At 39.9% G+C, this 72,089-nt stretch overlaps 1 protein-coding gene across 2 annotated transcripts; it reads right to left on the bottom strand.

Moving 5' to 3' along the window:
- Window positions 1–22,794: 22,794 nt before the first annotated feature.
- Window positions 22,795–51,530, bottom strand: TNFSF4 (TNF superfamily member 4). 2 transcript variants are annotated; one of them, XM_045811410.2, is made up of 3 exons: window positions 51,310–51,530; window positions 27,361–27,409; window positions 22,795–25,836 (listed from the first exon to the last, which is right to left on the bottom strand). In XM_045811410.2, the coding sequence occupies exons 1-3, from the start codon at window positions 51,460–51,462 to the stop codon at window positions 25,487–25,489; spliced, it is 552 nt and encodes a 183-aa protein (XP_045667366.1). In that variant the 5' UTR covers window positions 51,463–51,530; the 3' UTR covers window positions 22,795–25,486. The 2 variants fall into 2 exon arrangements, 1 of the variants encoding a protein (XP_045667366.1); XR_006782216.2 differs by lacking the exon at window positions 51,310–51,530 and adding an exon at window positions 49,471–49,788 and having other exon boundaries at window positions 25,749–25,836.
- Window positions 51,531–72,089: the final 20,559 nt, after the last annotated feature.

The following is a 72,089-nucleotide window of genomic DNA, read 5'->3' as shown; positions in this document are numbered from 1 at the left end:
ATTCACAGAAATTAACTCAAAATGTACCACAGACCTAAATGTAAAAGGCAAAAGTATAAAATTCCTAGAAAAACATAGGGGAAAATATGGATAATCTTGGTTTTGGTGATGATTTTTTATTTTTTAAATTTTATTTATTTATTTATTTATTTATTTATTTATTTATTTATTTATTTATTTATTTATTATTTGAGAGGGAGAAAGAGAGAACATGGGGGGTGGGGAGAGGCAGAGGGAGAGGGAGAGAGAATCTCAAGCAGATTCTGTGCTGAGCATGTAGCCTGACACAGGGCTTGATCTCATGACCCTGAGACCACAACCTGAGCTAAAACCAAGAGTTGGATGCTTAATCAATTGCACCACCCAGGTGCCCCTTGTTTTTTGTGTGGGTTTTTTTTTTTTAATTTTTATTTTAGAGAGAGGGGAGCTCACATGAGTGGGAGGAGGAGGGGCAGAGGGAGAAGGAGAAAGACTCTCAAGTAGGCTCCACACCCAGTGCAGAACCCAGCACCAGGCTTGATCCCACAGTCCTGAGATCATGACCCACACTGCAGTCAAGAGTTGGATGCTTAACCAAACCAGCCACCCAGGTGCCCCTGAATTTTATTTTTAAAAAGATATTGCTGTAGATTAATTTATGTCCCCTCAAAATTCATGTATTGAAATCCTAATCACTAATGTGATGGTAATAGGAGGTGGAGTCTTTGAGAGATTATTAGGTAATGAGAGGAGAGCCCTCCTGAATGGAATTAATGCCCCCCCCCCACACACACACACAGAACCCCCTCACCCCTTCCACCATGTTAGGACACAGTGAGAAGATGGCTATCTGTGAATCAGGAAGTCCTCACTACCAGATCTGCCAGTGCCTTGACTAAGAACTTCCCAGACTCCAGAACTGTGAAAAGTTAATTTCTGTTGTTTATAAGCCACCCTGTCTACAATATTCTGTTACAGCAGCCTGAACAGACTAAGACAGAAATCTAGGAAGAAAAAAACAAAAATGCAAACAAAACACAACACAACACAGTTGGTGTCCCACCTACTCCCACCAGTTTCTGTATAATAATCAATAGTTTTTGAGCATTCACTATGTTCTAGATACTAGCATACTTGCTTTATATAGCTTATCTCATGGAATCTACTTTATCCCCGTTTCAGTGATGGGGCATGAAGAGGTTAAAGAATGTGCCAGAAAGCACACAGATAGATAGTACTTGGTGGGACCAGGACTTGTCTCGTTCTCTAGAACACACTCTTAAGCACTGGGCCTCACTATCTTTTGGACGTGGAAAGACAAAGCTGCATCCTAGTCCCAGCCACTAGTCTTGCCATCTTGGGCCGATGTATTTAACTTTTCTGTATTCTTCTGTAAAATAGAGAAAACTATATCACTCTCTTAGGGCTGTTCTAGGGCTGGAGGATTTAAGCTATGAAAAGTGCCTATGAAAGCAGAATGCTAGGCATTCCATAAGGATTGGTTCCTCCCTTCCCTCTTTCCTTCCTTCTTTCTTTGGCTGGTTGGCTCTTTTCTCTGACTACTTTCTTTTGACTCCCTGAGTGTGCAATTCCCAGTAATAACATCAACGTTCCTTTTGGCACATTTATTAACCAAACATTTCCCTCTACCTGTCTCATGTCTTCCATTTCAACTGTGATCACGTCGTTGCTCATTTTGTTTGTTTTTGTAATAGGTCACCATAAGTCTTTTTTTTCTATGGGGAGGAGAAGACAGAGTGTAATTTACAAATTAAGTCAATGAGAGTAGGAGGCCCCGTGGGCCCTCATAACTCTGTCATCACTCTTGGAAACGATCATGTAAAGCACATACCCTTTCACCGAAGTCAGCAGTTCTGTTTTGACGCAGAGGGAACACAGTGACCTGCTGGGAAAGTCTGTCCTTCAGTTCCTGCACACACAGTTTAAGCTTGGCATTCATTTGGCTTGCGCTGCCCTCCACTTTCTGTAACTGTGAGTCCCTTCAGAAGTGCAGCCTTCTGATTTTACGGGTGAGTCACAAATACGACCTGTGAAATTAAGGTGCCGGCACAGATATGGAGGATCGATTTCCTTTCCTGAGGAGAACAAACTATTTTAGTCTTTGCTTAAGGTGGTCAAAAGCAAGACCCTTCCATAGAGGAAACAAAATCTGACCTAAAATCAGAGCTGCTGAGTGATCAGGAACAGACGTCATCCCTGCAGCTATGTCTCCATTCCTTGGGCAGATTCCAGAAAGCAAAAGCCTGACTTGCTTGCTCCTCCCACAGGGCCGGGATGCCAGTTTTTATCCTAACTGAAAGAAAATCCCCCTTGACTGATCCACCCACCAGAGATTCCTCCTGGGCTGTCCTAAACTGTTTGCATCACCCCTACTTTGCAAAGGGCCAGTTGCATCACTGAGAAGCGGAAGCCCTGGAGGGATCTCATCTCTGCCAGTTTCTCTAAATTGTTACTACTTTTAAAAGTGAAACCAACCATCTGCTTCCTCCACTTAGCACATTCCTGAGGAGCTGCAGCCACTTGCTAGATTAGCCAGGCAAGGGAGGGGGCCTTGGGCTCAGAAGTGAAGGCCCAGTTTCTTCCTTTCCTGATTCAGAGCCCAGTTCCAGCTCTGTTAACCTGCCTTTAATTCCCCCTAACTGCCAGGTTCTTTAAGTGGTCCAAAGAGGTCCTGCCTTCATAATACCCAAATGAGGAGATCCAGGCTGGGTCCTGCTCTTAGAGAGACTGAAGGGCTTGGAGTAGACTGGGCCCAGGATTCATTGCCAAGACGACCCTGGCACCTGAGGATTTGCAATAATGATTCTTCTTGAAATCATGCAAAATAGGCACATGAGGCACTGACTAGTGCCTAATTCAGGCAGCTTTCCAGGTACCAAGAGTTTACCCCCTCCCGTTTCCGAGCTCCTTGCTATGTAAAGCCTAAGAAGGTGTTTTGGGTTTTGGCTCTTTGAATAAAGAAAGGCTAGGGAGGGAAACCTAACGTGTTCTCCTTCATCTTTGGTGTACCTATTATACTCATCTGGTGCCCCAGCTCCTCGCCTCTACCTTTACCCACTTCTCCGACTTTGAACTTGCTGAATTAGTGGCACCCCTTTCAACTGCAGTCTGTGACTACATCATGGGCTTCCTCCGTTCGCTGGCGTTGTGCAGACTGCTCAGTCACTGCCTGCCCAGAGGCGGAGAGAGCTGAGCCAGCTTCTTATGAATGAGAAGGAAGGAATCATCATGGCACACCCCACTGCAGCTTTTCCCAAGCAGCTTGCCAGGTATTAACTTGTGCTAACAGTGAAAGGGACATTTCTTAGGTATAAATTTCCACACCTCAAGGTCGATCGGCACAAACTTGCTCCATGTTGAAACCAAAAAGGAATGTTTTGCAGATAATCGCTGTGTTCTAACTTAATTCTTTAGATTCTTCTTGCATTCCAAATATCGCTGGCCTGGATTTGTACCTAGAGGCAGTTTGCAGAAGGAAAAATATTTAACGAGGCATATTTTTTCCATTGAATCCTCCAAACACATTACCTTTATAAAATTTAGATTATCAGATATTTTCACAAAGCTCAGGATATCATCTTAATTGCTGAGAATTCGTCTCAAAAAATGCTTTTATAAGTAAAAGTCTTGGGCACTTTCTTTAAGGACAAAGCTAGAAATAGCTGGATGTCACTGTCCTTGCCAGTCATATGCTATTCCAAGCAGACAAACCAAAGGGAGGACTCTGGATGGTATGCTCTATGTGGCATTTTCACTGGAGACCAGAAACTCATTCCCTTATTTTTGTGTAATGTCTCACACGCAACTCTTAAGGATAAGGAGGAGTTAGCCAGGTCAGCAATATAATAAAACCCAATTGGAACTAGGGACTCCGTGCTGCCAAGACTCTCAGTCTTTTTCTCATTTGTCTGCATGTAGGGCTCATCCTCTCTCACTGCTGAGTGGTTTTCTACACACTTCGATAAAACATGGTCGCCAACAACTCTTGAGTTTGACCTTTTACAATTTCTGCCAGCTGAGATGATATCTCTCCCCCTACCCTCAATTTCTCTCTCTCTTCTCAAGTCCAGAAGTCCTTTGGCAGAGAATTCATTGATTCAGTTCAGGAAACCCAGAGAACGGTTCACTCTGACCAGAGGTTTGGAACAATGAGATGTGTTCATGGAAAACCAAAATGTTTTGAATGACTCAAGTGGGGAAGTCACTGGTGGCTAATTTCATGAATGGTCTTCTATGACATATTTGGCTTTTACTTTGAAGGTAATGAAGGAGTCACTGGAGGATTTTAAACAAGATAGTGGCATGATAAGAGTATATTTTATAAGCACACTGCAATGTAGAAGAAAAGACTAAGAGGGTATCAGGTCCGTGCAGCCATGCGTCAGCGCCCGTGAACTGCAGTGTCTCCTTTCTGCACATCTGTGCCTCATGTGAGATTCAGTCCCAGAGTGCCAATGACCTGGGACCCGCCTTTAGCCTTTAGTCAACTAATAGCCAAGATGCCTTGCCCCTTTTTTTTTTTAAGATTTTATTTATTTATTTGACAGAGATAGAGACAGCCAGCGAGAGCGGGAACACAAGCAGGAGGAGTGGGAGAGGAAGAAGCAGGCTCATAGCGGAGGAGCCTGATGTGGGGCTCGATCCCATAACGCCGGGATCACGCCCTGAGCCGAAGGCAGACGCTTAACCGCTGTGCCACCCAGGCGCGCCCCGCCTTGCCCCTTTTAATGGGATTGGCAGAATCTAGTGGAATTCACTTAGTCCTGACCCAGGATAAAGAGAGAATATTTGTGTGTTCTGATCCCAAGGAAGCTTTTTTACCACACTCTCTCTGCCCCTGCTTGCTGTGAAAGAATGCATCTGAGGGGTTATGGTGATAGGAAACAGCTTTCATTTCTCTTCCCAGAGTAAGGGAAGAAAGTTATTTTTATTGCATGTTTGGGAACTACATTAAAAGTGTCCCTACTTAAGTGTAGGAGAGAAAAAAACATTTCTCAACTCTCTTAGGGTTCTAGTTGGGCCTGAAAATTAAACTGACAAAGACAGCACAAAAACAGATACATAGATAAATGAAACAGAAAAATAACCCAGAAATAAATTCACAATTATATGGTCAATTAATCTATGTCAAAAGAAGCAAAAATATGTAATGAGAAAAAGAAAGTCTCTCCAACAAATGGTGCTAGGAAAACTGGACAACTACAAGCAAAAGAATGAAACTGGAAGACTTTTTTACCCTATACACAAAAATAAACTCAAAATGGTTGAGAGATCTACATGTGAGACCTGAAACCATAAAAGAGCACAGGCTCTTTTATGATGAATCTTCAAAGGCCAAAAACCAAGAGAAAGTAGAAACCCAAAGAAGAAGGGCAACATTTGAGTGCATAATGGCTGAGAATTTTCCAGAATTGCTAGAAATTTACTCTCAGGACACCCCAAACAAGATAAGTGAAAGGAAACTTACATCCAGACACACTATGCTGAATATACTGCTCTGCACTTGACATCATTTTCCAACCCCCTTCTATGGGTTGGGTTTGGTTTGGATCCATTCAGTTCTGTTGGTCATTGGGAATGCTACAGACTACATTTCCCAGATTCCACAGCTGGGGTCCTGAATATGACATAGCTTCTGCCCATGCTGACCTGTCTGACTTGGAAGACAAAAGGGAGGCGAGGCCATCTCCCTTCTACAGCTCTGTCTGGTGAGTATGGTCCTGCAATATGAGTGTTTCAAGGCAATGGTGACAACTGGACTCAGTGATCCAGTGCATGGCAAGCACAAGCATGACGAGTTCACAGGCATTGAAGCATGTAGGCTGCTGGGCACAGCATTTCTCTGTTGGGTCACCCACTTCATGGAGCTTCCTGGCTTCGAAACTGCATCTGCATCAGTAAGTTCTGGACCCGGGGTGAGGACAGACCTCCCCTCCCCTATGTTAAATCTCACCTGTTCCCTGTGTTAAGTCTCACTCTCCTTATTCCTAACCCTGAGGAAGACTGTGTGGGTCTCCCACTAGCAGAGAAGAAATTAAAAAGATATAGAAAATCATCACTCCCAGATGCTCTGGGTTCACTCTGAGAAGCAGCTGCCACTCCTGCCTCTGCCTCTGCTTCTGCGTCTGTGTCTGTATCAGATGGAGCTCCTTATTCCAGGGGCCTGCCTGAAAAGGGTCCCTGATGGGCAAGAGGGCAAGAAGCTTTGCTTCAGCCTCTGCCATCTGATTACCTGGATCTTCCGCTGCAATGCTGCGCCCCCTACCATCATGCCCTTTGACAGGGTCCTGCTCTCTTGTGTCAGAGAACCCTTGCTAACAGTCTCTTCTGTGGCGTTTTTCCTCCTTTTCATTTTCATTTTTTTCTTCCTCGATAAAGCTGCAGCCTTGTAACAGTAATGATAGCTCTTGGGTTCATTAGATCTGATGTAACATTTTTTGCTTACCAATTTATTTTTTTCAGGTTTTGTTTTATTTCATTTCTGCTAATTTCCTCAGGACTTTTAATGTGTCTTTTCCTCCTACATAATCAAATTAAGTGCTTTATTTGTTTATTTTCTCATTATTTTTAACAGTAAAAACATTGACGACTGAGAATGGACCTCTGAGTATTTCTGTGACTCCGCCCTAAAGCTTTTCTTTATTATGAGGAGCTCTAATTTTTATCCAAAGTCTGTTATTAAGTCATTGGCTTGTGTCTTTTTTAGTGGTTATATTGGAGAGTTTTAAAATATTTTTCATATGATTTTTGTTGTTATTTATTTGAATTCTTGCTTTAATAATAATAATAACAATAAAGTATTACTGATAACTATTTCTCATTTTATTGCACTGTGACCAGAGTTCACAACCTGCAGAATTTCTTCTATTGTTCATTTTTTTGGATCTAAGGAAAATAATTCTACTCATTAGAAATTCCTGATACTTGTCTTATTGATATTTGCTGATGTTCTCAAACAACTTATGGAGGTACCTAAAGCCAAACAAAGTATGCAGATGTCTGAAGCCATGAGCCTCCCAGATGTCACTTGAGGGCTATCCACAAGACAAGACATCATAATCTAAAACTGCTCTGTAGCTTAACCGCTAAAAGGGGGGTAATCAGAAGGGGGAATGAAGCATGAGAGACTATGGACTCTGAGAAACAAACTGAGGGCCTCAGAGGGGAGGGGGGTGGGGGAATGGGATAGACCGGTGATAGGTAGTAAGGAGGGCACGTATTGCACGGTGCACTGGGTGTTATACGCAACTAATGAATCATCAAACTTTACATAAGAAACCAGGGATGTACTGTATGGTGACTAACATAATATAATAAAAAAAATTAAAATTAAAAAATAAAATAAAATAAAATAGAACTGCTCTGTAGCAAATTGAAAGGAAACTCCCCCTCAATGAGCCAAATTCCTAGCCTAATCATCTCTCTCGAAATTTCCCATACATTCCTGTCAGTCTCGTATATCAAGACATTTTCTATTGAGTTAGTGTGATCTGCTTTCTCTTTAAAATATCATTACTCACTTTTTAGATATCTGCTCCTCTGACCACATCATTTCAGCAGACTGGTTGATACCATCATTTCTCCCTGACACATGCCATTCTGCAATTATTTGTTTCCAATTATAAATCTGTCACACAGGAGCAAGTACCATTTTTTGTTTATTTTTGCATCTCCAAAGCAACTCACTACCCACTGCATACATGTTTGCTGAATTCAGTTTATCAAATTTTGAAAGCGTTTTGTTTAAAAAAAAAAAAAAAAGAACACATACCTGTCTTTTATTTCTATAACAAGATGTTAGGAAGAGATGCTTGCCCCTTCATCTCACTCATAGAAGGAGTGTGGCTTTCCATGGGGCTACTGAAAAAAGCTTAATTTGGGATCACTATATGTCATAAAGGTTTGAGGCATAATGTTCACCCAAAGATGGGGTGCCTGGGTGGCTCAGTCAGTTAACCTTCCAACTCTTAGTTTCAGTTCAGGTCATGATCTCCCAGGCATTGGATGGAGCCCTGCGTCAGCCTCTGTACTCAGTATGGAGTCTGCTTCAGATTCTTTCTCCCTCTTCTCTGGTCTGCCCCCCACCCAACTCTCACTCTCACTCACACATTCTCTCTCTCTCTAAAATAAAATAGATTAATTAAATTAAAATAAATAACGTTCACCCAAAGAATCTCAACTCAAATATGAGCTAACTGCTCTGGTGGCAAGGAAACAGAACATGCTATTATGTTGAAATTGGCCAACGCTACTAGAGTTTGTCAAGGCAAAGATGTTGATGGGAACCAGGTGTGAGAGCTCATGTTGGGTGTTTGTCCTCTACAGCCACCTAAAGGGGCAGTGGAACCCCAGCAGCAAAAACCTGGAAATAAATGCCGACAGAAAGCACAGTAACTACAGAAAGCTCAAGTAACCATCTAGATTAGAGAAGTATCTGCTCAAGACAAGGGAACTGAAGTCTGAGAGACTTGCTCCTAGCTTCCAAAGAGCCAACAAAGTGCTTCATGAAAGACTCTGCTTTAAACACCTTCCGTGTTTAAGCTGACTTTATTTAGTCAGTTCAATTGATGCTTTTTCTATTCCTTTACATTCCCACACCAGCAAGGTAAGAAAGGATAAAAAGACAAAGAGTTAGGGAAGAAGTTAACCATGATCCCCTTTCCCACTAGAAGTCTCCAGGCTGAAACAGGCTGATATATAGGTAGGAGGAAATGAGCCAATAAATCACATTTTGAGATCTCTTTAATATCCTCTCCTAAATATTGTAATTATCTTACACATTACTGTGTTCTTTACTTAAAGTGACCATATATCCTGAATAGAAAAGTCCTGAGGTCTACCAGAGTTTCCAGAGTAGGGAAAGATTACTTCTTCTGAATAAACATTAAAGGGATGGAGGGAGACAATGGACTTGTACTCTTTTTATATCATGAGTTATACAAGGTCACTCTACTGCTGAGACTTAGATGCGATTCATCCCCAGTGAGGGAGGCAGGGCAGTTCTAAAGCCAAGAGTTGCAGAGGCCACCTAGAACCAATAGAACGCAGCTAAGGCTCTTAGTTCCAAAAAGGAACTTACTCTGGCAACTTTAAGCCAAAAAGGAATTTATTATGGTATGTTAAGTAGCTCAAGGGGGTGGAGAAATAAGCTTATGGCTGGGTTTCCAGAAACCCCTCCCAGAAACTCACCATAGAACAGTGCTTCAACCATTGACCCCGACCCCAGAACCAAACCACAGCTGCCCATACATAGCAGTTTTCCTCACATAACTCACTCTGAAGTCTCATGTCTACTTGGTAGAACCTAGATAATCTGCCAGCACCATTCTACCCAACAAAGGTGGAAATCATAATAGAACAATCAAAGTATAGAGTCTGTTCAAAAGACATTGCAGGGGCTCCTGGGTGGCTCAGCCGGTTAAGCATCTGACTCTTGGTTTCCACTCAGATCATGATCTCAGGTTCCTAACATTGAACCCTGCATTGGCTCCACACTCAGTGAGGAGTCTGCTTGTCCCTCTCCCTCTGCTTCCCTCCCCCCACGCACTCTCTCTCTCTCTCCCATAAATAAATAAAATCTTTTAAAAAAAGACATTGGACAGCCACATATGACAGATGTTTTTAACTCAGGGCATAAGTACTGAGTATGCCCTTTATTCTGGTTTCTCATCCTGTTCATTGCACTGTGGAGTATTTCTTGACTTTTTTCCAAACCCTGGGGGAATGTCTAGGTTTCATAGCTCTTTCTGGTTATAGGAAGTTTGCACCTGTTTAGGAGCCACAAAGATTACAAGTTACCAGGCTAACTGCCTAACACTTTTACTTTTTTTGCTACCCAATCTTAACATTCAGCTATGGACCACCATGCCCGTGCAAACTTCTTACAGAGTTCCAACTCACAAGGACTTCTTTTTCCAATACAATAGCAGTCTGTATCTGCCCCATTCATCTGCACTCATAACATCTTTCACTGACTATTATCTTGTGTCTTGTTTGTAAAGCTGCTGGAATGGAGTGAAGAGAACGTAGTCAGGGTTTTTTTCTTATAGACATTCATACATGATACATGACAAACGTTTGGCAAGTATTTCTATAATTGTCACATTTAGAAGTCAGGATACCAATGGATAGTAAGCTTCTGAAAAACAATCCAAAGTGATGTAATCAAAGTTTTGCCACTTGCTCAGTGTGTACCCACCTTTACCTGTGGCTTATGGGGAGCCTGCCCACACAATGTACCTAACTCAGTGCTTGTTTTCCACCCCCACTCAGTGTCCCTGCCCACTTCGGTGTCAATCCCAAAAGCATGGCAAGCTTCCAAGTTATTCTTCACAATTCCCTGAAGAAAGCTTCTGTAATACCGGTGTGAGTAATGAGGACATGTCATAAGTCAGCTGTGTGACTTGTGACATACGCTGTAGGTTAGTGGTTCTTGAAGAGCTTCTGGGGCATAGGCGAACCCTTGCAAACAACTTGGTCTGGGCTAGCATCAAACGACCCCCTCCTGTGAAAACCAGTCCCTTCCTCCTCATATGAGTTTCTTCTAACACTGTTTTTTAACCAGAGGGAATAGTTCTGTTTGTTAAGTTTGGTGCCTCTTTTTCGTGGTACAGGTTTCTTTGAGTGTTTGTGCATTTTTGTACTGAGGAACCTGGTTTTGGGTCTGCCTACTCTGGTTACCTGACTTTGGTCATTGTGGGAGGGGAGAAGAGCATGAAGTTGGGCCTTAGTCTTACTCTCTGCTTTTAGTATGCATGTATACCACAGCCCACTGCATAACAAACAGCTCCAGATATAGTGACTCTATTCATCACCTTGATGAAGGCTCCAAGGTCCCCTCCCACTTCTTGTATCTGTGGACTCTAGGCTCTAAAGCCCCTCAATCACTTCTACCTCCACTGTTATTTTTCTACTGCTTGTGATTTGGTTTATAATTTTGGAGGATTGATTTCTCTGTAAATTTACTGTAGTGTGATTTTTATCCATTTAGTATTCTCAAAATTTCACATTCACTGACATAGTAATTACCTAGGGTCTATCTGGCTAGTGTTTATTACAAATTAATAGTCCCTTAATAGTAGGTTTTCATAACACTTTATAATTTACAAAACTCTTATGATTATCCCATTTAATGCTCACAATTTTGTCATGAAATTTTATAGAGACAGAGCAACTTGAGAGTTTAGTGACTTCTGCAAAGTCATATAACCATAAACGAAAGAAATTAGATCTATGTACTCTATGCCATATAAGTAGGTCACAGGATGCTCAGTTTTCCTACCTACAAAGTGTTAAGATTTCCCTCCACATCCTCTCTCCCCATTGGAATAACTCTCCTACCTGTAGGACTCCCATCACAACTCAATTCCTTACTTATGTTGACTAGAACTCCCGATTTAGGTCCATCTCCATGGTTAATTTTTCACTAAGTTTTAAGTACCTCCAGTACTTACATTTTTAATACTTTAGTTACAGAGAACCCTTCTTTATCTTACTAATGCCAATCAATTTTAGCATCTACCTGGAACACTAGGTTAACAAAAATAATGAAGCTAACTCAGGCATGACAGAAGAGAATGTCTAGATGAATGAGCGATGCCTGCCATGCAGTGGAGGGGATGGTGACAGCCTCTGAGACACTTAAACTTACAATTTCCCCACTTACTCTGCTTGCATCTCTCCTCACCATCACCTGTCTTTTCTGTTGGCTAAGTTTCTTTAGTGGGTATGGGGTTCAAGTGTATTATTATATACCTATATACTTATGTCAAGATATTTCTGATTTGGCAAGAGTATCTACCTATTTGTTTCACAGCAACTTTTAAAGGATTTCACTGACTTTGACCAAATTTGCTATAGTTGCAAAAAGAATCCAGATATGCAGTGAATTTTATTTGTCTTTCAATCTATTCTGACATTGACCAGGAAGGCATGAGTAGGTGACTATTGATAAAAAAATTTTTCAATATGTGAAAGTAATTTCATTAAGTAATTTTTAAACAAACATGAACGAAAGTTGATATATAAGTCTCAGAAATGCAGCTTCTCTGGTCCTTGGTCCCAGACCTCCTTTTTAGAATTTCAGAACTCCATCTGAGTACCTTAAAAGGAGAATGTTTAGAAAGTACTCCTTTATTCAGTGACAGAACATAAAGCCAAGGGAAATAAAGAACTGATTTTTTAAACTCTTGAAACTCAGCTACTTTATTTGGTCAGTCTTTGAGGGTGGGTGTTTCATTACTTGCCCAGATCATAAAAATTTTTGGAAATCCCAGGTAAGTCCTCTATTTTAAGTAATAATTTTATGTTAGTTACCTTAGACTCACAGACTAATCCAAGTAAATCATAAGCAGTGTAATTCCCTCTTAGCCAACAAATATTTCCAGCCAGATTTCAGTCTCTCCCTAGACACAGACCCCAAAATAAGCTATTTTCACAAATTATTTTTTCAGAAAGGGAACAAAGAACATGAAAGTGTGAGTAACAATAAAAACTGGAAAATAAACTCAAACTTATGCAAAGAGTTGATGGCATCAGTGTCATATCTGGCAAATGGCAACACATTCCTTCAAACTCATTACTCAACCTCAAAAGAACCAAACTGACTCCTTGGATTTTGTTTGGTTTAAATTAGAGATGACGTTTTCTCTGAAGAAATATTCATCCTTGATTGAATCTTCCTCTAAGCCATGGTGTGTGGGAAGGGAGGAGGAGGAGGAAGAGTAAAAGTGAGGAGTACATATTGATAATGGCAAATCATAGACAAAAGTGGAATTCTGCCATCTTTTCCTACTCCTGTAGAACAGGAGGCTATGTCATGTGATATCAAGAAAACAAAAAGGACCACCCATCTTTTTCAGAGGAGTTACATTCTGACCTCTTTTTTCTTTTTTTTTAATAATTTTTTATTATGTTATGCTAGTCACCATACAGTATATCCTTAGTTTTTCATGTAGTGTTCCATGATTCATTATTTGTGTATAACACCCAGTGCACCATGCAATATGTACCCTCCTTAATACCCATCACCGGCCTATCCCAACCCCCACCCCTTCCCCTCTGAAGCCCTCAATTTGTTGCCTGGAATCCATAGTCTCTCATGGTTCATTCCTCTTCTGCTTTACCCCCCTTCATTCTTCCCTTCCTTCTCCTACCGATCTTCCTGCTATTTCTTATGTTCCATAAATGAGTGAAACCATATGATAATTGTCTTTCTCTGCTTGACTTATTTCACTTAGCATAATCTCCTCCAGTCCTTTCCATGTTGCTGCAAATGTTGGGTAATCGTTCTTTCTGATGGCTGAGTAATATGCCATTGTATATATGGACCACATCTTCTTAATCCAGTCATCTGTTGAAGGGCATCTCAGCTCCTTCCACAATTTAGCTATTGTGGACAGTGTTGCTATGAGCATTGTGGTGCATATGGCCCTTCTCTTCGTCTACGTCTGTATCTTTGGGGTAAATACCCAGTAGTGCAATGGCTGGATCATAGGGTAGCTCAATTTTTAACTTTTAAAGGGACCTCCACACTGTTTTCCAGAGTGGCTGTACCAACTTGCATTCCCACCAACAGTGTAAGAGGGATCCCCTTTCTCCACATCCTCTCCAACATTTGTTGTTTCCTGCCTTGTCAATTTTTGCCATTCTAACTGGCGTAAGGTGGTATCTCAATGTGGTTTTGATTTGAATTCCCTGATGTCTAATGATGTTGAACATTTTTTCATGTGTCTGTTAGCCATTTGTATCTCTTCGTTGGAAAGGTGTCTGTTCATATCTTCTGCCCATTTTTTGATTTGATTATTTGTTTCTCATGTATTGAGTTTGAGAAGTTCTTTGTAGATCTTGGATACCAGTCTTTTATCTGTAGTGTCATTTGCAAATATCTTCTCCCATTCCGTGGGCTGCCTCTTAGTTTTTTTGACTGTTTCCTTGGCTGTGCAGAAGCTTTATATCTTGATGAAGTCCCACAAGTTCATTTTTTTCTTTTGTTTCTCTTGCCTTTGGAGATGTGTCATGAAAAAAGTTGCTGTGGCCAATGCTACCCAGAGCAATCTACACTTGCAATGCCATCCCGATCAAAATACCAATAACATTTTTCAAAGAACTGGAACAAACAGCCCTTAAATCTGTGTGGAACCAGAAAAGGCCCCAAATCGCCAAGGAATTGTTGAAAAGGAGAAACAAAGCTGGGGGCATCACGTTGCCGAATTTCAAGCTATACTACAAAGTGTGATCACAAAGACAGCATGGTAATGGCACAAAAACAGACACATAGACCAATGGAACAGAATAGAGAACCCAGAAATGGACCCTCGGCTCTTTGGGCAACTAATCTTTGACAAAGCAGGAAGAAACATCCAGTGGAAAAAAAGACAGTCTCTTCAATAAATGGTGCTGGGAAAATTGGACAGCTACATGCAAAAGAATGAAACTAGACCTTCTCTCACACCATACACAAAGATAAACTCCAAATGGAAGAAAGACCTTGATGTGAGACAGGAATCCATCAAAATCTTAGAGGAGAACATAGGCTGCAACCTCTTTGACATCTGACCTCTTTTTACAAGCAAAATTGCCCTGTTAGCAGCTCATTTGAATAGAACCATAATTTTCACTTTGGTGTGATTTTATCCACTAATTATTCATTATTCATTCACCAGTCACCATACATTTACTAACTGGCTCTAAGATGCCTGAATTTTGCTGCTAGATGTTAAATATAAAACTGTAGACGTGACATAGCTATTGCTTTCACTGACCCTAAGTTCCAGTAAAGGAAGCATAGAAGCAATTTATCCATTACAGCTGATAACAGACAAGAAAGTATAAGATTTAATGAATGAAAAGGAAGTCTTCCTGGAATAAGTAATAAAGTCTAGAGAGAAGGTAGACATTAAACTAACCAAAGAGAGGGAAGAATAAAGCAAGCAAAAGAATTTCAGGCAGAATAAAGCAACCACTTTAAGGAACCAAAAGTAATTTATTCTGTTTGAGAAGTAGGTCCTTGAAGGTTGAGGGCAAAAGTAGATAGGCATGCTATATAGGGATGAAGAGATAAGTAGACACCAGACATTAAAGTCATATATATCATTTAGAAGCTGTGTATGGCTGTAAGAGATGAAAGTCACCAAACAATGGTTATATAAGATATGGAGTTATTTTACTCTCATGTACATCAAATCCAGGAATAGGCAGTCCACATTATCTCCATGATGAAGGAACCATTAAAGATTTCAGTTCATTCTTGCTTTCAGTTACTGCATCTTTAGTTCAGGACTTTCCCCATAAGACCATTTCAAGGTCTTAAAATGGCCACTTCATCTTGAGCCACTATTTTCTCCAGTTAAGAAGATGGAAGAAGAAAAAAAGAACAACTGTTTACACTCCCCCCAAAATCAGTTCCTTTTCTAGATGCTACACTCGAAACTTTGGCTTTTATTCCATTGGCCAGAACTTTGTCAAACAACCGTTCCTATCTATATGCAAGGGGTACTAGGACATATGGTTTCTTAGCTGAGCACAACTGCTCTCCTTAACAAAGTCAGGGTCTATTAGAATGGAGGAAAGAAAAAAAAAAGATATTAAAGACAACTAGAAATCTTTGCTTTGCCACACCATCTTTACCCTGAAGGTAACAGAGTCATTTAAGAATTTCAAGTCAGGAAGTAACATGGTCAAATTTTGTATTTTCAAAAGGACCTCTTGAATGCGGGGCAGAGACAGGATTGGAGGGGACATGATTAGTGGCCAAGGGAACCTGTTATGAAGATGTTAAATAAAACCAGGCAATAGGTGATGGTGGCCAAAGAGTGTGATTTGGCAAGGACAGAAGGTGAGACCAGGAGGAAACCAGGAGCATAAAGGAGTAAAGACAAGAATCCTGTTGACATCAAAGACAAATCTCACCCACTTACCATTGTACCTGATATGACTTATCCCCATGTAGCCTCATTCTTCTGAGCAAAGCAAGCCAATATTGCATTTAACTTAGCTCTTTGGGATGTTATGCTACACCTAGGGTAATTAGAGTGCTTGTCCTATTATTTTTTAAATATTAAAAATGCATTCTTTTTTAATTTGAAATCAATTTATGAATTTTAATCATAGCAAATGTGTTTTAAAGTAGTCATAAAATCAACATTACCATATATATAAAGGACAAGACATCAGTTTGGCCTACAAATATACCATATATTAAAACTGGGCTCACTGGAAAAACTCAGGACTTGTGGGGAACCTGGCTGGCTCAATTGGTAAAACAGCTAACCCTTGATCTCAGGGTCATAAGTTCAAGCCCCACATTGTGTACACATTGTGTATGGAGCCTACTTAATTAAAAAAAAAAAGTAGGAACTCCTGGTGGCTCAGACGGTTAAGCATCTGCCTTCAGCTCAGGTCATGATCCCAGGACCAAGTCCCACATTGGGCTCCTTGCTTAACAGGGAGCCTTCTTCTCCCTCAGCCTGCCACTCTCCCGCTTGTATTCTCACTCTCTCTCTCTTTCTCTGACAAATAAATAAATAAAATCTCTAACAAAAAAAAGTAAAATAAAATAAAAAGTACTGAAAAGTTGATTCTTATTACATTTGCAATCTATTTATATAATTTTCCATAAATTCATAAATAAGACTCCACAAATCCTGTTTTTGATTAAATATTTGATGCATGCAAAATAGTATATATGTATGTGAACATTATGGAAGACAATAATAAAATGAATACTCATTATCCAGTATACAACCTAAGAATCAGAAGGTTAGCTATACTTTATGTTTAAAAGCCATCACTCACATAAAGTCAAAATACCCATGCTTTTCAGCTACCTATGACCATGTTCTTTGTAGACGTATAGACAAGGAAAGGTGACAACAATATGAGGTCTCAATAGCCTCATATTTTCCCCAGTGTCTTGACTCATCCTAAAACCATAACAATAATAGCTCCTACATAATTAGTGCTTATTATGTGCCACGCACTGTTCTAAATGCTTTACACATATGAAATAACAGTATTATCAGTGATTTTGTGAAATAAATATTAATATCCTCATTCCTATTTTATGGATAAACAAATTGAGGCATGGAATAGTTTAGTATCTTGCCCAAGGTCACACAACTAGTGAATGGTAAACCAGGATTCACACAAGTCATCTGGCTCCATAGCCTGTTCCTAGCCACTGCACATACTCAGCCTATAGAATCATGACAGTGATGATGACAGTGGTACCAGTGGCACTGCTGATGACACCTTTTCCCTTAAATATGACTGCTTCTCCACTAGAATGTGAGTATAGTCTCCAAAATTCACCTGTCTCTAACATTCTCAACTGATTCCTTGATGCTCTGAGGTTTTAAACTTGGCTTTGTGAGTGGTTCTATATATAATCAATTTCTTATTTTCTCCAAGTGTTTTAGTTGAGCAATCCTACTTACTGTAAAAGAAAAATCCCCAAATCTCAATGACATAAAATACTGGAAAATTCTTGTTTTGTAGATGAAATAGGTGTTTGCTGATTGGTGACAAGAGAGGGAAAACAGGCTTTATTCCATGCAGTTGGTTGCAGACACAGGTTGCAGAAGGCTTCAAAGTTGCCCTGGAGGTTAATATCCACCAGTAGATAGGAGAAGAGCATGGATGACTGTAAGTGGGAGGGGCTATGACTAACATTTCACTGGGTAGAATTCAGTCACATGACCACTACTAACAGCAAGGGAGGCTGTAAGTCCCAGAAAGAAGAGGAAACAATTTTGTTGATTAGCTAGTAGTCTCTGCTATTGCAAACCTTACATTTCTCACTTGTAAAATGGTAAGGCTTTTAAGCCTGTAGAATTTTCAATAATAAAAACCTACAGGCTTACCACTTCACACAGATCAAAAAGTCTTCACCACTGCTAACAGTCCAAAATATTCCATTTATCTTGTTCATCTTTCTTGCAAGCCCATATAAATTTTTATATTTCTCTACTTCTTTTAGAGATTTTTATGCCTTTTGTTTCTGTGAGTTAATATCCTACAGGACAAGGACTGTGGTTTCTACAGGTGGCAACAAAAGATTATTAAACATCTTGAAAATGTCATGGACTGCTTCATTTAATTCTCTCAAGAATCCAATGGGATAGGTTTCATTATCCCTATCTGTATGATGGTGGAGCTAGGAAGGCAATAAGTAGGGGACCTACAAGTAAGTAATCAGCCAAAGGACACAGCTGATAAGTGATGGTAAAGTCTCAACTTGAACTCAAGCCTTCATTGATTCCAAGTATTGGGTTTATACTAATCATATTATTCTGCCACCTTTCTACTTCTTTCTGTTCAGGTTCCTCAGAACAGTTAACACAGTGTCAGGCACCTGGTGAAAAAAAAATCGAACAAATACTTGTTCAAATAAATTGAATTGAATTTTATATATCCTCAAGTTTAATAAATCTATAGTGTAAGCCTATGCTCTTGAAGGAAACATATTGTCCCTTCCTTGATTTCTTGTCCTCTCCATGCCTGCTTTATTTTTACTTTTCCCTCACTTGCATTCCATCATTCCTTTTGTTGATGCTCACAAGGTCTATTTCAGCACCACAAACCCCCAAGAAGGAAGCTTTTATTTAGGAAGTTACAGCACACATAACCACACTTAGCCACTTGAGAATTTCTGGCAAAAGCCTTATGAAGAGCATGACTTTCTGTAATCTGAAAAAGCTTCCTGTATTATTTAACTTTATGGAAAAAAAAAAAAACAATTCAGACCTTCTTGTGGAATGTGAATCTAGACACATCTGTCTGCATTTTTGTGGTTAGCTTGGAACATTATTTTTTCTCCAGGCTTCTCAGCTAGATTTTATTCCTCTTCCAGGAAGACTCCTGTTGGATGGTATATGAGTTATATTTTCAATTGACACTACATTAACAGACAATCTGCCAAACTAGAAGAAAGTTTTTTGTTTTTGTTTTTGGCTGTTTGTTTTTGTTTTTTTGGTTTTGTTTTTTGTTTTTGGTCTAAGACCAGCTGGCTAAAGCCTCCTCTTACAAATATCTTCTGCTTGTAAGCACATGGCTAGAGACTCAGAATGAATGCTACAGCTTCCTTATATCTTGTACAAGGTATCTTGTTCTGTGTACAAGGAAGTTGTGAGTAGGGAATTAGCAATGGTGTAATAGCTTTTTTTGTGGGTAGGTAATTATGGTTTATGATGTTTATCTAACAAATTATACCCAAAGAGAGTAACTACCTTCAGAAAATAGTAAAATTGTGTCTCCCTGGGGAACTATATCCATACTACCAATCTAGACCAAGCAAAACAAAATAAAACAAAAACATTTACCAGGGGCGGGACCTGGATTTGTAGAAGGAACTTTTCGCTATTTAATGAAGAGACTTTATTAATGGAAATACTTTATCCTTCAGATATTGCGTCACTTTGGGAAAAAAGAAATGTGGACCCAGTATAAGAATTTTATTGGCAATATCATGTTTTACCTCTGTACCTAATAAGTTTCTTCAAGATAATTTATTCACAAAAAAAATATTTACTGGCCAACTTTATATGCTTAGCACTGTGTCAAGTACAGAAATTCATCATCAAGAAAATAATAAGGTCATAAAAGAATTATATAATGAGAATTCAGAGAGAGGAAAAGCTTTCTTCTGCCTAGAGGAATTTAAAAAGGCCTCATGCAGGAATTTTCTTCAAGCTGAACCTTGAATGATTATTCTACATTCACTTTATTCCACTCCATATACAACAGTTTCACAATAGCAATTCTGATATATAACTACCATCAGTACAATTGGTAAGAACAGCTTAAAACGTATTTTTAATATATCCTCCTCATTCTCCCCTACCCATTTTAAAGTTATAATATATCTACATTGTCAGAGGATATAGCCATTATATACTATAATCTCTTCCTTTTAAGCCTCATTTTTATAAAAACCAGGTGTTTCATGATCACCACAAGTCCTTAGGTCAATATCTGTGTAGTTATTTTAGTTGTCTGGAGCTCATCTTCTAATAGATTCTTCATGAAGGGCTCATGGGAACAAGATTTTCTGAGTTCTTAAAAGTTGAAAGCAACAATTTATCCATGCCCACTATACTTGAACGTCAGTTTTGCTGGATATAAAATCCTTGGCTTATATTTATTTTTCCTTTGGGTATTTTAAAAATGTTTTCTGTTTTCTTCTGGGTAAAGTGTTTGTGGTAGGCTGCATAATGCCTCCTGCCCCAAAGATACCCATGTCCTAATACCCAGAACCTGTGAATGTTATCTTATGTGGCAAAAGGGATATTGCAGGTGTGATTAAGTTAAGGGTCTTCAGATAGGGACGTAACCCTGGATTATCCAAATAGACCCTAAATGTAATCACAAGTATCCTTATGAAAGGGAGGCAGAGGCAGACTATAGAAACGAAAGATAACAATTGGAGTGTTGAAGCAAGGGGAGAAAAGGTTGAGGTGATATGGGGCTATTAACCAAGGAACGAGAATAGCCTCTAAAAGCTGTCAAAGAAATGGATTCTCGGGGCGCCTGGGTGGCACAGCGGTTAAGCGTCTGCCTTCGGCTCAGGGCGTGATCCCGGCGTTATGGGATCAAGTCCCACATCAGGCTCCTCTGCTGGGAGCCTGCTCTTCCTCTCCCACTCCCCCTGCTTGTGTTCCCTCTCTCGCTGGCTGTCTCATCTCTGTCAAATAAATAAATAAAATCTTAAAAAAACAAAAAGTAAATATTTAAAAAAAAAAAAAAAGAAATAGATTCTCCTTGAGAGCTTCCACAAGGATCCAGCCTTTTTTACATTTTTATTCTAACCCTATAAGACTCTTCACAGACTTCTGGCCTCTAAAACGCTAAGAGAATAAATTTCTGTTGTTTTAAGCTCATTAGTTTGTGGCAATTTGTTAGAGCAGACAGGAAAATATTTAGAGTGTTAGTCCAGTGATGATATTTTTGCCAAGATAATTACTGAATTCTTTATCTTTTTTTAAGTTCAGTAATTTTTAAAATTCAATCATTCAGGGTCAGGATTCCCAAGGTTATGCATTATGCATTTTAATATGTAGTTTCAAATCTTTTTTATTTCAGAAGTTTTTTTTTTAATTATAATTTTAGCATTTCTTCTGTTTTCTGTATTAGTTTTCTTCTTTGAGGACTACTGTCATCTTACATGTTGGCTCTTCTTTGCCTAATCTCAATACTGTCACTTTCTCTTGAACACTGAACCCATGAAAACAAGCTGGAACACACATCTGTCTCTAGGCACCACCAACCTTGAGGACACTTGTGGGAGAAATTAGATCCCTTTACCACAGAGCTGCATAAATGCCTGCCTCAGGATTTGGAGAAGCTTAGAAGATCTAGAAGGAGCAAGATGAGGTGTGGGTTCCGGTGTTGCCCCACAGCAACAGCCGGCAGATCCACAACAATGACTATGAGTTGCCACAGTACCTGATACTGTATTCCAGGCTTTCAAGTATAAACATGGCTGTTCCTTTATTTCCACCTTATAAATCTCATGCATACTTCTCCCTGTAACTCTAGGGAGAAAAGAATTCTAGGAATTATGCTTCTACCTTAGCTAACTTGTACTAGTACAAATCCCACCATAGTTCACCCCTTGGCCACATAGTAACCTTTAATCATAATTTACTTCCAAATAAAGATAACGTCAAAATGATACTTCCACAAATGATGCAGCTGTCCCATGTACAACATGCTGGTTCTCCCCTCCCCCAAATAATATACAAAATTCATTCATCCATCTTTGGGTGATGTTCATTGTTTTTTCAGCTGAGTTACACTCCCATCTTTGCTATTCTGCTACTTAAAATATAAGATGTAAAATTAACTACCATTAACAGATGGCAAAGGAATGGAGAGTGGGAGGAAAACATTGGCTAACGTATACATCAATGTAGTCATAACAAAATAAGGAGGAAGTACAACTATTATAGTCCTCATTTCTGAAATTGGTCACATGGTCATAGATGGTATTTTTAACTTCCTTTTCCCACTATCCACCCCCACCTCATTGGCCTGGCCAACATTTCTGGTTTCAACGGCTGGTTTCTTCCAATTTTCAGATCTTGAGTTAAAGGTCATCTTTTCAACGAGATTTCTTCCCAATTTAAAGTGGATAAGCCCCCCTTTTTTTTCCTCCTAACACTCTAATTTGTTCTTTTCTTGTTTTTGCTTGTTTTTTTTTTTCCTGACTCTCAAAACAACATTTTTAATGAATGAACCAATTAATTTCTCCCTTTATCTGCTACTGACATGCTACCAATCAGGAGGTCTGATCAATTTTTTGTTATTTTTGAAATCCATTTTTTCCTTTACAGTCATCAACCCTTAGTTTCTTATCTGATATCCGGGCTTCTAGTTTCTCTCCACTCCAGTTAATACTACACACTGTACTCAATACTTAGTGGAAAGAAACTATTTTATATTTATATTTATATTTCCTTCCCTCATCAGGGAATTAGCTGATCAGAGCAAGGAAAGGAAGGGGTGCCTAGGTGGTTCAGTTGGTTAAGTGTCCAACCCCTGACTTTGTCTCATGTAATGATCTCAAGGTCATGAGATCAAGCCCCACGATGGGCTCTGAGCTCAGTGGGGAGTATGTTTGAGATTCCTTCCCTCTGCCCCTTCTCCCCATGCCCCCCCCCATTCGTTCACTCTCTTTCTCTAAAGAACAAGGTAAGGAAGAGAGGATAAATAAAAACTCTAGCACTTTAACCAGTAGTGAATTCTGAAATCTTTTATTTGTTTCCATGTAAATATCAATATTATTATTAGCTATATTATTAATATCAATATTAATACTTCCTGAGACCGCGAAAGCACTAACTACACAATTATGACTTTAAATAGGGAACCTGCCCAGTATGCTTAAGAACAAATTATCATTTGGATCAAGATTGGAATCCCTTATGCCATCCCCTAAATAGAAAGTTACTAAGTAACAATTGGAACTGCTTTCGAAGGAATCACCAAGAAGACTGAGAGAACATATTTGTCTAAGAAAAAAAATCCACACATCGTAAGAGACGGCTATACATCTTGACTCACAGCAACCAGTACTTAGACATTTAGTATGAACATTCACAGTTAGCACTATGAGCATAAGATTCTAAAATAGTCACTTAACAAGAGAGGAAAGTAGGATCCAAAAATGGGAAATTACTTGCCCAAGGTCACTTAGCTAGTTAGTGACTGAATCAAATTAGATTTTCAATCTCCTGACTTCTCATTCACTTCTCTTTCCACAAAACTTTGTTGTGCCTGGAGAAGGTTTAATTATCTTTCTGGAGGAATGACTTAAAGAGGACACGCATATTTTGATGGGTGAAAGTAGGGGGGCGGGGAGTAAAGCTGATGCATGACAAAAAAATCCCTGCGTGGCCGAAAGAGGCCAGCATGGGAAGAGCAAGCCATGTGTACCCAAAGGGAGCAGGCATCTGTGAGGAAGGACCATGACAACAAAGACAGACAACCCACAGAACAACTATGCTGAGGCCTGGAATGTGCATGCTCAGGAGAAATACAATTAGAAATTCCAAACTTTAAAAAGTGAATATATATTTTCTTAAATATTATCTATAGTCATAAACATTTACTTATTAGATATCACCCATTGAGTAGCTTCAACGTTGCAGACCATAGTCAATAACAAAAAAATACACACACACACACATACATTTAAATCCTCTGAGGGGTCAAGACAAATATCACAGAGTATCTTGCTCAGAACAATTCATGCAAAGCAATTAACCCAATGCCTGGTCCACAGCAGACCGTCCATTAATATTTACCTATGATTATGATCATGATCATGAATATGATTATGTGAGTGCCTTGGCAGCCACTCAGAGCTTGGTTACTCTTACCTTATGCACAATTTCTCTTATTTAGCTTCTTTTCATCATGCATCTTTATTTACCTTCTTTCCATAACAGATTAAAATAGAGGGGCAAGAATATAGTTGGAGATAAATAAACACTTAAGAGGAGATGGAAAACTGTGTTAAATAGATAGAAAAAAATCCAAATGTAATTGAGACCATTTAGTGTAGGGGCAAACTGCCTTCCCCTTTTCTGGAGATTCTGGAGATATCACTGTACTGCAGCACAATACAATCACTGTGATGACACAGAATCATCCAGAAAGATTCTATGTTATGTTATGCACTCTATTTAAAATGGGAGGAAACCATTTCCTGCCATTAAAGAAAATTATCAAAAATTTGAGAACTTAGAAATCATCTGGAAATTTGTCCATAGTGCCATAATCCTGATGCATCAAGAGGGATATTTAAACTAAAAATAAAGGGATCCTTTTCCTTATTGGTATTGCTCATTATTGGTCATTCTAGTCTCAATTACCAGTATTAGATCATATGCGATATTATGGTGTTTCTAGATAGATATCATTATTTTTCATATAATATAATAACTTCTCAGTGTCTTGACATAAACTTGCATTCAAGAATAGAATTGCTTCATTTTTTAAGCTAGCAATGTGGTATACGTGTACAAGAAATAGGGCTGAGTATGTATCTCAGAATAAGCAGGAGAACGCACATGTGTTGCTTTGCCTAGCATGGCAAAGAATGTGTTTTCCTTCCCAGACTATTTACGTTCTTATTGACTTTTACCCTGAGATGTGCAGTTTCACTGCTCTCCCGTGCCATAAAGATGGCATAAATTATCACAATAAATTATCTCACTCTCCCAGTTTAGAAAAACCTCTCTCAGTTTTCCTAAAATCACTGATTAGATTTTTCACAGCATCACATCCCCAGGATGATTCTTTGAAGGGAAATTTCTATTCCGAACATTGGAGGCTGGGAAAGTAAGCAAAGTGGTAAAGGGAAAAAAGCCCAGAGCACAAAGTATTCCTTAGCTGGCTGTCTTCAAATCGTGACAGCTGTTCTCAAGATGATTTTCCTTTTGAACTCCACCAAATGAGAGAGGTATTTAGACACTATGCAAACAGGAACTAATTTCATCTTGGAGAGACAGTTTGGGCTGCCAGGGGTTAGTCCACACCACCTTTGGCAGATTCATAGCCCCTTTCTTGGTCCTCTTCATTTTGACAAAGCCAGATGTCAAATTTCCAGCAAATGGTAGTCAAGTGTCTTTTTCAATAAAGAAAGTTTATTATAACAATTTCCTGACCAATAGAAATAATGTGCCTTAAAGAAGAGGCACCCATTTTCTCATTCTTGTAGAGGTGCCTAGTAGGCTTGAGGCAACCATGAGGGATGAAGAATAGGTGATTTAGAAGACATGAGGATAAATAAAGTTAACTGGTATGTAAAATAAGTTTTAAATATCCCTGAGTTGGGGGATCTGCTTCTGGTCACATCCCGTGTGGCCATATATGGGGGCCTAGGCTAGGACAATTTCTCCACTCCCAAGGAAGAATCAGAGTCCTGTCCAACCCCGGCTCAGTGTTCATACTGGTGCCTGGCTTAGATGTAGCCCTCAGGTCCTCAGTAGGCACAGAATCCACCAGGATTTTGATGAATGAGAATCAATTCCCCACCATTCACCTGAATGTCTTTGTAGGAGGTACTGTGAGTGGTCACGTTAAAGTAGACTTTGTCCTTGAAAGCCAGATAAGCCACTCCAATGGAGTCAACAGATGTGACCTTGCTCAGGGAGAAGAGGGGTTCCCGACCCTTCCGGTAATAAAGGCTGAGGCTGAGCTTCTCAGAGAAGTAGCCCTTCAGGGAGACGAGATAAAACCCATCACAGTTGATGATGATTGAGTTGTCTTGCACCTTCATAGTTTCATCCTTGTTTGGGGATGTGATGATGCAACCTTTCTCATTCTCACATCCTAAGGAGGGGAGGGCAAGAAGAAAAAAAATGATTAGTTAGCACAGCATTGGGCAACAACCTTCCAAATCGTCTAAAAACATGTGAAGAAAGGGTGATAGGGAGAGATTTTGAAAAGAATGAAAGAAAGAGAACATCGTGCATCTACACGAGGGTTGGAGTCTGCTTCACCTGTGGAATGGAAGAAGAGGCAAAGCTAATAATACTAGTGGCCAAGAGAGTTTCAGATGGGGTTGGGATGCAAAAACTGAGAGATTACAGCAATTGGCAGTAGTCAAAACAGACCAGTGGCAGGAAATGGAACTTCGAGATTTCCCTGATTTTTCAAAACCAGGAGGGGTTGGAAACTTCAATGCTTCCTTTCTTTGTCAATGGAGAGACAGGGCAAAGGGTAGCAGGGGTGCCCCCTTGCCCGGGTCTTGCATACCACCTTCACACAAAGCAATTGCTTGTTAACACTTCCCTATCCTCTCTCCACCTGACCACGAAATGCAAATTTTTCATATGCCGGGGACACGAGACTTCTCAACAGCATTTACTACTGGCCTTTGCTAGCAGTCATTAAGCTTAATGGGCTCAGTTCTGCTCAGTAAGATGCAGGTGGAAGTGCTCCAGAACACAGACCTGCTTCTCCATTTTGCTTTCTTATTGCTAGTTTTTCCTGGAAGATGTCTTGGGAAGAGTTGCCACCACAGGAGAAAAAAAAAATGAGGGTTGGGAGAGGACAGAGATTGTTGGCTGTGGTAGCTTCATGTAGGGCCATTCCAAGTGTAAGGCAAAAAGACTGACTTTCTTTTATTCCTGCCTCACAATATCATCCTGAATGGCCAAGCAACCACATCTCAGATTCCCCACTTTGGCCCATGTCCCTTAGTGATAGGACAGAACAAATCTCCACTACTGGGCATAATTCAGTTAATTCTTGCTTTGCACCAGGCCCAGGTGACATAGTTTGAAGTGAAAATGAGGACCACTTATGGAAGGCAAGATATACTTCCCTTCAGACTCGGAAGAATTTAATAAATAAATGAATATCCATATAGAAACTACTGGTGATTGTCCTAATTTTAATCATGGATCCAAAAAATGCTATCCAGGTAGTTAGAGGATCACCTTGTCTTCATATCCAGGACCCCCCCCCCAACTCTCATTAAGACAAAATCTTGTCCTATAATTGATTTAGTGGGAAACAATGTGTCGTAAAGTCAGACAGCCTTGTGAGAAGTAAAGCCTTAGTTTTCTTACCTAAAAAATGAGAATAATTCCTACTCAGAGGGTTCCTGGAAGGATTAAGAGAGGCATATAAAGTGATTAATACAGTGACAAGCACATATTTGGTAACTAATTACTCCCTTTTCTTCTTTATACACCTTCCTTGTACCTAATGAAAACAGCATGCAGGTTCTAACAATTGCAGGATTTCATGCTTCCCAAAAGGTAGGGAGAGATTCTGTTTTCTGGAAGAAATTAAGAGACTAGAAGGAAGATTCTTTTTGAAAACATGAATCAATTGAACCATACTTACTGGTAAATTGTACTCTGATACTTTGAATTGGAGGATACTGAGGTGGCACCTGAAGGAGGAAAAAGGATATATTTTTAGGAAAAAAAAAAGTGAGCAAATGAAATTGACAAGTTATATCCTATGAAGCAGAAATGCAGGACTATGGAAGGAATGACTTGACAAGAGACTTCGAGTTTTCTATAAAGATTAGACCCAGACTTCCTACCTGTCCCCTTGCTTTTCTATAACGTCTCCTAAGATAAGTTACGAGTATTCTGCTCCATCATGCAAACATCTAAGATCTGTCCCCACTTCTGCCAAACTCTTCTCTGGTATATTGTGGCTTTCTGAGTCCCGATTTCCCATTTTGGATAATGGAGCTTTTAACAGTCATCTTAAGAAAGCCATGCAGTCATAGAGATCTCCTCATGAAGAAGGCTGTGACCAATGAATCCATCATGGCCATAAACTCCCAGAATGTACTGGGAGTGAATTCTGGAAGCTTTCTAGCTGTTTGTTCTTTCACTGCAATGCTGGAATAAGATTGTACTATTTTCAGTTCACATGGGCAATAGAAACTGGTCTAATCCTTCAGTAGATTTGAGTGTATATATTTCTAACACTGTCTTTTTCTCTTTTGTTTAATGAGTTGAAAAATCTAACTTGAATCAAGTGAGTACTCAACAGCAAAAGAGAAGTAAAATAATGAAGAAAGGAAGCCTGATAAATAAAATATCTATAGTAATTTAATGGTTAAAAGAACAAAGCAGTTTAATATGGAGGAAATTCCCAAATATATGAGTGGGGAAAAAAGGCAGAATGATATACAAAATATATTACATTCATGTTAAAAATATTAATAATGGGGGCGCCTGGGTAGCGCAGTCGTTAAAGCGTCTGCCTTCGGCTCAGGGCGTGATCCCGGCTTACCGGGATCGAGTCCCACATCGGGCTCCTCCGCTATGAGCCTGCTTCTTCCTCTCCCACTCCCCCTGCTGTGTTCCCTCTCTCGCTGGCTGTCTCTCTGTTAAATAAATAAATAAAATCTTTAAAAAATATATATATATTAATAATGCATGTATGGGCATTAAATATATCTGAAGAAATACTAAGAAAACAGGTCACAAGTGTCACCTCTGGAAAATGGAATTGGAAGCCTGAGGTCAGGAGTGGGGGGACACTTACTTTTCATGGTCTACTTTTTCATATTTTAAAAATTTTTTACCACGTGTTTGTGTTACCCACTAAAAAAGGAAATTAAAAACAAAACCAAAACCAAAAAGCACCACCTATTTCTCCTGCCAAGAGCAACATCTCTTCTCAAAGGTTATTTTTGGCAAGACATTCTGATCAAAGGTATGGGGAGGGATTTGTTTTCATGCCTTGGGGTGTGGAATCCCTGCTTCCCAGTCTCCTGGCACACTAGTGGCTAAAGTGAATTCCACTGGGACTGCCCACACAGAAGAGGAATCCCCTACTTCCCTTCTAAGTCAAATCACAAGCCTTACCAAGCTGAAACCAACAGGCAGCATAGGAAGAAGGGAAAGCCTTTCTGAAGCTTGCCAGTGGGTGAACCTCAGAGGCAATTTTAATTCAGTGGTGAGCACATGGATAGAGGTGTTGACTTGGGATGACTTGAGAGTCTATGGTTCTCTCCCCTATTTGTGATGGCAGAATTAGTGTCCTTCATGCTTAAGGCAATGTTCTGGAAGAGGGCCTCTCAAAGGGCATATTACACTATCACCATAATCCCCTAGGTAAATAAATGCCCCCACTACTCTCCAGCTGGTTGGTCCCAGCATGAGTGGCCACATTATTAAAATCAGAAGCAGCCTGTGGAGTAGCACAAAGAGCACAGGGCTCTCAGCACAGGGCAACCTCGGTGTTAATGTCAGCCAGGCAGGTTCAGTGTCATCTTCGGCAAATTTCATAACCTCCCCAGAAGTCAGTTTTTTCATGTTTAAAAATTATCAGAAGATCACAGGCATTTCTTCCAGCATTAACTGTCCAAGATTTAGTTTTTAAAAGTTGCAATTCAAAGTCAATTTTAATAAAAGGGAAGAACACGAAGCCTCTTCATCCATATTTACATCCAGTTCTCAGATCTAAAAGTCCTCATGATTTAATTTGACTGACTCTGCAAAATCTCTAAAAGGTCCCTACAAATCAAAGAAATTTCTGAATGCTTTGAAGTACCCTGGCAAAGTAGGGTTGGTAGTAACCAAGAGAACATTCTCTGAGACCGCAATGCTGAGAGGCAGCAAAGAAAGCACACATGACTTCCTGTCTAGGGTAGATCTAACAGAACTCCAGACTCAGGCTTCCTGTTCCTTCTCCCGAAGATTGCCCAGTATTAGACGTTTACATATTCTCAGAAGTCTCCTACTAGCATCAATACCTTCAAATCCTGGCAATGTTGTGAAATAAAATAAGATGTTCCTTCCTTTCTCTTGCTCCCTGCCCTCTCACAACTTTTCCCTTCATCCTCCATATTTGATTACTTCATGCTCGCTACCCCACTGACCTCCACAGTGCCCAATCCAAGACCCTTCATGGCCTGGCTCCAACCTCCTCGTCAAGCTTTATTGCCACATATATCCCGTCTGTGTCTTATGCTCTAGCCAACTGTTTTCTCATCTTTTTGCCCTTGACTAGAGCCTGGTAGGATGAGACAGAGATCACAGACTTGGCAGTCAGATCAGTTTCAAATTGTGACTTATCTAGCTTGGTCCATTTGGAAACTTTATATACTGTTTTTTTTTGAGGGGGGATTGTTTGGATACAAAACAGTGCTATGTAAGATCTTTTTTTTTTTAATTCAAATTACCACCCACCTCCCCTCCAGAAACCCTCAGTTTATTCCCTATAGTTAAGAGTTTCCTATGGTTTGCCTCCCTCTCTGTTTTTATGTTATTTTATTTTTCCTTCCCTTCCCTTATGTTCATCTGTTTGGTTCCTTAAATTCCACATATGAGTGAGATCACATGATATTTGTCTTTCTCTGACTGACTTATTTCATTTAGCGTAATACACTCTAGTTCCATCCACGTTGTTGCAAATGGCAAGATTTCATTCTTTTTGATGGCTGAGTAATATATCATTATACACACACACACACATATATACATGTAAATACATATATATGCATATATACATGTAAATCCATATATATGTATATATATATCTACCTGCACATATACATGTACATACATATATCTGGACACATCTTCTTTATGCATTCATCTATTAATGGACATCTCAGCTCTTTCCACTGTTTGGCTATTGAGGACATTGCTGCTATGTTGCATGCACGTGCCCCTTCAAATCAGCATTTTTATATCCTTTGGGTAAATACCCAGTAGTGCAATTGCTGGCTCATAGGGTAGTTCTATTTTTAACTTTTTGAGGAACCTCCATACTGTTTTCCAGAGTGGCTGTACCAGTTTGCATTCCCAAGAAATGTGCAAAAGAATTCCCCTATCTCCACATCTTTGCCACATCTGTTATTTTCTGAGTTGTTAATTTTTAGCCATTCTGACAGGTGTGACGTGGTATCTCATTGTGGTTTTGATTTGTATTTCTCTGATGATGTGTGATGTTGAGCATTTTCCATGTGTCTGTTAGCCATCTGTATGTCTTCTTTGGAGAAATGACTGTTCATGTCTTCTGTCCATTTCTTAACTGTATTATTTGTTTGAGGGGGTGTTGATTTTGATAAGTTCTTTATATATTTTGGATACTAATCCTTTATCAGATATGCCATTTGCAAATATCTCCTCCATTCTGTTGGTTGCCTTTTAGTTTTGTTGATTATTTCCTTCACTGTGCAGAAACTTTTTACCTTGATGAGGTCCCAATAGTTCATTTTTGCTTTTGTTTCCCTTGCCTCTGGTGATGTAAGAAGTTGCTATGGCCAAAGCCAAAGAGATTTATGACTGTGTTCTCCTTTAGGGTTTTGATAGTTTCTTGTCTCACATTTAGGTCTTTCATCTATTTTGAGTTTATCTTTGTGTGTGGTATGAGAGAATGATCTAGTTTTATTCTTCTGTATGTAGCTGTCCAGTTTTCCCAGCACCGTTTGTTGAAGAGACTGTCTTTTTTCCATTGGATATTCTTTCCTACTTTGTCAAAGATTGGCTGAACATATAGTTGTGGGTCCATTTCTGTGTTCTCTATTCTGTTCCGTTGATCTATGTGTCTGTTTTGTGCCAGTTCCATACTGTCTTGATGATTACAGCTTTGTAATACAACTTGAAGTATGGGATTGTGATGCCTCCCACTTTGCTTTTCTTTTTCAAAATTATTTTTGCTATTTGGGGTCTTTCCTAGTTCCATACAAATTTTAGGATTGTTTGTTCTAGTTCTGTGAAAAATGCTAGTGTTATTTTGATTGGGATTGCATTGAAAGTTTAAATTGCTTTGGTAGTATAGGCATTTTAACAATGTTCTTCCAGTCGATGATCATGGAATGTTTTTCCATTTCTTTGTGTCTTCCTCAATTTCTTTCATAAGTGTTCTACAGCTTTCTAAGTACAGATCTTTTCCCTCTTTGGTTGGGTTTATTCCTAGGTATCTTATGGTTTTTGGTGCAATTGTAAATGGGATTGATTTCTTGATTTCTCTTTCTGCTGTTTCATTATTGGTGTATAGAAAGACAACAGATTTCTGTATGTTGATTTTATATCCGGTGACTTTGTTGAATTCATGTATCAGTTCTAGCAATTTTTTGATGGAGTCTTTTAGGTTTTCTACATAGACTATCATGTCGTCTGCAAAGAGGGAACGTTTGGCTTCTCCCTTGCCAATTTGGATGAATTTCATTTGTTTTTCTTCTTTGATTGCTGAGGCAAGGACTTCCTGTACTATGTTGAACAACAGTGGTGAGAGTGGACATCCCTGCCATGTTCCTGACCTTAAGGGAAAAGCTCTCAGTTTTTCCTCATTGAGGATGATACTAGCTGTGGGTCTTTTGTATATGGCCTTTATGATTTTGAGGTGTGTTCCATATATTTCTATTTACTTGAGTGTTTTTATCAAGAAGCGTGCTGTATTTTGTCAAATGGTTTTTCTGCATCTATCGAGAGGATCATATGGTTTGTATCCTTTCTTTTACTATTTTGTGGTGTATCACATTGATGGATTTGAGGATATTGAACCACCCCTGCAGCCCAGGAATAAATCCCACTTGATCAGGGTGAAGAATCCTTTTAATGTATGGTTGGATTTGATTAGCTAGTATCTTGAGAATTTTTGCATCCATGTTCATCAGGGATATTGGTCTGTAATTCTCCTTTTTAGTGGGTTCTTTGTCTGGTTTTGGAATCAAGGTAGTGCTGGCCTCCTATGATGAGTTTGGAAGTTTTCCTTCCATTTCTATTTTTTGTAAAAGCTTCAGAAGAAGAGGTATTAATTCTTTAAGTGCGTTGTAGAATTTTCCTGGGGAACCATCTGGCCCTGAACTCTTGTTTGTTGGAAGATTTTTGATTACTGATTCAATTTCTTTGCTGGTTATGGGTCTGTTCAAATTTTCTACTTCTTCCTGTTTCTGTTTTGGTAGTTTATATGTTTCTAGGAATTTATGTATTTCTTCCAGATTGCCCAATTTGTTGGCATGTAATTGCTTATAATGTTCTTTTATAATTGTTTGTATTTCTGTGGGGTTGGTTGTGATCTCTCCTATTTCATTCCTGATTTTATTTACTTGGGTCCTTTCTCTTTTCTTTTTGATAAGTCTGGCTAGGGAGTTATCAATTTTGTTAATTTTTCAAAGTACCAGCTCTTAGTTTTGTTGATCTCTTCTATTGTTCTTTTAAATTTCTCTATCATTTGTTTCTGCTCTAATCTTAATTATTTCCCTTCTTCTGCTGGTTTTAGGCTTTATTTGCTGTTCTTTTTCCAGGTCCTTTTGGTGTAAGCTTAGGTTTTGTATATGAGACTTTACTTCCTTCTTGTGAAAGGCCTGTATTGCTATATACTTCCCTCTTATGGCCGCCTTTGCTGTGTTCCAAAGGTTTTGGACTGTCATGTTTTCATTTTCATTAGCTTCTTTGTATTTTTTTAAATTTCTTCTTTAATTTTTCTGGTTAACCCGTTCATTCTTTAGTAGGATGTTCTTTAACCTCCATGTATTGGCAGTCTTTCCAATTTTTTCTTGTGGTTGACTTCAAGTTTCATAGTGTTGTGGTCTGAAAATATGCATGGAGTGATCTCAGTCTTTTTTTTTTTGTACTGGTTGAGGCCTGATTTGTGACCCAATATGTGATCTATACCTAAGAATGTTCCATGTGCACTCGAAAAGAATATATATTTTGCTGCTTTAGGATGAAATTCTCTGAATATATCTGTTAAGTCCATCTGATCCACTGTGTCATTCAAAGCCATGTTTCCTTGTTGATCTTCTGCCTAGATGATCTGTCCATTGCTTTGAGTAGGGTGTTAAAGTCCCCTGCTATTATTGTAGTATTATCAATGAGTTTCTTTAAGTTTGTTATTAATTGATTTATATATTTGGTTGCTCCCAATTTGGGGGCATAAGTATTTACAAATGTTAGATCATCTTGTGGAAGATGGCATTACCCCACTCTCTTGCCCCAGGGAGGGAAACTCACGGCTGCCACTGTTCAGGAGGACCTCATAGAATAAATAGGCACCCTTATTATAATATAGTGCCCTTCTTCATTTTTATTACAGTCTTTGGTCTAAAATCTAGTTTGTCTGATGTAAGTATGGCTGCTCCAGTTTTCTTTTGATGTCCATTACCATGATAGATGGTTCTCCACCCCCTCACTTTCAATCTGGAGGTGTCTTTGGGTCTAAAATGAGTCTCTTATAAACAGCATATCAATGGGTCATTTTTTTATTGATTCCGATACCCTATGTCTTTTGATTGGAGCATTGAGTCCATTTACATTCAGAGTAATTGTTGATATGAATTTAGTACCATTGTATTACCTTTAAAGTCACTATTCCTTTAGATTGTCTCTTTTCCTTTCTAGTCTTTGTTGCTTTTGGTCTCTCCTGCTCAATGGGGCCCCTTTAATATTTCTGTAGAGCTGGTTTACTGTTCACAAACTCCTTTAGTTCTTAATTATCTTGGATACTATATCTCCTATTCTGAATGTCAGCCTTGCTAAATAAAGTATTCTTGCCTACATATTTTTCCCATTCAGCACATTGAATATATCATGCCACTTTCTTCTGGCCTGTCATGTTTCTGTGGACAGGTTTGCTGCTAACCTTATGTCTCTATCCTTGTAGGTTAAGGACCTTTTGCCCTAGTTGCTGTCAGAATTCTCTCTTTATCTTTGTATTTTGCAAGTGTCTTGGTGACCTGTTTTTGTTGATTTTGAGGGGAGTTCTCTATGCCTATTGGACTTGAGTGCCTGTTTCCTTCCTCAGATTAGGGAAGAGACCTCCTGCCCCTTTTTCTCCCTCTTCTTCTTCTGAGACTCCTATGATACAGATATTATTGCACTTTGTGGAATAGCTGGGTTCCCTAAGTCTATATTCATGATCTAATAGTTTTCTTTCCCTCCTCTTTTCAGCATTATTATTCTCCATAATTTTATCTTCTATATCACCTATTGGTTCTTCTGGTTCTTCTATCCTCATTGTGATTACATTCAGTCTATTTTGTATCTCAGTTATTACATTTTTTATTTCAGCCTGACTAGCTTTTAGGTCTTTTATCTCTGTAGCCAGGGTTTGTCTGGTGTCTTCTATGCTTCTTTCAAGCCCAGCTATTATTCTTATAACTGTTGTTCTAAATTCTTGTTCAGATATATTGCTTATATCTGTTTTGAGCAAATCCCTGTCTGTGATTGATTTCTTCTTCATGTTTCTTTTGGGGAGAATTCCTCCATCTTGTCATTATGTCTAAGTTTCTGTCTTTTGTGTGTATGAAAGCTTGCTATGTTTATTGCTCCTGAGAGTAATGCTATATTAATGGCCTGTCACTTCAGGAAGTGTTTCTGGTGTATGCTTTGTGCACTCAGCTATTGTATTTTGGCTGCTCTTCCCCCCAGGCCAATCCTCTGTAAAGTTCCTCCTTGCTTGCAGTGGGGAGTATTTGGTATTTGGACCTTTAACTAGATGTGCTTTGATTTGTTTGTTAAGATAAGCCTGAAAAAAAAAAAAAAAAGACTCTGCTTCAAGAAAAGAGAAAAGAAACGGGAACCAGAAAGCAAATAAATAAACAAAAAAGTATAAGCCTGATTCCCAAGAAAAAGAAAGAGAGAGAGAGAGAAAAAAAAAGCCTGATCCCAAAAGTGAAAAAAGGAAACAAACAAACAAGCCAACAAATGAAGAAAAAACTATAAACCTAATGCCAAGGAAAAAAAAAAGAAAATATTTTTAATTTTAAAAATAAAAAAAAATATTGGTAGGAGAAGGAAGGGAAGAATGAAGGGGGGGGGTAAACAGAAGGGGGAATGAACCATGAGAGACTGTGGACTCTGGGAAACAAACTGAGGGCTTCAGAGGGGAGGGGTGTGGGGGATTGGGATAGGCCGGTGATGGGTATTAAGGAGGGCACATATTGCATGGAGCACTGGGTGTTATACACAAATAATGAATCATGGAACATTGCATCAAAAACTGGGGATGTACTGTATGGTGACTAATATAACAAAATAAAAATGGGGGAAAAAATCTGTTCCTCTTTCTACCGGAACTGAAGCTGATGCTTGGGAGCACTCTATGATCAGTAGACTTGGTACATGTGGGGGGGCCTGTTTTGGTCTTCTGAGGGAGAGGCCCATTGTGCTGGCTCACAGTCTAACCTGCGCTAATAAAGATCCCTCATGAGGTGCGGGGGAGCAGGGTTTGGTGTAAGTGACTCCAGCCTCCACTGGAGGTGCTATGTTTCATGCTAAAGTCCAACCATACTTGGGGGGGCTGAGGTGTGGAAGATGACATTACCCCACCTCGTCCCAGAGAGGGAAACTCACAGCTGCCGCTGTTCAGGAGGCCCTCAAAGAAAAGTGAACAATCTCCTCTTCTGTGTCCCAGGCTTTCGCCAGACCCTGGCCTCAACCTGTCTGTGCCCAGCCACTAGCATGCCCAGGGTCATAGTTCTCCTGTGTTTTATCTCTGGCCAGTGGCTGGGATTCAAAACAAAAATCCTACAGTACCTGGCAGGACAGAAGAAACTTTCAGTGGTGCACTGGGCACCTTTCTGTTTCACAAAAACAGTCTGGAAACATTATATATTATTTCTGAGCATTAGTTTTCAGCTCTATGAAAATAAAGCATAATATTACTATTGGAATATTCCAGATGACTGTGAAGTTTAAGTAAGATAACATGTGAATGTACCCAGCAGTTAGTCTGGCAAGCATTTGAAAAGCACTCACTTTCTTTGTTCTCTCCACCAAAAATATCCCTCCATCTGTGTCTACTGATTAAAATATTACCGCCTTCAAGGCCTAAATCAGATCCCTGATTTTTGGCTTCTGCACTCGCATTCACAGCCAGTATTTAAAGTCACTGTATTCCCATGGATGTTTATAGAAGTTTTGTTCATTATTGTCAAAACTTGGAAGCAGCTAAGATGTTCTTTGGTAAGTGAATGGATAAAAAAACAAAAAACAAAAAACAAAACCTGTGATACATCCAGCCATTGTACTATCATTCAGAGCTAAAAACAAATGAGCCATCAGGCCATGAAAAGAGATGGAGGAATCTTAAGTACATATTACTAAGTGAAAGAAGCCAATCTGAAGAGGCCACATACTATATGATTCTAAATATATAACATTCTGAAAAAGACAAAACCACAGAGAGAGTTAAAGATCAGTGATCGCCAGGAGTTAGGGAGGAGGGAGAGATGAATAAGTAGAGTACAAAAGTTTTAGAGTAGTGAGACTATTCATGATACTGCAATGTTGGGTATATGACGTCATTCAGTTGTTAAAACCCATAAAATGTACAACACCAAGTGTGGATCCTAATATAAAAAATAAAATAAAATAAAACAAAAACACTCTATTGACTTCCATTCTACCATCATTGGATATAAGTCTCATCTAAATGTGTGACCCTGGTAAATGGTACTACCTTGCTGATTTTCAGTTTTTCATCTGTAAAATGGAATGATAAAATCTATATCTTAGAGGATTGTTGTGAAGATTGAATGAGCTAATGTTTTGTGAATATTCAGCATGTGGCCTGGAACAGTGAAAGGAGTTGACAAATGTCAGCGAGTATTCTTGGATGCACATGGAAGACAAGATCCATATCATGTTCTTAATTTATTTTGTGCAACATTACTTAAGCCTCATATTTGACTATGGAATGAAGGAATTAATAAAATAATGAATAAAGACTACCAAAGTCCCTGAAATATTAGCTTTCTAGCTCTCTGTAGCCCAAAGAAACTGTACAAAAGCATCTGGGCTTCATGAGAAAGATTACCAGAAAACAGTCAGAAGTTACTTCTTTTACTCATATGAAAATAAACCTGGTCTTTTTAATATCAAGAAAAGCAAAATCCTCAGATCCTTTCCAAATGCTAAAAGAAATGGGAAAATAGCAAAGGTCCCAGAGCTTCCATGTAAGAACAAGCTGTAGAATAAAGCTTCTTCAATCTGGAAAGTCTGAAGAGCCCACATCATTCTCAAAGTATAATCCTGATGTTTGAATGAAGTGGTCTCAGAAGCATGAGTATAAAAAAAATCATCTCCTTGATGCAAACAAGAAATTTTTTTTCTACTGAATTATTCAATAATTGATTGAATAATATGATTGTCATATTATTTGGTGGTTTGACACAGCATCAACAATTACTGAGTATCTGTTGTATGGCAGGCATTAGATTCAAATCTGGGAACACAAAAGAATAGAACAGACAGTTCTTATTTTGACAAACTCATATGCCAGTTGAGGAAATAAAACCCTCCCTCTACATAAAACCTTTGGTAAATGTCAGTAGACAGTGTATCCCATAAGGTTCCAGAGAACAGAAAAATCACTACAGGCTTTGGCAGCTCAAGGAGGAAAGACCTGGACAAAGACCTTGAAAGACAGAAAGGAACCAGATAAGCAAAAGACATTCTATGGAAGAAAAGTTTAGGAATGAGACCGTTCTTGGTATTCAAGAAAAATAATAAAAATTCATTAAGAACTTACAACATGCCATGCGCTAGGTTATTCTTAGTCACATTCATTGCTTCATTTGCTGTGCAAAATAATCTTAGTAAGTATGAATAATAATTACCCATGTTTTGCAGATAGGAAAATGAGAATCAGTGTTGTTAAGGAATTGCTCACGAATAAACAGGTATTAACTTGAGTTTGGTTGAACTCCAAGTTCTTGATAATAACCCTTCTCTTATCCTGTACTTCCTTAAGAGGGAAAAAAAAAACCCTATGAAAACATTTGTCTGATGGTCCAAGATTAATTTGAATTATTTTCATCATCAATACTGATCAGGGCTAATATATTAGGTTTTAGATAGTTGTTAAAATATTCAGATATATCTCAAAATATCCAGAAGTTCTTCAGAAAAAAAAAAATCTCTTCAGCCAACTCTTCAAGGTTGCCTGCATAGTACAGGTTGGCAAAACTTTTAGCTCAGCTCTGATTAGGTACAATTGTCCTGGCAAGGGGCAGCAGACCCATGAATAAGTATAAAGTAGGCAGCAAGCAGGTGCTGCAAAGAAGAGCCAGAATTAGGTCCTTTCTTGGCCTCTCTTAGCATCTTGAGCACTGACTTGTTGAAGAACAGGGATAGGAAACGTCTGATGTCTAGTGTTTACCTCACAGTCTGTACCATGTTCCCAAAAAGGTGATGCTTATTTAAAGAGCTCATCTTTGGAGAGTGTGAGTTTCTAATTCTGACTCATTGGGATGTGACATGAGGCTGCCAACTTCATACTCTTTTGGCAGTTGTCCTGGAGAGGGGCATCTGTGGCAGGAGTGAATGACACTCATCAGGGGTGCCTGGGTGGCTCAGTCATTAAGCGTCTGCCTTTGGCTCAGGGCGTGATCCCAGAGTCCTGGGATCGAGCCCCATATCAGGCTCCTCTGCTGGGATTATGCTTCTTCCTCTCCCACTGCCCCTGCTTGTGTTCCCTCTCTCGCTGGCTCTCTCTCTCTCTCTGTCAAATAAATAAATAAAATCTTAAAAAAAAAAAAAAAGAAAGACACTCATCAAATATGAAAGCAGGAAGTGGGTTCTGCATTCACTATGTGGGCCTTGCCCTTCCTCACTTGATATCAGGATGGTGTCAAGATCCTACGTGGGAGTGCACTGGGGTGTGAATCAGTGTTGGATGGTGGGGAAACAGATCTTTGATGGGGACTCTCCACTTCAGCATGCCACCTCCACTGGGATGTGAACCACTCCTTCCCCCACCTTGGGCTTCATGTCAATAGAGGAGACCTGAGAGATCATGAAAGCACAACTTCACAAGCTGTCAGGGATGTTTCAAGGAGCCTGAAAAGAAAGAGGGAATTTTCCATACTTGACTCATTACAACAGGCTGGGGAAGTAGACTCTCATCCTGGTGCATTTCATGTGTACTCAGTGGAAACAGCCTTCCCTGACAAAAGGGCCCACCTCTTATCAGGGAAGTTCATAAGCCCATTCAGAGAAAAAAAAAAAAAATGGGAAGAAAGGGCAAAAACGGGTTCTTTGGCCAGAGAGACTTTCTCTATTCAGAAAACCTCATCCCAAAAGGTATATTTCTTTTTTTTTATAATAATATTTTTTATTATATTATGTTAGTCACCATACAGTACATCCCTGGTTTTTGATGTAAAGTTCCATGATTCATTAGTTGTGTATAACACCCAGTGCACCATGCAATACGTGCCCTCCTTACTACCCATCACCAGCCTATCCCATTCCCCCACCCCCTCCCCTCTGAAGCCCTCAGTTTGTTTCTCATAGTCCATAGTCTCTCATGCTTCATTCCCCCTTCTGAAAGGTATATTTCTTAAAGATGAAAATATGTGGCTTTGAGAAACTCTTTGAGTAGTCTTTTGTGATTTAATGAACACAAAGAAAAGCCATTTTAACTGTCATACAAACTCCCTCTTCTCATGGCTTCCAGCACATTTTTGCTGTAATCTTTCTCTTAATGTTTATTCTCCTCTCTACTACACAGCCCATATGATATCCTAAATGTAGCCTCCTCCCTCTAACCACTTCCACTCTTCCTGCCAAATTTACTTAGTAATGGATATCCCTCAGCGAGGCACTTAGTGACCCTCTCCTCTCTATCTCTGAGAACAAGAACTGTGGTTTCATTGCCTGAATGCTTAGCAGTTAACAAATTCCTAAGAGGACTCTGGGTATTCAGGTAAACAACCAAATGAAGCAAAATCATCCGTGTGATATGAGCACATTTCAAAATTATCAGATTGACCTAATGCAACCAATTCTTTATATCTTCAAGTGAAAGATTTTCTTATATCAGGGTTTCCTTTTCCACATTAACTGGGGAAGTCCTCAAAGTACACTGGCAGAAGGGTCTGCCAACTGATTTCCAAGAACTTCCTTCCTCACCTCAGTGATTGAGTTAAGTCTCCACCATAATATCCTTGTAGCAGCTTAGTCTCACACCTGGAAGGGTCAGTTTATAATGTACCCACTGCATTATCATAAGTCTTACAATGCCTCAAACATAATGGCGTAGTAAATAAATGTTTGCTGAGCTAAGGTGAAACTTAGACCCTTAAACTATGCCCAGAACTTAGCCCCTTACGCTATGCCCAGACCTTAGCTGGTGGCTCCATAATCACGTAATATCTGACATGGGCTCTAGCCAATACTATATATAGCTCAAGGTTTTTTTAAATTGCCCTGTTCATCCTTGAGTACAAAGGGAGTTGCAAAATTATTATAATCAATATCTTTCTATTTGAAGTCACTCATTCGCCATCTCACTTGCTGTACAAAAAGGAAGGACCACTGCTTTGGGAGGGCAACGTAGTAGAGCAGTTAAGGCGTTGGTCTGGGAATAGGACTCCTGGGTTTTGTCTTAAGCCAGAACAAGTCCTTTCCCTTCCTCAGTTTCTAATTTCCTCGTCTGAATGTCCGCCCTCAGTTAAACTGCTAGAATAAGCAGTACTTATTCACACTGTGGCCTAAGCAATGCCTACAGGCTCTTCCATGTCAGAGAGTAGGCAAATCACAACATTCAAAAGAGAAATCCCAAGAGACTGGGTGATAAGAAGACCTTTTGAACAGAAGATCTTTTCAACACAGTAAATCCCTCTACTGTAATAAAAGCAGCAGGCCTCCTCCCCAAGTGGCTCCCTCTGATGGTTAGTGAACAATCAAAAGTATCTCTAGTTTTGTTTGTGCAGTGAAGCTCTTAGCCTCATTTGCATGAGCTGAAATAATCCTCAACCTATATTCTGGTGCAAACTGAGATTGGTGACTGGTAAAAATCATCAGTGGGATGATGATGGTGGTGACAATGACAATGAAATATTTAACCTAAAGCCTTCCTAAGGTGTGGTATAAAGATAAATAGGTAGGTAGATGGATGGATAGATAGATAGACAGATAGATAGAATCATAAGCATAGGAATAGATGTAGATAGTGGAATATTATGCAGCCATAAAATGGATGAAATCTGGGGCACCTGAGAGGGCTCAGTCGGTTAAGCATCTGCCTTCAGCTCAGGTCATGATCTCAGGGTCCTGGGATCGAGCCCCACCTCAGGCTTTCTGCTCAATGGGGAATCTGCTACTCCCTCTCACTCTCCCTGTGTTCTCTCCCTCTCTCTCTCCCTCCCTCTCATTCTCAAATAAATAAAATCTTTTTTTTTAAAAAAGGATTAATTCTTGCCATTTGAAACAACATGGATATACCTAGGGGATGTTATGCTAAGTGAGGTAAGTCAGACAGAGAAAGACAAATACCATATAATTTCACTCATATATGGAATCTAAAAACAAAAACAAAAAAAAACAAATGAATAAACAAAAGCAGAATCAGAGCAATAAATACAGAGAACAAATTAATGGATGTGGGGGGATGGAAAAAATGGGTGAAGGGGAGTGGGAGGCATAGGCTTCCAGTTACAGAATGAATAAGTCACGGGAATACAAGGCAAAGCATAGGGACTGTAGTCAATGATATTGTAACAGCATTGTATGGGCACAGGTAGTGAGCTTAGCAAATGTATAGAGAAGTTGAATCACTATGGTGTGCACCTGAAACGAATGTAACATTGTGTGTCAACTACACTCAAATTAAAAAATTTTTAAAGAAGAAAACCAAAGCCTTTCTGATAATGAATGGAAGAGAAACAAAGCACCTAATGCAAAGGAAAAGTATGCTTGCTTTACAATCTCAGTCAAGAAACTAGGTATTGAAGCAGGTTGGTGGTTTTCTGTGAAAGTTCCTAGTGAAGTTCTTACTGTACCCTACTTGGTTATCCAGTACTTCTCACACACTGTGTGATTGTTTCTTTAACTGTCTCGTTTCCCCACTGTGTTGGAAACTCTGGAAGGAAGACCATATGTTGCATACCACTGCTTCTCAGTGTCTGACAGGTAACCGTTACTCCATAGATATTGTTAAACAAGTAAGTGAATAAGTGGTTTGTAGTGAATTGAATAAGTGTCCCCCCATCGGTGTCCACCTGGAACCTCAGAGAGTGACTTCATTTGAAAATAGGATCTTTGCAGATGTAATTAGTTAAGGTAACATGAGGCCGACTAGATTAGGGTGAGCACAAAATCCAATATGACTGGTGTCCTCAAAGCAAGAAGAGAGGACACAGTGAGACACACGGGGAGACGACCAGGCAGAGATGGAGGCGGAGCTTTGGGTAATGCAACTACAAGCCAAGAAACAACAACGACTGCAACTGCCGGGAGCCACCGGAAGCCAGAAGGGCAAGGTGGGAGTCTTCTTGAGAGCCTTCAGAGGGAGCATGGCCCTGCCCACTTCTACCCTCCAGAACTGTGAAAGAACACATTTCTGTTGCTTTAAGACACCCAGTTTATGGTAGTATTTTTGTGGCTGCCCTAAAAAACGAATACATTGTTGAATAGGTATTTGAAATAGTGAGAAAATCACACTATCACATTAAAGTAAATCTTTGATTCAGAGTGTGATGGAACTAGAAAGGCCCAGGGAGATTATGTAGTTGAATCTCATTATTATTTTTTTAAAAATAGCAATAAAAGAGAGAAAGTAAGGCTCAGAGAAATAATGAGTTAGTGCCCAAATTGAGGTCCCCTTTCTTGTCTATGAATATACCACACATGCAGTACTCCGTCTTATAAAAATAACCTATAAGGTATTATGCGACTGTTAAAGCTTCATTGATCATGTTAACAACATCTGCATAAGTAGATTTAACTCTCCTCTGAAAAAGAATCTTCTTCCTCAATACCAAGTCACAAATCTTTCCCTTAATTTTTCTTCAAAAACTACTAATGTCAGAAAAAGAAACAAATTTCAAAACAGCCAGACAAAATTTTTAAAGCTTAGCGTCATGAAGTCATGGCCAAGTGTTATGGAAAGAGACAGGACTAGAATTTAGACCCAGTCTTAGTTTCTTTTATTTTTTTTTAAGATTTTATTTATTTATTTATTTGAGAGAGAGAGAGAGAGAGAGAGCACAAGCAGGGGGAGAGGCAGATGAAGAGGGAGAAGCAGACTTCACACTGTGCAAGGACTCGGATGCGGGGCTCAATCCCAGGACCCTGAGATCATGACCTGAGCCAAAGGCAAATGCTTAATCAACTGAGCCACCCAGGTGCCACACCCCACCCCCCACCCCCGCCCAGTCTTAATTTCTAGCCCTGACTTTTCTACATAAACCTAGGCAGGTCTCTCATGCCTCAAATTTCCTCGTTGCAAAACTGAACACAGATATCCGTCTAACTTCCTCCAAGGTTGTAATGAATTAGAAAGGACAAAAGTAGGGAAAAGATCTGCAAAAAATGAGGGGCTGTTATTGCAGGAGTGATACCCCTCAATTATCCCCCCCAAAAAGAGCTTTGAGTTCCCAGTTTTTGTCATACCAGATACTGGGTCAGGTCAAGAACTTTCAGGGCGTTGGAAGCTGAAAACATTAAGCACCCAACACACGAGTAATTCAAAATCTATTTTGTATTACTGCGTATAATGTGTACAATGTGTTTTACAGATTATTTTATAACCCAACAGGTTTTTATATTTGCCCGTAATGACTGTTTTGCTGCTTGCTTAGGACATTTTGTGATATTGTTGTTTCGTACAGATCTTTGTTTATGGTTTGTGTGGGTCTCCAGCCCCATGCCCTAGCTATAGCTACAGGGAAGCCCAGCTTTGAGGGTCCATCGTTTAAACTCATGGGACCCTCACTTCCCCATAGATACAGGGCAACACTTTGGGAATGATGGCTTTCTATCCACAAGCGCTTATTACATTAGTGTTGGGAGCATTAAAGTTGAGTCTATTTGTACATTTTTCTATCAGTCAGAGTATGTTCTTAAGTAGTGTTTACATGTTATCAAAGCTAGACAAATTTATACAAATTCATAACCCACCTGAGGTACATTTTAGAATGAAAGGTCTGCTGAAAGGAAAAATAATTTTTAATTATGCTAGTCAGATCCCCAGTGTTTCCAGTATTGTGAACAAGACAACATGCCTTTTCCAGATGATTTTCTACGCGATTTAGTAACCAAGTCATTACAGAATTGGATGAAATATATCAAACTTAGTGGGGGGGGAATGGAACAGGCCATGTTCTGACTATGTAATTTAGGTCTCTGAACCACTGTCAGACACTAACCCTAAGAACACCATATACTACCTTCATAAATTCTCCTCTTCACCCTTTCTTTCTTCTCTAACGCAGTCATGAGCTCTTAGAAGTCTACGTTCAAAAATGCTAGAATTATTACAAGGATTTGTTTGTTTGTTTTTAATCCTAAAACTTTCAGTAGCAAAGTCAAGCTTCATGAGGTTAAGGGTAACCTTAACTATGATATGGTTTCTGAGGTTTGAGTTATGGGGTGTTTGTCCATGTGGATAGGTGCCACAAAGTAAGCATTTAGTGTTCCTCTGCCTATGGATGCATGTTCATGACTAATAATAATCTCAGCATTTACAAAGCTCGGTACCACAACATTCCCTCCTCACAGAAGCCAAATTCAAATTTTGGAAATGATTAAATGGGCACTCTGGGAATTTCACAGAATTTACCCAGGGTCACAAGTTAGAAGGCTGGACCGAACGAGGAATCTGGTTCCTGGTCCAGCACACTGTCGTCTACACCCCAACAGCTCCTTCAGAAATTTGAGGAAATCTTTTGTAATTTCATATAAGGAAGTGTTTTAATTCCTTCGCTTGAAAAAGTGTGGATATCAAAAGTGTGGTGACGACAAAGCACAAAAGCTATAGGATGTCAGGACCACAGGTTTCACCTGTGACTGGGGACTAATCTTTCTACTCTGTATTTCTGTTGTTTCCTTTAACTCACTAAATAGAGCATGAAAACAGCATTGTACATGGTTCCTCTAACCTAGCTACCTCCAGATTAACATTCATTTTCCATGAATAAAGAATCCCTGAAGAGGGTGGAAAGCTGCAGTTTTTATAAGATTAAAGGGCACAAAAGTAATTCTTATTAAAAGAAATAGAATTGGGAGGGCAGAGTGGTCAGCCCGGGGCAGGCTGGGTCTACTCCACGCTGGTAGCTAGGGACCGAGGTCAGAGAAAAGGAAGCAGGAGATTATACTCCTGGGTCAATACCGAGAGCCGTTCTGCTCACTTCCCAAATCTCCTGTGTGCGTGTATGTATTTGTTTCTATATCCATATACATATGTGGCATTTCCAGCATGATTTCTGTCCAAATTACTCTGTCCTGTGTTGAGCGCATGGGTCGGAACACGTATCTAAATTTTTCGTTTAGAAAATATCACTACTGTGTAAATAGTGAACAATATCAGGCTCCCCGACAGTGTTCATTCTCTTACACATGGATCAGCTCTTGGCTTCCTGCGGAAAGTTTTCTAATCTTAACTCCTCAGGAGAAGAGAGTAGGCTTTCTTTTAAAAAATCGTAAATCTGAGAATGGTTAGTTTTACTGTGGTGCCCCCTAGTGCTGTAAGAGATTTGACTCACTCTCTTATTCGCCGACACATAGACCACAGGAGAGAAGCGAAAGTTGGAGAAGCAACAATTCTAGTAATTTTTCCTGTATTCTCTTTTGCGTAGACTACACTAAAGTGTGCTCCCTTCGCATGAGTCACAAGACCCTTGGTGATCTGCCCCCGCCTAGGTTTTCGGCCTCACCTTTTGCCACTTTCCCCTATGAACACTCAACTTCAACCACTCTGAACAAATTGCGGTTCTACGGAGGAAGCCTTCTGACCCTGTCCAAGGCCATCAGCTCTCTTGTCCATTTAAAGAATTTCCACTCCTCTTCTAATATCGGCTGAAGCATTACCTGTTCCCCCAGCTTCTACCATCTCTGAGGTTCTGGGGTTTTATCTGTAAATAGACTATGTCCAATGCCTGCTGAAAAATCCGAAGATTCTATGTGTTTTTATTCATACCTCCCCTGAAAAGCTGAAAATAGTTAATGACAAGCTCAGTTCAACACTTCAGATGTTTCTTTTTCATTCTCACAGAATTGCTTATGAAATGCAAACTCGGATGTATTGCAAATCACTTATTTGCCCATCTGTCATTTAAGAAAAGAATTTCTAAAAAATGTGTTAGATTACATGGGGACACATCTAAATTGAGCTAATCCGAGATGAGATTTGTTCAGGCAAAAACACCTCTTTTTCTTCCTAATTGATACAAATGAATTCCAAGTTCTAGCCTGAAACTTCACCAGGAAACTGTGAGCTCTGATTCTGGGCATCACTGGTACAGAACAGATCACTCATTTTCCAAGTACCCCTCACTTCTGTTCTTCCCAGCAGGAAAAGTGGTAAGAGTGTAAACCTTTCATTGTGAGATTTGCTGAGGAATTATCACTAACGGCCCTCACGTATATAAAGTGCTATGGTAGAGGTGGTACAAACCTTGGAAAAGGCCTGGCTTCTAAAGCCCTGAGACATGTGGATATAATTCTTTCTTTTTTCTTTTTGAAGATTTTATTTATTTATTTGAAATAGAGAGATAGCAAGAGACAGTATAAGCGGGGAGGCGTAGAGAGAGAGGGAGAAGCAGTCTCGCCACCGAGCAGGGAGCCCAACGCAGGGCTCCATCCCAGGACCCTGGGACCATGACTTAAGCCCAAGGCAGATGCTTAACCAACTGAGCCACCCAGGTGCCCCATGTGGATATACTTTATGAAAGCTTCGTGCATTATAGGTCAGCTTTTTTTTTTCTTCTTTTTTTTTAATTTATTTTTTTTATTATGATATGTTAGTCACCATGCAGTACATCATTAGTTTTTGATGTAGTGTTCCATGATTCATTGCTTGCGTATAACACCCAGTGCTCCATGCAATACGTGCCCTCCTTAATACCCATCACCGGGCTAGCCCATTCCCCCACCCTCCTCCGCTCTGAGGCCCTCAGTTTGTTTCCCAGAGTCCATAGTCTCTTGTGGTTCGTTCCCCCTTCTGTTTACCCCCCACTCTTCCCAGCTGAAACTACAGATACAACTAGGAGCCTGACACTTTAAATGACAGGTCCCAATAAATATCCAAACAATGTGTATTGGTTTTAGTGAAAGAAACACTCAGTTTTATAACTCGTATCATGGACGTTCTTCTAGGGCAACCACATCTCTCCCCTTTTGAAATAAGGCATTTAGCTAACCCAGAATAGATGTATAGATAAGTACATGATAAATAAATAAGTACAGATTACAAATATATGTGCAAAATTTATTTCCTCCAGTCCCTTCTTAAGAAGCAGGAAATTCATAAGCTTAGACACAAAAATCTATTTACTTATATTTTGTATATCTCAAATCCTCATACCCATTCTACAAAAAAAAAGAATATATATATATATATATATATATATATATATATATATATATATATAACTACATACTCACAGGATATTAAGCTGGAAGAGACCTTTCTGATCATGTGATCCAACTGCCTTGTGTTAAAATGAGTAAATCAAGGCCCAAAGAGGGAAGTTACAGGAGGAGTGGGTATGACCTATCTTTTTTTCTAGTATCTCAAAAACTAAAACTTCTGCTTTTGGGGCGCCTGGGTGGCTCAGTTGGTTGAGTGTCTGCCTTCGGCTTGGGTCATGATCCCAGGGTCCTGGGATCAAGCCCCATGTCGGGCTCCTTGCTCAGTGGGGAGTGTGCTTCTCCCTCTCCCTGCCGTTCCCCCTACTTGTATTCTCTCTCTCTCTCACTGTCTCTCACTCTCTGTCAAATACATAAATTTAAAAATCTTAAAAAAAAAAAATTCTGCTTTTCACATAAGTACATACAACTTAATAGAGTTGTGAAAAAACACAGGTTACTAAATAAATTTGATTGAAGGGAAAGTCCACTGTCATTGAAGTTTAATAGTTATATCTGTATTTTTTTTTACAGAGTTGTACATGGAGGCAGTTATTTTATAAAGCTGAAAGTTAAATCTAGGAAATAAGGAAAATCATGATTATTCTCCAAATATGTTTTCCTACAATAAAAGAGATCCAGTGTAACTGGTCAAATGATCAGCATTTCAGCTCAATTTCACCCCTCAGTCACATCACTGGAATATTAGGTTTTATAAAAGTAGAGGTTTGATTTACATCACCACCAGCCCTATCCTTTAACCAAAATTCCCATCTTATCAATGAGTTTAGGAAGGCTACCAGTCTACGTCTGTTTTTCAATAGCTACACTACACCGTTCTGTCTCTCTCTCTCTCTCTTTCACACACACACACACACACACACACACACACACACACTGCCACCACCACCGTTTGATCAAATTCCAGGGAGAACACACATGACCCATCTATGCTATCCTTCCCCCTAATAGACTACATGAGATTAAATGTAAGGACCCATTGTGCTGCCCTGGGTCCTACAACAGTACAAGAAATTATGTTAGCTACAGCAGTCTAGCTAAGAAATAAGAAAAAAGAAATTAAATGTGATGTGAAGCGAAGAATTTCAAATATCTGCACCAAAAAAAATCTGTACCCCGAGTATATGAGAGCACATTTCTTGAGCCAGCAGCTCTAACATACCTCCTATGTCTTTGGTTCCATTTCTGTGCCAGGACCAGAGAAAGCTAATTCTCTCCCAGAGATCGGCTCAGTGAATTCTAGCATCCTGGAAACCCGCACTTAGCTTTCCCTCCAGGCTCTGTCACAGAGTCTCTGGGTGACTTGCCAGAAAGGACCCCTCTCCTTCTCAGCATCTCTTAGGTATTCACAGTCTGGGCGGTCCCACCACCAGCTGGCTATATATCTGTTTCACCTTTTCCTCTGTCCTGCTCAGAGCCCCAGTGCAATTGTTGAGCCTTGACTGGGGCCATCTGTTCTGTCTTTCTATCACCCCACAGTGTAAGGAAATATGTAACACTGTGGTTGTCTGAAAAAGCACTCTCAGGGCTCCCAGACCTGGTGAATGCACTCAGCTGTTCTATTTTTGGTCATTCTCTTTGTTTTCTTCTCAGAAAAGCCTAATTCCGGTCTATGTCTTAGGCATCCTGCCATGGACACGTTACTCCTCCCCCATCCCTCCCCCCTAATCGCCTACTCTAATTTTATCCAAGGGGCTCTGCACAGAGAAGGAAATGTGTGACAAGACCAAGAGAGGACTGGCACATTGGTGTGCTTACTAGTCCGCAGACTCGACATGACACCAGCTACACTCCTGGAATTTAGGAACATGAGCCCTCTCTGCGGTACACTGATCACAACCACACTCCCACCAGCCTCTGTGCACCAAAAACCCCTACTTCCTGTAGACAAAGACAAGCCCAGGCATTGGTTAGGACTCTGCTTATCTTATCCTGGTCTAATTTGAGGTACCCAGTCTTTGACATGGCCATGAGAAATTTAAGTTCCCCTTATTTCACCTTTACCAGGGAGAGACTTTTCTAACCTAAAGTGACCTGCCAAGAAAACAAGAATTATCAGACTAGCCCCACCAAGGGAACATGGGAAGATGATACATTTATTTTCTTTTCAGTGGAATCTCTTGCAGCCAAGAACATCCTTAAAGACAAAATAATGTTTGTAGATATAAACAAGTAAATAAGAAAAAATAATGTAGAAGGAACCAGAACAAAGAGAAGGAAAAAGGGAAAGAATATCTTGATTAAGTGGGAGAAATGCTTAGAAAGATGATCACCCACTACAGGATGTACTGGACAAAGTGGAAAAAGACAGAGTGATATCTGTAAGTTGCGATTGGTGCAGAAAGACTGAAAAATAATCTTTGATTAAGTTATTGGGGTAAATATTTGGCCTTGTGTGAATATGCACGTGAACACACACTTCTCTGCCCTTAAAATCCATAGGTTAGCTATTTAAAGGACTTGATAGTGGTACCTTCAGCATTCCTCAAAAAGCAAATCGCCCATGGGGTTTATGAATACAGTGGGAGAGTGGAACCGGTCCCTTCCTTATTTCCCTTTTATATAAATTCCCTGATCAGATGCTTACTAGCAGAATGAGTAAAGCAAGGGTATCAGTGACTCCAAGCTTCGAAGTGAGAGCTCATAAAGGAATACCAGGATTTTTGCATTGCAAAAGGAAGAAGAAGAAGAAAGAAGAAGAAGAAAGAAGAAGAAGAAGAAGAAGAAGAAGAAGAAGAAGAAGAAGAAGAAGAAGAAGAAGAATCCAGAAGCAGTGCCCTTGCCCTACATACCTCTGCTGTGCCCCACCACTGCCACTACTGAAAAGAAGGAAGGAAAGGAGAGACAGGAGGGTGTTTGACCACACTTTACGATCACTGAGGGGCAGATGAGGGCAATGAACAGTTTTGGCACCAGATTATTTCCAAGTGACTGGAGCTGCTGGAGCTGCCATCAGCATGAGCTGGAGGAAACAAAGTGCCCAGTGGAGCATCCATCTTACCTGGGAAGCATAGAAGTGCAGGCAGATGTAGGTGAAACACAGGAGCAGACCCAGCCCCTGAATTACGGCTGCCACCAGCAATAGCTTGTTCTTCTGGAATCTTCGCCCTGGTGTGTTTCCCACATTGTCGTCCAGGGGTTGGACCCCTTCCATCTTCACAGTATGGATGCAAGGAAGATGAAAACTGTGGCAAAGGGGAGCCTGAGGGAGACTGACCTCTTCTCCACAAAGAAGGAGATGAAGGGAAAACAAAGTTTATCAATCAGAAAATACACAGAGGTCCCGGGACCAGAGATAAGAGGCAATTGAAAGAGCAGAACGCACTCTCTCAGTTTTAACACTGCAGCTTCTGCAGGCAGGCGGGGGAACTTCTTTGTGACTAATCTGAATTTCCCCTTTACTTTCTTTCTTTTTTTTTCTCTGGGCTAACAGGGAGTTGTTTTTGTGGCATTCCAGTTCTGATTTGAGTGACTGTGAAATGACAGTCATAAAAGTGTGCTAATTTCTTAATTTCTCATTGCACCAGTAACCAAATTGTGGGTCACTTGATAGAGATAAAAATCATCATCCGTTGATGTAGGAGTTCCTCCATCCCTTCCCTGAGGTGTCTTAAATCATAGAAGAGATTTGAGGAAATGTTGGACTTAATTTCTCATCTGCACTTTATTGGGTAACTAAGCATTGAATCATTGTACAAATATATATATATATATATGCACACAGACCGTTCTTGAAAGAGAGAAAAGAAGAAAAGAAGATGGTGGTCATGTAGCAGTAAAGGAGTAAGATCCTCTGGGGTTAGTACATTACATTATAATAAATACTGAGCCTCCACTATTGTCAGACTGTGCTAGACGCCTTACAATCTTTTTCTCATTTGATCTCTTGAGGCAGATTTAGTAAACATTTACGTGATTAATTTAAAGCATAACAGAAAAGAAGCAGAAGAGTATCCTGACTTTTTTCCCCTTCCTTCCACTTTTCCTTTTCCTCTTACATAATTTTTGCATGAATGAAGAAATGAACAGATTGTAATAGACTGTTCCTTCCTTTGAGGTCAGGGGTGGGACTCAGAACTTGGCAAGTGAGAGTATTCTATCAATAGACAGGCACTACTTACCCTTGGCACTGCAATAAATGATATAATGAAATAAATGATGAAATGATTTATAATGTCAAGTCCAGATTGACAAATATCTACTGGATACGTAGTAAACCCAATGCTGTACTGGAGGACATGGGGGTGCTGGTGAGGGGGGACGTTTGAGGTAGAATTCTGTTTCTTCTGTGGGCAAGTAGGTCTCCCTAAGCTCCCCGTGAGCCGTTCAACAGATATTTAAAGAAAGAAGGGAGGAAAGACTATTTTGATATCAACAATATGAAATGCTATATCAACTTAATTTTATAGACAATGAATATGAGGCATATTCCAAAAAGAAACAGTTTGTGGAAAATGGAAAGTACTTTTATTATTACAGCATAAATCGAAGAAAGTATGAATTAATATCCTCATTATAAATCATTATGCCTTGCTCTTGGAGGACACTTTGGTCTTCAGAAATTCAAGTTGTCTGGAAGATAAGGTAACACTTTATCATAGACTCCAAGCCAAAATTTAAAAGCCAAGTTCCATTGAAACTTATCTCTAGCTAGTTATGCCTATGAACAAAGTATGTGTAACATGCAGGGTGTGGAGGGGGAAAAAATGAAAGAAAAATCAGTGCGTAGAGAGCCCAATTCTTGTGTAATAGTTGGTAATCATAAATAGATGTTAAAATTGGTAACGACTTACTCATTTATTTTCAAAACCCGACTAAAAGAGTCAAAGCCTAAAATACTATCAGAAACTCTAAAGACTAGCTGGAAAAGATCTATGAAAACTATTAATGCTGAAATCATAGAAAATATTTTTAAAAGACTGCCAAAAGAGTGGAAAAAAATAAACATTTAGCGTATGTACTTAGGCCCGGAGCCGCATCTCTTCTCATTATTAACATCGTGGTTTCTACGAAGAAAAGCTACAATTACTACGTTTTAAGCTTCCATGTTTGTGTCGTCCCAAGAGAGCGCAGGGCCGACCGCTGCAATGTGTGGGCCTGCAGCGCACCTGTCACCTCCCGTCCGGGTCTCCAACACCGTATTTTGCCTCCGTGTGATGTTTTGGTTGAAGTTCAAGTGGTGGCAGACATTGAAACATTTCTTTTTTTATTGAACACATCCTCACAGCTTCTTCACGTTCTTTGTGGGAAGCAGAGGAATAGACCCAGAACAAAATAAATATAAATTGGCCTGGAAGTTCCAGGCAAGCCCTTTTGACAGACGACATCAGCACTTCAAAGTTGGGCTGGCCTGGCATTTGGGACAAGTGAGACCGCTGTCTGAGACATCACCCATGGTTCGATCTCAGGCAGACGAGCAGAGTCCTCCAGCTTCAAAGGAGATGTTTTCAACCAGGTCGAGTATGTTACCCGAACCTCTGTGCCGTGTTGTAAAGCTTCGCACAGAGATCACACACACACACACACACACACCAGAGCAAGCCAGCCTTGGAAGGAAGCTTCAGACTTCATTCCAAGCGATTATCTTCCCATAGGTCTTTGACCTCTCAGTGAATGGCCATTTCAAGATTACAGAAAACTATGGAAAATAAAAGGCTTTGACAACTGACAGAATACCTCATGCTTAGAAAGCAGCAAAAACTTAAAAAAAAATTTTTTATTTTTTTTTTTTTTTGGCATGTGTGTAGTATTTGTTTTGTGCTGTTCTATTTTGGTTTTTTGGTTTGGTTTGGGGGGAGTTGTCATGGTAAAATCTGGCTTTTCATTGGTTTCTAAGTCATTTGTCCGTTCAACCAGCACAAGCCAGGTGCCGGCATACTGGTGTTAGGGGAGCGACATGAACAAAACACGTTCTCAGTCCTCAAGGACGTCCTAGGCAGGAAGTCAGGACAGTCACAGGTGGGAAATGAAGAGCAGTAGTAGCCAGACAGAGAATGAAGGAAACACACGCAACCTGGTGAAGCTTCTCGTGCATTGCTGGTTTGGGAACTGCGACTGGAGAGGAGGACTGTGAGCGAGAGTGGCTGGGGAAGAGGCTGAGAAGCTGTCACAAATGGACTTTTGTTCCAGGTCAAGAACTTTGAACTTTATCCTGAAGGTTCTGGGGAAACAAGGAAAGATTTGAAGCGGAATGTGAGATGGTCACATTTTAGAAAAGTATCTCCTTGAGTGAAGTAGAAATGGCAGGGAGGGGTCACGGGGACCAGCTGAGGGACTTTTCCAGGGTGCCCTGTGCCAGCTGAGGAGAAGAGGGTGGTCTGGAGCAACCCCCACCCTGAGCTGTCCCTGTCTTCCATCCTTGAGCCAGAGGCTTTGCCCTACAGGAAGGGCTATCTTTCCGCAAAGGTGTGCGTGGCTTCCCAAGCCCCAAGTGAACAAAGAGCCGAGTCCACCCAGATAAAAGCCCCCTATTTAAATTCATAAATTCAGAGCCAGCATCTTGTTCTAATTCACATAAAGACAGCACTATGAGTTGGGGTGGTCCTGAGGGCTTGCAATTATTTAAGTGAGAATAATAAAATCCTAAACTGAATCAGAGAGAAGATATTTACAGTGGCTATTAACTCACCAAATGTTTTGAGGTCCTATTCTATGCCAACCTCTAAGGACAGGTGACAAATTAAGATAGTCAGTGATGGAAACAAATGCATGTCAAATGTCAAAAGCCTTATTTGCCATCTGTCTTCCCAACCTGCTCTAGAGCCTAATGTCCTCATTCTGGTTAATGTTTCAGCACTCTAGAATCTCAAAACCCCAGAGTCAGCTTTGACTCTTCCTTGGTCCCGATCAGTCAAGCTTTGTAGCACTATCCCTGCGACGCGGCTCATACTTTCCTCCACTTTGGCTTTCTTACTGCCTCTGATCCAAGTCCTTATTACACCTCACTTCAACTCCCGAATGAAACTGCCAGCTGTTCTTCCAATTTCCAATCTCTTTGATCTCTAATCCATGCTGCTTTGGCAGGCTCTTTAAACCCAGTGATGACCAAATCCTGGCAAGGGTCTCCATCTCAAAAAAGATGCAGCTGAAACTCATTAGCTTGATATTCGTGTCACTCTGTAATGGGACCTCAGGTTTCATATTTCCGCTCCAAACTTATCTCCCTCTGTTTCTTGATGATTTCTGATAGTCGTCGTGCCTCAAATATCCTTACCCTCCATCTCTAGCAATCAAAGCCTACACACTACATACACATTTTCCATGAAGGGCTGGCTGTCTTGTGAGGCATTGAGCTTGCAGTGTTGCCAAAAAAACTAAACAAAAACCCAGAAAGAATCCTGTTCCAGGAATCCATCGAGTGGGAAGGGTTATATGAACAGTAGTTCCCAAAGCCTAGTTGATCATCAGAATCATGAGGATAGCTTTTGAGAGATTCAGATTCCTGATTCCTTCACTCTAGAAATTCTGATTTGAGAAGTTTGGGGTAGTGACTTATGAATCTGTATTTCTAAAACTTTTGATAAGAGCCAGATTTGTGAATCTCCCCAGATGACCGCTTAAGTGGTCATCATCTCTTTCACTATTACATTTCTATGATAAGGAGTCTCCCCTGGGCCTCTCAGAAGAATGCAGTTGTTCCCACCCCTGTGTCGAGAGCATTTATCATGATCTCTCTTGTGTCATAACAATTTAAATCTATTTCAGGCTCCTCCATGATGTCGCATGATCCTAAGGTTAAGAGTCTTGTATAGCACTCACTCTCAGGGCCGAAATCGTCTTTCCATAAATATTTACCAAATTAAATTAAATTTGCTTGCAATAGATCTGAAGTGTGCTATTTTCAGGACCAGAAAGAATGAAAGTCTAAACAAAACTGAAAATGGCACTATTAAATACAGAAGTTTCCTGATAGCTGGACTTTGGTCTTAGATGTGAAAGATTAGCAAACCTGAAATGTGTACTTTTCATTGAAACCGGATGTACACCATTATTTCAAATGCAAATGTGAACCCTTCTAGTGATATTTCGTTGGGGTTTCAGACTCATTAGCCCCTCATCTTGTCAACCCCTTTTCTTCTGATGCTGATTTCCCCTTCATTCTTCATATTTGCTACTTTTCTTTATCTTGAGTTAATCATTGGCAGTTATTTTAGAGCGTGATGATAGATTCTAAAACTTAGTGGCACAAAACAGCCACAGAAATTTTTCTCTCTGTGGAAATATGCCCAGGAAGTATTACACCATTATGAGAAGAAACTATCTAGACACAGCATTACTTTTTAAGTTGTGTACAACATGTGGCACCACCAAGAATATATAAAAATTTGTAAGGAGATCTTTTAAGACATAACAATATAGGCAGTTTTCTTTTTTAAAGAATCAACTTTATTGAAACATAATTATAGACAAAAAAATCCTTTATCCCGTTAAAGTGAAAAATTAGATGAGTTTTGGCTGTAGATACGAGTGAAACCACCATCACATACAGAGCCCTTATTCACACCCAAAAGATAATTTTTCTTTCAAAAATAATCATTCTAAAAGCAAATCCAAACAGAGTACATAAGAACCTCCCTCCTCTTTCCAAACTGCATTTAATTGGGTATAAATTGGAATTCATGTAAACTAGTGATTCCCTGCAGGAGGAGATTTGGCTCCCCCAGGAGTCAGTCCTTTGGCCATGTCTGGAGACATTTTTGGTTGTCTGGATTTGGGGTGGGTGTTACAGATATCTGCTGGGTAGAGCACAGGGATGGGGCTAAACATCCCACAAGGCACAGAGCAGCCCCCACTACAACAAAGGATTAATGGTTTAAAATGTCAATAGTGCTAAGATTGACGAACCCTGGTATAAGATCCATTTCCATAATTGACCATGAATGAAGCAATACAGTACTCACTCTCTGAGCATTGCATGTGCTTATTGTCCTGCCTAACATGCCTCTCCACTGCCCAGAAACAAATCTATAAGGAGGGTACTATTTTTCTACCCATTTTATAATTGAGAAACTGAGGCTTAGTGAGATGAACTAACTTGGACAAGGTCACATAGTAACCTTGTGATATGGGATATGAATCCAGGTCCTTTTTCTCTGAGGTCTGTTCTTAAACTCCGTGTGATACTATTAATTTTTTTTTGAAGGTTTATTTATTTATTTGAGAGTGAGAGAGAGCAGAGGGGAGAGTTAGAGGGAGAGGAAGAGAGAAACTCAAGCAGACTCCGCACTGAGAACAGAGCTGACGTGGGGCTCGATCTCACAACCTGAACCAAAACCAAGAGTCAGACGTTTAACCAACTGTGCTACCCAAGTGCCCTGAAACTATTAATTTTTTAAATGAAAATACAAGCTCTGTGTCTGGCCCAGGCACTTAGTAAGCAACCAGTATATCTAAGCAGATGTTAACATGGCCAAATTCACAAGCCACTAATTCAGTAACAAAATAACTTATCGGCTGGATCTGATTTTTTCCCAAATTGTTGATGAATAGAATACACGCTCATGTTTCTTACATGCCTTCTGTGTGCTAGGGACAACTCCGAGTTTCATTCAATCCTTCTGGGAACAACCGTGCATGGTTATTATTAACCACATCTTTGAGATGAGGAACCAGAGTCTCAGAGTAACTTAACCACAGCAGTGTTGGGATTTAAACCAAGATCATCTGGGTTTGTCTGTTTGCTTAACGGTTCCAAACCCTTAATAGCTGACGGTATAGACTAAAAGCCCGTGTCCCGCCACAGTTCGCTGTTGAAGTCCTAACCCCCATATGATGGTATTTGGAGACGGAGGATAATTAGTTCATGAAGGTGGAGCCCTTGTGTGATAGGATAAAGGCCTTTATAAGAAGTGTCACTAGAGAGCATACTCTCTCTCTCTCTCTCTCTGCCAATGAGGGGTACAGTGAGAAGACAGCCACAAGACAGGAAGAGAGCTCTCACCAGAACCTGACCATGTTGATTCCTTGATCATGGCCTTTTGGCCTCCAAACCGTGAAAAAAATAAACTGCCGTTGTTTAAGCACCCAGTCTACGGTATTTTATTAAGGCAGCCTGAACAGACTGCGAAAACTGAAAATTATAAAAACCATACCACAGGAGCATTGTTTTTCGAACTCTCTCTTGTTCCTAGCTCCAGATACATGCACTCTGTGATAACAAGGGTTTTATCCTGTCTTCTTCAATGTACTTCTAGGGAACTCTTTTCTGAATGTACTTCTAGTTTGGAGCTAGAGTAAAAGAATCTATAAAATACACTGAGCAATGTTTCTAGACAGAGGAGGCCTTCAGTAGATGTTGTAGTGTGATTTTTGTTTTTTGAATCTGTAAGGGCATTTTAGTGTTTTTTCTTCCACTGCCGCATATGTTCATTCACCTCCTCTTAAAGCTTAGGTCTGATCAGCAATCTCTCTCTTTCTCTCTTTTTGAAGGTAGTTTTCCCTTATCTCCCTACTCTCAATACCACTGTATGGTTTATTCACTCATTTCCACCTCCCTAAGCTGTACTAATAAGTCCTAGGGATATGTCCTTTCTGCAAAAATCACACACACACACACACACACACACATACACACACACACACACACACACACAAACACACACACACACACACACACACACAAACCCCTGCAACTTTATGCAAATCAGTTCAGGGAATTCCTCCAGGCCTCTCCTTCCTACTTTTTGCTGTGTTCCTTGGTACTTTCTAGGCTCATTCTGGGAAAGCTGGATTAGTCTCTTTTTTTTAGCACCAATTACAGTCTACCCTGTGTTAGAGTTCTGCACAGATGTGCCTGTCACCCACTGGAGAAGAGGGTACATGCCTTAGCCATTGTCATATGCTCCTCCTCCCCCCAGAACTAGTCCATGGCTGTGCTCAGTACAGGGACTGAATTCACTTGGATTGAGGGCTATAGTTTTATTCTAGTTCTTTGGAGCTTCTACTGTTCTATCCTTATACCCTTCTAGTTCCATGATTCCCTGCCATTCTTTGATTCCACTTTGCTTATTCTTGACATTCTGCGCAAAGTCAAAAGACCTGTATGCAAATAAAAGCTTTACTACTTCCTATTGGATAAATTATTTAACATCACAGCCTTCATTTAGTTATTTTTGATCAATCAGGAGGTGATAGATAGATGATGGATAGATAGATAGATGATAGATAAATAACCTTGTAATTAGGATACTGCAGCTGTCATTTAAAAAAGGAGAAAACACTACAGTATGAAGAAATTTACAAATGACTAAAATAAAGTTGTATCAGAATTAAGAGACAACTTGAAATGGGGTTGCTTTTTTTTTTCTTATAGAAACGTTATAACAAAGTGATAAAAAAAAAGGACAAATAGAATACAGTGCTAAAAAGAGAGAAACTGATACACAGTAGCATTCAGTAATTGTTAGTTGTCATTCATAGTATCATTATTGTAACTTGAAATTGAGCATAGTAAGAGTATTTACATCATGGTAATTGGTAAACACTACAAATTGGGACTTTTTCAGAGAGAACTGCTTTGCCAGCGTGCCACTGGACTAGTGCCACATATTGAAATGATAATATTTTGGATCTATTAGGTTAAATACATTATTATAATTAATTTCACTTGTTTCTATTTGCTTTTTTTATGTGGCCACTAAAAATTTTTAGATTACATTGTGATATTTCCAGTGGATACTGTTGGGCTAGATAGATCCTAACCCACGTGGTAGCCTGACCCTGTCACATTCCGCAATGTGGTCCCAAGTATTTCTAGGCATTCCAGGGAGAGATCAGATGCTCCACAAATCAGTCTAGATTAATGCTTTCCTTCTTTGTCAGCAGTTCTCTCCTTGAACCATTGTTCCTCCTGAGTCTTCAGGCCCCTTGCATGTTTTAATCACCTTGACATTCCAGACTGATCTCTCTGGATCCCTGTTCCTATTGGCTGTGGGTGAGGTCCCCTCCATAGTTACTACAAATGTCTACTGGCAGCACCCAAGAACCCAATATATTTATCTCAAGGGCCCCTACATGCTTCATCTCAGTTTCCAGGTGACAAGGGAAGGTCCAACTCAATGCCCTTTGATGAAAACATTCTAAAGCTCCTTATACACAGTAGCTCCCTCTTCCTTGACACTCTCACTCTCTCTCGTTCTAGTTACTACAGATCTCATCTTCTGTTCCTGGCCCAGACATAGGGAACAAAATTCCCCTAACATACAAAAAAACTACCTTTGATGTGTCCTAGCTGCCCCCACCTCTAACCTGCACGTTATATTAAATAAAGCTCCTTCATAATATGTGTAAAATGTGGGATTTGGTTATTGCAAGGTTAGTAAAAAATATTTTTCATTGGTGTTTTAGTTACTACTTAAGAAAAAAACCCGGAGAACGTTCTTATGTTTTATTTCTCTACTTGTGTGGGAGATGAATTAATACTAGCAACTTATATAAGCAGTAGGACACAGTAATCCAGGCAAGATGTGAAGCCCCTTGACTACCAGGGTTGTTGCAGTAGGGATTTGGACAAATGATCAGATTTGGGATGTATTTTGCAGGTCGAGCAATAAGACTTACTGGATTAAATATGACAAGTGAAGGAACTCAAGGAATCAAAGACGATTTCTGGATGACTTGAATGAATCGCTATGTATTGGTGCCATTGACTGAGTTAAGAGGAAGACAGCAGACAAGCAGATTGGAGAGGCAGTTTGCAAATCAGGGGATCTGCTTTGGACAGCTCCTCATTTAAGCACCACAGAGATGCTTAAGATGATTCCAAGAGACATTTTATTCTTCCCATTCTACAGATGAGGAAACTAAAGCACAGAGAGGTTATGTAACAAGGTTAAGGTCATTTGGCTGACTCCCCCATGTGATATCCTCCTTCACACAGCAGTGTAGAGGTTAAGATGGCTGAGTCCTAACCCCAGAACCACCATTGGCTAGTTGTGTGACTCTTTGGCAAGACCTTTAAATTCTCTAAGCCTTGACTCTGTCCTCTTGAAAATGGAAAGTTTCCTGCTCAGGGTTTGAGTGAGAGTCAAGTGCAGCAAGATAGGCAATTTGCATGACGTAACGTATAGTAAATGTGTGGTAGGTGTTAGCTAATGTTATAGTTGGTCATCTCCAAAGCTAGGACTATTGTAGCATTATGACCCTGGATTACTCCTACTAAAAGAACCCATCTGGGAGGTATATGTTCTCCCTCCAGTCGGCCTTCAGCTTGACCCTAGTTTTGTTTCTCATTGTCAAGACTGCATTCCAGAATGAGAACCCAATTGCCTATGCTGGATACTCTCTGACTTCTAAAAATTAGGGCAGGGGAGAAGCCAGTGAGACATGAAATAAAGCCTGATTGAGTAAAGAAGACATCAGAGGCAGAAGACAAGATACAAAAACTCCACTGAAAGGGTCTGAAATGACCAAAGAGAAAAAGTCCCAGCCTTAATCAGGGAAAGTTAGTTGTCTCAGTGAAAAAAAAAAAAAATAATAACCACACACGATATAATCAGGCAGTAAAGATCTTGATCCCGGAAAGCCAAAGGTGAAGAGTAATCAAGAGCATTTCCCCCACACTGACCTCATAGGAAGAACTGATCCAAAATTAGCAAAATTGAGAGGTTTAGCTTAAATACCTGGAAAATTCCTTCCCTGAGCCTCCCCCCCAGGTGCAGCAGCCTCTTCCACCATCCCATCGTACACCCTAATATCAGAATGCCCCTTCTCCCTCGTGGCACTCCATCTGGTAAGAAAATACAGCAGTGGAAAATCAATGCCAACTGACGTGGGGGTACCCTTCCAAACAGTCACCACAGGGATGTGGTCTCTGGTTCCCGCAGTCTGGGGAGACAGTCTAGTATAAGGATTAAGAGCAGGTGCTTTGGAGACTGGCTGCCTGAGTCTGAATTTCAGCTTGCCTCAACCTTTTCAGTAATAATGGAAGAATTGTTGGAGTAATTGGACAGCTTAACCTTATTAAACTTTGGTTTCCTCATTAATAAATGTGGGAAAGAATATAATAATTGTATAGGAAAGGTGGGGAAGAGTACAATAACTTAACAGGGTGGCTCTAAGATGTCAGTAAGATAGAGTCCCTAAAGCACCTGGCACATAGCCTTCGGTGAGCGTTTACACTTATTCTGTCCGTATCTGGAGGTTCATTCTGATTAGAGCAGGATTTCTCAGGAAATGAGTCTTTTCAGAAACAAACAAACAAACAAAACCTGCCAGGAATTTCTTTTTAGTCCATTTCTTTGCTTGCCCCCATTCTAGAGAAAAACATTTATTGGGCACCCAATAAGTTCCAAAAATAAATTGCTAAAAAAAAATAGTGGGGAAACTATTGCATAAAGTCCCAAGAATAAAAAAAATCGAGACAGAAAGACTAGACCAAGGTAGATTTCAGAAGTTCGCTGGAAGGGATGAATCAGTGAGGAGGGCTGAGAAAGGCCAACTTTCATCTGCTTACGGAGGTGAGGGGCATTTCTAATGTCGTCCCAATGCTGAGTTTTGATTTCCTCCTGTACGTTGTTGTGATCCCCCTTCTTCCTTTTCCCAAACATATAAACTCCCAGATGACCAGAAAATCTGTGTTGGCTGGAAACAAACAGGAAAGGGGAGGAGGGAAACTCTACTGTATGTCTGTGTCTTATCTCAGTAAGAGCTCCAGGCGAAAGAATAGGCTGTGCTAGAACACAGAGCACTGGTCAGGTAATCCTGGGGACCCCCAGACAGTGAAGAAGATACAAATAAGGGGGTTGCCTGGGGAGATGCCTGTCAGCTCTGCAGCCACTCTGGAGGGATATGCCCCAGCCCAAAGCCCCCAGGTGATTTCCCCTTCAGAAAAGGCAGCCTGTGATTATGGCTAGCACGCAGGACAGGAGGGCAGAAAGCCGGAGGTAGCACTAGGGTGATTAATTGCCAAATTGGGATGCTTTGTGAGTGAAAGGGAAGACTATTCAAAACTACTCGAAATAATGTTGGGTCAACAACACACCCCAGGACTGTCCAGGCAAGCCAACACATGACCACCCCCCCATCTGTGTCCGTTGTCCTAGTCTAGGTACAAACACAAAACTAGAAAAGTAGAAGATGTATGCTGAGGAACAAAGAAAAAAGGGTGGATAAGTGATGGGGGAGGAAGGAAACATCTTTAAAAACACTATGATATGCCAGGCCTATGTGGAGCATGTCATGTTCATGATCTCATTTATTCCCGGCAGAGTGGGGATTTTAGGGAAGTGATGTAGCTGGTATGTGAACTCGGGACACTCTGATGCTGCACTCCATCCTTTTTTGCCCCATGCTCCCACCCTGGCCCCAGCACTCATCACCACAGTGGTGATCATAATGACTATTGTTCTTATGGAGTATCTGAAAACTCCATGAGATGCTTTATATATGGTAGCTCATTGCAGTCATCAAAAACCTGCAAGGCAATGAGGAGACAGGTTCAGAAAGGTTCAGTAACTTCCCTAAGCTCATACACCAGTAAGTACTGGAGCCAGAATTCAAACTCAGGGCTGCTGGCTGCAGAGCCAGTGTTCTCATTCACTAGGCTATAGAAAGAATAACACTATGAAACTGAGCACAGGGGAGGGCCCGCAGCTGTGCAGCATGAGTAGCTGAGGAGAGAGCGTAGCCACGAAGCAAACTTTGCCACTCAAACCTTGGCTCCAGTTACACCTGTCCTCCCTGCACAAGACACTCTGCCCGCCATGCTCTTCGCTGCCCTTTTGCAATTAATTGACCACACTGTTCTTTTATCTTACAATCATCTCCCCTTCCTCTCTGCCTATCTATAATACTAGCCTTCTTCAGGGTTGTGCTTTATTTCTGCCACAGTGTTTTATTAGTACAGTTCTGCTTCCTGCCTGTCCTGGCTGTCATTTTTCTTTACAAGGAGACTCTAAGCAACTTTCAGAACTGTGGCTCTTTCTCCCTTTGGTATCCCACAGCAACTAAGAAGCTACAGTCATGTGGTAAGAGGTGGGTTGAATACCACTGCATTCAGTTGAATGTTTACATAAATCTTTACCCCTGACCCTAACATTGAAAGAGGAATTCCCCAGGACAAACAGAAGTCACTCTTTCTTGTACATACACATCTCTAAAAAATTCACTGAAAATGAACAATCATAACCATTTAGTCATTAACTTTCTTCTTCCTCACTTTGAGCCAATCTTTCAAATTGACTTCTCCAACATGTGTGCGTGCTTGACCTTGCTCTTGAGCCAGAACTTTTAGCAGTGCACCACAGTTCACTAGTGTAGGGAAGGGGCTGAAGTGTTTCTCAGGGCCTGGCACGTATATTTGCTTGAAGTACTTTTTTTTTTTTTTTTAAATGAAGGAGGCCTGGATGAATGATAGCTGTCCCAGCAAATGCCAGGTTAGACAGAGCCCAATAATTTCTGGGTGCCGGAAGTTAGGTGCCACCAGAGTGAAAAGAGGAACTATGAAGTGAAATTAAATTGCAACTGCTCGGACCAAAATACATGGAAGTTAAAAATAGAAACACAGAAATGAGGTTTGTTTCAATTCTCAAACAGAGAGATCGTGGATGGAGAATCACATCAGCTACAGATGTTCTGTGTCTGTAGTTACAGTTCTGTAACCGTAGTAGATACAGAACAATTAAGAGAAACAAGAGCTTTCTAGTCATTTTACTAGAAAATAAAAAGACAAAACAAAGGTTATGAAGCACCTAGTCTAATAAACCCTCGTTCATTTATTTTTTTAAATAAGTTCATTTTATCTGACTTACAAAATATGAGTAATAATGATATGGTGTTCTTTTTAAGTTAAAGAATGAATCAAGTATTGATTTGGATGGGCATAATTTATCAGACCTGATTATACGTCACGGAACAGAGAGTGCAACACGGCTTCATGTTTTCTTCAGAACATGATCACAGAATCCATTTTGCATTGGGGCAGATAACTAGTGGTCCCCACAAGTCTATTCTCTTATGCAAGCCCTTTGCCATCCAGGCAGAGACCACTTTCTCAACTTCCCTAGCAGTTGTGGCCATGAAATTTAGTTCTCACCGATGGAACGTGAGAGGACGTGATATAAACATATATCTTCTGTTATCACTTGCTTAAAAGGAAATTGCTTGTTCTGGACTTCCTCTCTTTCCCCTTCCTTTTAACTGAAACATGGATGAGCCACGTGATTTACCTCTGACTGCACAGGTGCGCATCACCCCTGGGAGAACACAGAGCACAGGAGGGAAGGAGCACGCGCCCCAACTGACCTCGCCGAGCTAGACTGTTATACGAGAGAGACATATCTTTCATCTCAAATCACTGTATTTTGAGGTCCCTTTTCCAGCATCTCAGGTTTTTCCATAATCAGTACAATGAAAGAGAGATCCATCTATTTTCTCAAGGGCTCTTTTAACCCTTGTATTTCAAAATCATTCTCCTTTAAATCATCTGATCATGCTACCGTCTTGGTTGATTCCCTCTTCTTCAGTTGTTAACTGATCTGAACCAGCCAGAGCTTCCTTTCTCAAACACTTTAAGTGTGATTCTCCAATTGTACTTTCACAGACTCAATATCTTGACTCTTGCAAGATTTGCAGTTTTATTCATCACTCAATTTACTTTGCATTCAAATGTTCACAGCCATAGACTTAGAAAAGATGGAAAAGGATATTTATGTGAGGACTAATTTCATTATTAGCCAATTCATTAGTGAATATTTTATGTTGTAAAAAATTTTCTTTCTCTGTACAACCTAAGATCAGGGCCTCAGATAATGTTACCTCAGTGCCAAATCATCATACCTGAGAAGATTTTCAAAAGGTATTCAGGAAAAGGAGAACTTGTCTATTCCTTTAGTGATTAACCTAATTTTTTAAAAAGATTTTATTTATTTATTTGATAGAGAGACACCGAGAGAGGGAACACAGCAGGGGGAGTGGGAGAGGGAGAAACAGGGTTCCTGCCAAGCGGGGAGCCCAATGCTGGGCTCAATCCCAAGACCCTGGGATCATGACCTGAGCCAAAGGCAGACATTTAATGACTGAGCCACCCAGGCGCCCCTGATTAACCTAAATTTTTAACAAGCATACTAACAAACTCAAAGTTTCATATTTTTATCCTCTCTTAAGCTCTACACAGATCGTAGAATGTTTTCATTCTAATCAGTGTAATTCCCTTAACTTAAACGCTGTAGCTGTCTGGTATTTTGGTTCTGTCTTGTTTTGATTTGTCCTACCAGTTAGGTATTATCGTTGCTGTTATTATTTTATACAGTCGTTTGTTTTTATTTAACCACATCTTTAATCACATACTTGCTCACCATTTCTTTTTGCAGCTCAGACTTTCCATTCATGCTCAAACCCCGGAGAGGACTGCCTTGTGGTTATAAATACTCAGGGGAGATTTTTCTTCCTTTGCTCAAACCAAGGTCAAACCAGACAAGATTCCTTGTTGTCCCATTCTATAGGGTAGATTGAGTTTAACCTTAAACTAAGACCATAGCTCTTAGGTGTCCCAGCTTTATTTGTGAGTTTCTTATGAGATCCCCACGTTAGTCCAACCTTAGTCTTTATCCCTTGCCTTCTAAGTCCTGTGCGCCCATCAAAACAAAACATCAAGGTCACCAAGGTTTGTTAGATAACCCTAAATGAAATCTGCTTTGATGTGCATTTGCCCTTAAGTTTCCCACTTTCACTGAGTTTTCCGCCTCTGTGGATGTCTTCCTTTCTTGCTGGCTCAGAGATGCAATTTTATTTTATTTAAGATTTTATGTATTTATTTGACAGAGAGAGACACAGCCAGTGAGAGAGGGAACACAAGCAGGGAGAGTGGGAGGGGAAGGAGCAGGCTCCCAGCGAAGCAGGGAGCCCAATGTGGGGCTTGATCCCAGGACTCTGGGATCACGCCCTGAGCCGAAGGCAGATGCTTAATGACTGAGCCACCCAGGCACCCCATCAGAGATGCAATTTTAAAATATTCTTTATATTCTTTCCATTTCTTTTGGTTGTTTTCAACTGGAGGATAATTCAGGATACCTAACCCCCTTGCTGCTGGAGCTGAAATTCCTCATTTTAAACAGTTTACACTTTCCTAAATAGGGACTCTGCCACAGTATAATAATTATTATTATTATAGCTAATATTCACTGAGCATTACTATAAGCTGGGTACTGTTCAATGTGTTCCATTTATAGTAAGTCATCGAATCCTCACGATACCACTAGCCACACCCGGATAATCTGACTCCAGAGCCCATGCTGCTAACTACTATGTATTTGTCTATAGGGCACAGACTACAAAAGAGGGTTCTATTTCATATGCATAGGAGGAAAAATATACAGATCTTTCCTAATGAATGCAGCCAGTGAGAATTCCACAGAAATGCCAGCACTTGCTTTTCTCGTACTGGGAATGAGTCACACAACAGCCTCATGCTGGGCTCTGTGTTCAAGAGACTCATACCTGTTGCACAGACGAGGTTACAGGTACAATATAATGCCAATATAGTAATAAGGTTCATCATATATGCCATATCCTTTATGCAGAGTGACTGTAGGGGACCTGGCCTTGAGAAGGCCAGGACTTGAGGCTGTCACTCAGCTCAATGAGAAAGAGGGTTCTAAGTGATTCTCAGTGTCTGCCATGGACCTGGATGTGGAAGTGCCACCCCTGGAATCCTCCTGAAATGAGAACATGGAACAGGGCAAAAGCCAGTTGTGGAGTCAGATCTTCTTGCCACCTACTCCGGCCAACCTACTCCGGCCAACCTACTCCGGCCAACTGAGCCAACCTTCCCCAGACTGTCAAGTTCTGCCTTACATCCTCTCCCCTCTTCCTAGTTCATAGAAAGTGAAAAGCCTCACCCAGGGAGGTCTGTGACCTCTCTCCACATGTTCTATGTTCTACCTAACTTTACTAAGTGCAGCTTTGCATATAAACTGGCCCATGTCTTTGGAACTTAGAAGGAGGTAAGGTGAATAGAATGAAAATTGGGCATAGAAAATGTCTGTGCTTTTCTTTTTTAAGATTTTATTTATTTATTTATTTATTTATTTATTTATTTATTTGAGAGACAGAGAGCAAATAGGGAGAGAGAGAGAAAAGGGGAGAATCTCAAGCAGACTCCATGCTGAGCACTGAGCCTACCCGGGGCTCCATCTCATGACCCTGAGATCATGACCTGAGCCAAAACCACGGGTTGGTCGCTTAACCAACAGAGCCCCACAGTCATCCCACAAGAGGTCTGTTCTAAGTGGGGAAGGGATGGTAGAGAGACTGTCCGGATTCTTCACCGCTTTCTAAATCCAGAAATGCTGGGAGGCATTTTCAGTGGTGACAAGTGTAAGTTCCAGAATCATCCTGCTGCAGTTTGAATCTTAGCTGTACCACAAGCTATTTGAATTTGGGCAAGTTACTTAATTTCTCTTAGCCTTCGTTTCATCACCCATAAAATTGGGATAATAATTATACCTACTTGGTAGAGTATATAGAGACCAGCAGTTCCCAATTTTTTTTTAACTCAGGACATCTTTATGCTCTTCAAAATTATTGAGGATCCTTAAGAGCTTTTATTTACATGTGCTATATCTATCAATATTTATTATAGCAAAAATTTTAAATAAGAATATTTTGAACTTTTATTCATCTAAAAATTAACCTTATTGCATGCTAACATCAACAACAAATTTTTATAGAAAAAAACTATATTTCCAAAAAACTAATGAGAACAATTTATGTTTTTAGATACTTAAAAAATATCTGGTTTAATGAAAGGCGACTGGGTTTACACATCTGCTGCCTTCAGTCTGTCGTGACATGCTGTTTTGGCGGATGTATAGGAAGAAAATCTAACCAACTACAAATGTACAGTTGGAAGAGAGGAGTGTTTAATATTCGTTTCAGAAAATTGTGGATATCATCATTTGATTACATAGCAGAACTTAACAAGTGTTAAAAATTAGTTGCTGTGTAAATAAAAAATTATATCAGTGAATTTATGCTGTTTTTAACATCCATTGGGGTATCTTGCATTTTGAAAGGATCCTTTACCATCCACGAATTTGTAACATAATTCATTGATCATGTAAATATTGGCACACTGAATTCATACAGATCTTCCTAACACTGACCCATTACATTATTCAACAGCCAGAAAAAAAAATTACGTTCATTCATATCACCACTGTGGTCACCAGAAAAGCATTAAGTACTAGTAAGCAATCACTCTCAAGGTGGTATGCAAGGTTTCCAAAATTAACCTTCACTTGAAAGCTTAGACTTTTTTTTATTTTTTTTAAAGATTGTATTTATTTATTTATTTGACACAGAGAGAGAGAGAGAGAGAGTACAAACAGGGGGAGCTGCAGGCAGAGGGAGAGGGAGAAGCAGGCTCCCCGCAGATCAGGGAGCCCAATGTGGGGCTCGATCCCAGGACCCTGGGATCATGACCTGAGCCAAAGGCAGACCCTTAACTGACGGAGACATCCAGGTACCCCGGAAACTTGGATTTTATCATTGGCAAAAAATATTACCAAATGTTTTTTTCTGGAAGTAACAGGCTCATTTCTTTTGTTTAAAATATATATATCTGCCTAATACTCAAGTCTGAAAAATCAAGAAGACTGTTTCTTAGTCTTTTTCTTCCCAAGTAAAAATTGTGTTTCAGCTATTGAATTCCTAATTCAATCACACAAGGACTTTCCCTTTAGACTACCTTATTTCAGTGTGCAGCACACCTCCTACTATACTTCCCATGTCAGCACTCAGAATATTAAAAAGATGGATACTGAAAGAGTCAAAATTCAATAAAATTAATTTTTGCTGCCTCATCAGGACATTCTTATGTGAAACTGACTTTTTTGTTTACTATGAGGGCTTAGAGAATGTGGTGACTGTTACAGAGTGGCGCCATTGCCTTAGTTGATACCAAAATGACAGCAGTTTTATCCCCATCAGTGCAAACGCCAGGCACTGTGTGAAAGTGAAAAAGGCAAATATGTGACAGTATTGTCATGAGATAGTTTTGACCTCACAGACTTCTTAAGGCACCCCAGTATCCACAGATGACACTTGAAAACTACTATTGTAAGACCAGGAATCAGCAAACTTTTTCTGTAATGGGCCAGAGAGTAATATTTTCAACTCTGCAGGCCATCTTGTCCCTGCCGTACCTCTCAACTTTGCCACTGCAGAAGAGAGGTAGCCATAGGCAGTACATAACAAATAAACAGGACTGTGTTCCTATAAAACTTTTTATAAAAAGAGGCAGCAGATAATAGTTGGCCCAAGGCCATAGTTTGTTAGCCCTTGGTATAGACCAAACAAGATAATGAATATTCCACTACTGGGTATTTACTCCCCAAACATGAAAACACTAATTCAAAAAGATACATGCACCCTTATGTTTATTGCAGCATTATTTACAATAGCCAAGATATGGAAGCAACCCAAGTGTCCATCATAGATGAATGGATAAAGGAGTTGTCACACACACACACACACACACACACACACACACACACACACACACACACTGGAATATTAGCCATAAAAAAGAATGAAATCTTGCCATTTGCAGCAACATGGATGGATGTAGAGGTTATAATACCAAGTGAAATAAGTCAGTCAGAGAAAGGTAAATGCCATATGATTTCATTCATATGTGGAATTTAAGAAACAAAATGAACAAATAAAAAAAAGAGATAAATGAAAAAAACAGACTCTTAACTATAGAGAACAAACTGGTGGTTACCAGAGGAGAAGTAGGATGGGGGATGGGTGAAACAGGTGAAGGAGATTATATACTTCTAGCCATCAAAAAGGGTGAAATCTTACCATTTACATTGACATGGATGGAACTAGAGGGTATTATGCTAAGCAAAGTAAGTCAAACAGAGAAAGACAATTATCATATGGTTTCACTCATATGAAGAATATGAGAAACAGCGCAGGGGATCATAGGGGAAGGGAGGCAAAACTGAATGGGAAGTCATCAGAGAGGGAGAAAAGCCACAAGAGACTCTTAACTGTAAGAAACAAACTGAGGGTTGCTGGAAGGGAGGTGGGTGGGAGATGGGGTAACTAGGTGATGGACATTAAGGAGGGCATGTGCTGTGATGAGCATTGGGTGTTATATGCAACTGATGAATAACTGAACTCTACATCTGAAACTAATGATGTACTATATGTTGGCTAATTTAATTTAAATTTTAAAAAAAGAGTACACTTATCGTGATGAGCACTGAGTAATGTATAAAATTGTTGAATCATTATATTGTATACCAGAAACTAATATAACACTGTATGTTAATTATATTTGAATTTTTAAAAAGTACTTAGCATAAATCATGGTGTATGGTTTAATTATAGTAATTGCTCAGTCAATGGTATCTATGATGACGAGTTTTCATAACTCTCCGCCACAAACACCACTTACATGCATACACATATAGACCACAGCAAGACCAATTAGCCTTAACAGTACAATACCGCCTTCTGTTTCCTGCCTTTTATCATAAATTGAATAATCAAGTTAACCCAATTGATTGCTGAAATGATAGAGTCAAATTAGTTAAAGAAATAAATAATAAGGAGGTATTAATAGAAGTTCAGCAGAAGTGCATGAAGAGTTTTAGGTATATGCAAATGCACTTCACGATAAGACATGGTTTACTGGACAAGCATAGGTCCACCTGTGTGAAATTGTGGGTCCTAGTTCCAGATCTGTCCTTAACTAGTTTATAACCTTAGACTTCTCTGGGCCTCAGTCTCTACATGATCAATGGAAGACATTGAATTAGATAGTTTATC

Source organism: Ursus americanus, chromosome 2 (assembly GCF_024610735.1).
Source record: "Ursus americanus isolate L20-20 chromosome 2, mUrsAme1.1.p, whole genome shotgun sequence".
Classification (NCBI taxonomy): domain Eukaryota; kingdom Metazoa; phylum Chordata; class Mammalia; order Carnivora; family Ursidae; genus Ursus; species Ursus americanus.
The sequence above is the reverse complement of the archived record's forward strand: the minus strand, read 5'-3'. Positions and strand labels throughout refer to the sequence as shown.

What these genes read in the sequence shown, in the direction of transcription:
- TNFSF4 (XM_045811410.2), bottom strand. Translation starts at nt 51,462, where the DNA reads ATGGAAGGGGTCCAACCCCTGGACGACAATGTGGGAAACACACCAGGG. An exon ending in TGCACTTCTATGCTTCCCAG is followed by an intron (nt 27,410 to 51,309) that starts GTAAGATGGATG and finishes TTCCTCCTTCAG; the next exon opens with GTGCCACCTCAGTATCCTCC. An exon ending in TATCAGAGTACAATTTACCA is followed by an intron (nt 25,837 to 27,360) that starts GTAAGTATGGTT and finishes TCCCCTCCTTAG; the next exon opens with GATGTGAGAATGAGAAAGGT.